The sequence below is a fragment of the Lissotriton vulgaris genome, chromosome 2_1, assembly GCF_964263255.1.
Source record: "Lissotriton vulgaris chromosome 2_1, aLisVul1.2, whole genome shotgun sequence".
Lineage (NCBI taxonomy): Eukaryota > Metazoa > Chordata > Amphibia > Caudata > Salamandridae > Lissotriton > Lissotriton vulgaris.
In genome coordinates, this window is record NC_141687.1 from 699574872 (window position 1) to 699646960 (window position 72089).

Consider the following 72089-nt stretch of genomic DNA (forward strand, 5'->3'; position numbering starts at 1 on the left):
GGCGCGCCTTCGGCGCGCAAACGTCACGCCCGCTGCGCTCGTCCGCTGCGCTTTCGGTAGGGACACATACTTTATACCAGTGAAAAAGGAGTTTGGAGGGGGCGTGGCCAGCGCAAGTTGGCGTGCCTTGCTGGTCAGTGCCTGAAGCGATATGAATGCCCAGGGGTAAGTAAGTAAGTAGTTTAAAAACATACAAGTATACAATTTAAAAAAAAACACAAGAGAACGCTGCTCCCGGCTGTGCCTCAGGAGGATTCGGTGTACTGGGCGGTGCTTGTACTCAGCGCTTATATATGAGCCTGGTGGAGGGGGCGTGGCCAGCGCAAGTGGGTGTGTCTTGCTGGTCGCGGCAAATGGCGGCAAGAAGGTCCAAACACCTCACCCGCTGCAGCGATAGATCCGCTGTGCGGGGGTGTCAGTGCCTGAAGCGATATGAATGCCCGATATGAATGTACAGTGGTAAATCTAACTGTGCCTGTGATGTTAATCATCAAGTTTGGCTCATTGTCTTGACCAGGTGATCCGCTTCAACTATAGATATAAATTTAATCATCTTGTTCATAGAAATTAACTCCATCACAGCACCTCCAACATTCTTTCTTATAAAGCCTTCCTCTGCTGCATCAGGTCCAGCATTGAGCTTTCAAAGTAGCCTGTCCATTAATATTGATTGAGAAGAATATTTGTGGAGTTATGAGCTGGTTTAAAACAAGCAGCAACCAATGCCCTTAACATCGGTATCAGTAATTATTTCTGTCACGGCTGCACGGGTGGCTTTTTCTCATTTTCATCTTTTTATAGTATTTAAAATGTTATAGATATTTTTCTAGGTGTGAAGATGATTGAGTTTTTAAATAGGTCTTCTAAGTTGTTCTAGCAATACTTCTTTCATCCCTGCAGTCTTTACCAAACCATGTGTTTCTATTTCCTTTCCTTCTGGTCCGTGCATCCACACTGATTTTGCTAGTGAGAAAGCAGAATTGCATAGCTTGAATACCCTGGTGCTGGCATGGGAGCTGACTATGTTGCGGGGCATTGTGACTCCAGTTGCAGCCCTAATGAGCCTCGCAGAGTAGGTGTACCCAGGTGGGAGCCAGGGTACCCACTTATAAAAAAAAGTGGATGGCTGGGTCTGCCGGGTCCTGGGGCTGCCTCCACAGCTTCCAACAGATTGCAATTGTGGATGCCCCAGTGGGTACTGGGGCACTTACCACCTATACAAGAAAACCGCCCGGCTATAACAAGAGGAGACAACTGGGAACAGAGGAGCCCTCGGGCTCCCCCTGAAGCCCCCGACAACCCCTGCAGTAGGGATGCCCAGGGTAGTCATGTTGCCCCCACCTTCCCAAGCTTTTTTGAGGATCCGGGGACCCTGTCCCCCACGGGTGAAACATATTTAAAGGGGAGTGGTTGTGTGGCATCCTGCCTGAACTTCAGGTCCAAGGGACCCCATCCCCAGGGCAGATTTTCTAAATAAGCGGAGCGGGCATACAGACCCCTCCTTGAGCCACTATGAGGCATTCGGCCCCCTTCCCATGGGCCATTTATTTTGTAAGGGAGGGGGGCACCAGTGTCCCGTGGAGCTCACCTCTGGGATCCAGTAATTCCCTGCCCAGGAGAATACAGGTATACCTTGACTGCAATCTCCCAGGCATGGAAAAGTAGCTTGCTCCCGCCTAGTGGGAGCAGTAAAAAAATGCTGCTTATGCCCAGGTTCATCTCACCACCTCCAATGTGCAGGTGGGAGCAGAGCCATGGAGCTGGCTCCAGCCAGCAACCAGCATGGTGCTGGCTCCAGCCAGCAACAAGCATGGTGCTAGCTGGGTAGCAGATTGGGGCTGCGGGGGCGTTGAGGCTCCCACCGGCCCTAACTGACCTGATTTGTGGGTGCCCTGGGTGGGCACTGGGGCACACACTTATAATTTAAAAACAAGCCTTCTCCCACCAGGGAAGCCAGCTGGGGTGGCAGAGGCGCTGGAGCTCCCACCATGGCCTCCAACAAAAAACGGAATTGTCGTTGCCCCAAAGCATCCACTTAATAAACAAAATGCTAGTGCCAATCAGCACTCATGAGGGGTGCGAGCTGGGGAGCCAGCTGTGGCCGTGGGAGTCCTGTGTATCCTTCAGTGACCCCCAACCAAAATGTAGGATGTGGGTTTCCCGGGTGGGTATCAGGACACCCATAAAAAATATTTATAGAAAGAAAAATTTTAATATGAAATACGTGGCCTGAGCTGCTCATATATTATTTATTACTTGGGAAAGGTGCACCCCATAATGCCCTAGGTTTATTTTAATAATAATTGCTTCCTAGAAGAGGTAGGGGCGCCACTGAGCATTTTTGTAATGTTGGAGGGGGGCTGCAGAAAGTGCAGCAGCCACCTGCAACATCAAAAAAAGAAAAACAGAAAGTCTACTTGGCATGGCCCAAGGAGACCTTACTACATTTTTTTAAAACACTCCAAACTGGAGTTCTGGTCAACCCCTTGCTGCGTACTGCTTTCGGCTGTCTGTTGTGTGGGGTTGGCATTACGTATGGTAATAAAATATTACTTTACATTAAAAGAAATCTAGAAATTCACTGGCAAAAACAAAGGTTAAAGTGATTTCATAGTTAGGCGTGGTAAAAATGTCTTACTTTGCATTAAAAGAAACCTTAGAAATTAACAGAAAAAAATAAAGGGTTAAAGGGAGGTTATAGTTAGGTGAAAGTGTCAGTTAAAACGTATAATTTTAAATGAACAAAACCACTGACATTCATGTGGGCAGGAAAACCAGAGCGTCCGAGGTGATGGGATCACAGGGCCATATAACGGCTCAGGGAAGGGGGGCACTTGCCCCCTTCCCTCTTAAGAAAATGCATCCCTGGAGAAAAGGCCCAATTGTAGGTTTATTTCTTCCGGAAGTGTGCTGGTTGCAGCAGCAGGTCTTTGGCAGATCGAGAGTTTTTGGCTCCTCTGGATACCACGAGTTTTTGTGCAAGAAATGAAGGGGAATTGGAGAAAAGGGCTTTGTGAGTAAAGTAGGCCAGTTTAAATTGGATTCTGGCTTCTAGGGGAAGCCAGTGCAGAGCTTTGAGGTGGGGGGAGATGTGGTTGAATTTCTTTGATCCAGTTAGGAGTCAGGCGGCAGTGTTGAGGCAGGCTTTCAAAGGGGCCAGGGAGTTCTTGGGTAGCCCTGCGAGAGTAGAGCATCCATATTCTGGTCTTGAAATGACTAGTGCCTGAGTTGCCGTTTTAAGGTCGGCCACATTGAGGAAGGGTTTTAAGTTTCTTAGGTAACTCAGGTTGAATCTAGTCAAGTCAAGTCAAGTCAAGAGATTTATATAGCCCGCTACATACCCAGAGGCTCTCAAGGCGCTTGAAGAAGGGTGGGGAATTACTTGTCGAATATCCCAGTTTTAAGTTGCTTTCTGAATGCTAGGTGGTTCTGAGTAAGGCGAAGGTGAGTGGGAAGTGAGTTCCAGGTTTTAGCTGCCAGGTAGGAGAAGGATCTACCTCCCATGGTGGTTTTGTTGATGCGAGGGACAGTGGCAAGGGCTTGGTTGGAGGATCGTAGCTGGCGGGAGGGGGTGTAGAAGGACAGTCGTGTGTTGAGGCATTCGGGTCCAAGTTCGTAAAGTGCTTTGTGTGCGTGGGTTAGGAGGCGGAAAGTAATCCTCTTATTGACGGGGAGCCAGTGGAGGTTTTTCAGGTGACCAGAGATGTGTTCTTTACGCGGGATGTCTAGTATGAGCCTGGCTGAAGCGTTCTGGATGCGTTGGAGTTTTTTCTGGAGTTTTGCGGTGGTACCGGCGTATAGGGTGTTTCCGTAGTCAAGGCGGCTCGTGACCAGTGCGTGGGTGACCGTTTTTCTAGTTTCGGTGGGGATCCAGCGAAATGTTTTTTGAGCATGCGAAGAATGTTGAAGCAAGATGAAGAGACGGCGTTGACTTGTCTGTTCATCGAGAGTGAGGTATCCAGGATGACGCCCAGGTTCCGTGCGTGGTCCGTCGGGATGGGTGCTTTTCCAAGGGCCTCTGGCCACCATGAGTCATCCCAGGCGGAGGGGGAGGTGCCTAAGATGAGGACTTCTGTTTTGTCTGAGTTCAGTTTCAGACGGCTGTGCTTCATCCACTCGGCTACTTCTTTCATTCCTTCATGTAGGTTGGTTTTGGCAGTGTTAGGGTCTCTGGTGAGTGATAGGATCAGTTGAGTGTCATCAGCGTAGGAGATGATGTTGAGGTAGTGTTGGCGTGCGATGATCGCGAGGGGGCTCATGTATACGTTGAAGAGGGTGGGGCTGAGTGAAGATCCTTGTGGTACGCCGCAGATGACTTCAGTGGCCTCTGACTTGAATGGTGGGAGGCGGACTCTCTGGGTTCTTCCGGTGAGGAACGAGGTGATCCATTCCAGTGCTTTTCCTTGGATTCCGACGTTTCTGAGGCGCTGTAAAAGGGTGCTATGACAGACCGTGTCGAAGGCTGCGGAGAGGTCGAGGAGGATGAGGGCGACTGTGTCTCCATTGTCCAGTAGAGTTCGAATGTCGTCTGTTGCTGCGATGAGGGCGGTTTCAGTGCTGTGTTTGGCTCGGAAGCCGGACTGTGAGGAGTCGAGGGATTTGTTGGTTTCGAGGAAGGCGGCGAGCTGGTTGTTGACAGCTTTCTCGATGACTTTGGCCGGGAATGGAAGAAGCGAGATGGGGCGGTAGTTTTTGAGTTCGGTGGGGTCAGCTGTGGGTTTTTTCAGAAGGGCGCTGAGTTCTGCGTGTTTCCAGCTTTCCGGGAAGGTGGCGGAGTTGAGGGAGCAGTTGATGACATCTCGGAGGTGTGGTGCTATGATGGAGTCTGCTTTGTTGAAGATGTGGTGAGGGCATGGGTCTGTTGGGGATCCTGAGTGGATGGAGTTCATCAGGCGGATGGTGTCCTCAGTGGAGATTGGGTTCCAGTCATTAAGGATGTTCAAGGGGGGTGAAGGTCCTGCAGAAGGTTGGGTGGGTTGGTCTCCGGGTCGGTTGTCGAAGCTGTTGTGGATGTCTGCGATTTTGTTGTGGAAGAATGAAGCTAGGGAGTCGCAGAGGGCTTGAGAGGGGGTGATGTCGTTGGAGTTGGCTGATGGGTTGGTAAATTCTTTGACGATGTTGAATAATTCCTTGCTGTTGTGGGCGTTGTTATCTAGTCGGTCTTTGAATGCGGCTTTCTTGGCAGACCGGATTAGTTGGTGGTGTATGCGGGTGGCGTTTTTGAAGGCGTCCCTGGTGCTGGTGTTTGGGTCTTTTTTCCAGGCCTTCTCGAGGGAGCGACAGAGTTTCTTGGATTTCTTAAGATCATCGTTGAACCAGGAGGCGTTTTTGCTGCCTAGTTTGATATGACGTTTTTTCAACGGTGCTAGGATGTCGGCGCTGTTGGATAGCCATTGGGTGAGGTTAATGGCTGCTTGGTCGGGGTTTGAGGAGTGGGCGGGGGGGTTTAGAAGAAGCGATGAGGAGATCTGGTCGATGGTGATTTTGTTCCAGTTTCTTCGCAGAGTGGGTTGAAGATGGTTGTGGGTTGTGGTCTTATTGTAGATAAAGTGAACGCAGCTGTGGTCCGTCCAATGAAGAGCTGTGGTGTGACTGAATGAGACATGTTTGCTGGAGGTGAAGATAGGGTCGAGTGTGTGACCTGCAATGTGGGTGGGGGTAGTGACAAGTTGTTTGAGTCCGAGGTTGGCGAGATTGTCCAGAAGGGTGGTGGCGTTGCTGTCATTGCTCTTTTCCAGGTGAAAGTTGAGGTCTCCCAATAGGATGTATTCCTCAGAGGGGAGGGCGTGTGGGGTGATAAAGTTGGTGATGTCGTCGCTGAATTGTGCACGGGGTCCTGGAGGCCGGTAGAGGAGGGTGCCTCTGAGTGTGGTCTTGGGGTCGGGGTGGATCTGGAAGTGAAGGTGTTCGGCGCTGGCAAGGTTGACGTCTGAGCTGGTTGAGATGCGGATGGAGTTCTTATGGACGATAGCGATGCCTCCTCCTGTTTGGTCGGTGCAGTCCTTACGGATGATCTTGTAGCCTTCCGGGATGGCAATGGTGATGTCTGGGGCTGATGAGGCGTTCATCCATGTTTCTGTTAGGAAGGCGACGTCCGGGGAGATGTCGCCTTCCTAACCGCTTTGGCCATTGAGTTTATATAGCCGCGCATGTTCATGCTGCCATCAAGGGTTATTCCAAGAGATTTCGCCGAGTCAACAATGGTAGGAGGGCAGTTTAGTGCTGTGATGGTTTTGATCCATTCCTGGATGTCTGGATTGGGTTTGGGTGGTGAGATCAGGAGAAATTCAGTTTTATTTGCGTTGAGTTTTAGCTGGTTGGCGGTGAGCCAGTGGACTGTCAGCTTCAGGGACTCGTTCAAGGAGAGAATGTCTTCAGGGGAAGAGATTTTTATGTAGAGCTGAGTATCGTCAGCGTACATAAGGTAAGAGATGTTGGCGGCACGTAGCACCTTGGTGAGAGGTTCAAGGTAAAGGTTGAAGAGGGTAGGGGAGAGGGTTGATCCTTGGGGGACTCCAACCGTAACCGGAGAGGGGGCGGATAGATTACTGTTGATGAGGACTCTGGGTGAGCAGTTCTGGGTGAAGGATCTAAACCATTCAAGAACCGTGCCATCCTACCCCATCCTAAGTTTGAGGCGTTCTAGGAGAATTCCATGGTTAAACGTATCAAAGGCAGAGGACAGGTCTAGGAGGATTAGGAGACCAGTTTTGCCTCGGTCGAGGGCTTGGAGGGCGTCATCCACTATATGGAGGAGGGTGATTTCCGTACTGTGACCAGGTCTGAACCCTGATTGGAAGTCATCTAGCAGTTGAAAGTTGTTGATGTGTAGGCTTGGCTGCTGTTGCACACATTTTTCCAGACCTTTGGCAAGGAGAGGGATGTTGGATATGGGACTATAGTTCTCGGCGGAGGCAGGGTCCAGCGTTGTTTTTTTTTAGGATGGGGATAACTTGGTCAAATTTGAGCGAGTCAGGAATTGAGCCCTGCATGAGAGAGGCATTGATTATTGAGGTCCAGGAAGGGATGATAGCCTGAGAGGCGGCAGCTAGGCAGCTAGAGGGGAGAGGATCATTGAAGTGATTGTTCGGTTTTAAGGAGTCAAGAATTCTCGAGATAGAATGTTCATCATAGGTTTTTAAACTTGGATCAGTGCGCTAGGTTTTTGGGTGAGGTTTGGGAGGACAGCGCGGAGCGAGAAGGTGCAGCAGGCTCATTTTGATTTTGGTTGTGAGTAGCGGACTTAAGTTCATTTCCAAGGGCAGAGATTTTGTCGCAGAAGAAGGAAGAAGATTTCTCGCTTGATATTAGGGGTTTAGGTATTTCTTTGGTGGTTTTCGCTAGTTTGTTGGATTGGTGTTTGACCAAGTCGAACAGCTTGCAAGATCGATTTTTGGTATTCTCTAGTTTAGATCTGAAGAATCCTTTTTTAGTGTTGAGGATTTTCTTATTGTAGGCATGTATTAGAAAAGTAGTCATGCTTGTTAGGTATATATTAGGAAGTGTTTGTCAAGGTGTTTTTTTAACTTATATGACCAGTTTGCATATGCCTGGATAGTGAGCTATGTTTTTTGTGGTTACAGATAGTTATATGTACGATGGGATTCTTGAGTTTATTTAAAGATGCAGAGCACTATATATTTTTGGAAAGATGGCTTGAAGGTGTAGAGCTATGATGGAATCACATATATGTTTACATGATCTATGTTTTCCAAGGCTAATGAATATGTATGTGGTGGGGGTGGTGTATTTCTTTAAACATGCTCTGTATAAAATTGAGCACAGTTTATAGTGCAGAATGTCTGTTGAGAGTTCTTGTGCTATCTTCATTTGGCGTGTGACTTTTCTTTGGGAAATGCCGAATATATGTTTTAAACACACAAGAGCAATTTGAGAAATGATGTAGGTATGCCATTAAGAAAAGGTTTTGTGCTTTGAAAAAGTGAGATTTGTTGTTTTCAGTTTTAGAAACTTACTGATGCATTTGCATGCTGAGTAATACAGCAATGCATGCATGCTGAGAGGCACGTTTCCAATTATATATGAAGTGTGATATCTAGACTTGTCTGACACATAGGTCATTAGAAATGGATAGATACACTAAAACAGATAGTTTGATTCTGGCAGAAGGAGTTAAACAATGGGTTACAGATATAGTCACAACTGTTATGCATCTTAATAGCAATGGAGATACCTTACAGTCACCCAAGCATTACTCAGGCACTCATCGAATCACTCAGCCACTATTCAGGCAGGTTTCAAATCACTCATGCACTGTATATACAGTTATTCCATCACCCAGGCACTTACACATGCACTCTTCCAATCATGGAGGCACTAATTATGTACCCATTGAACTACGCAGGCAACACCCATACATTCATCCAATCACCCAGATAGGAGCAATGTAGTCATACGAATACAGAGGCACTAACTATACAGATTTTGAACCACTGATGTCATTTCTACATGCTTAGGAAATCGTTCGAGCACTACATATATTCTGAGAGAATTACCTAGGCACTATCTATGCACTTATCCAATCATCCATGGAGTATTGTTGTACTCAACCTGAAACAAGTTTTATTGAGGAATATGTACTGTTTTAGAACATCTGATAAATTATATGTGTACCCTGTCACACACTTTTCGCATGTACTCTGAAGAATTAGTGAGCTCTATGCTGTGATACAGATTGATATGCATATTTTTATATGCAGTGTTTCTCAAAATTTAATTTTGACACATAAAAGTAGAAAAGTGCTGAAACACTAAATCTACTAGTGACACAAAAATAGCTCTTATGTTGTGTTTTCGGATTTACAGTATTGAGATACTGTATGTACTTTTACACTTTGGTTGCTGTTTATTTTAACATTTAGTAAAAAAGGGATAAAGTGGTCTTTTGCATGAATAAGTGAGAACTGAGACATGGCGCAGATGTGTTGTAGGAGTGGGTGCTATAATATTAACAGTAAACTAATAAATTAAGTTTTGTTTTTTGATTTGGGCCTGGTACATTGAAATAAGTGCATCTAGTTATGTAGCTAGGTTCATCTGTAGATTTAAAACTGCAACATAACGAAAAACAGTTTTTGTATTATGTATAAGCCAGTAGTAAAGTAGTTGGTACATTAGCTAGAATAAAAATTCAAATACACTTTCTTTTATTGTTACAGAACAATATCTGGAAAACTACAGACAGAATGTTTACAAAAGCTTAGAGAAAAAAGGAACAGAAGCAACTACAGTATCTATGCAGAACTGAGACACAAAATGGGCAAAATGAAGTAAAAGTGGTAAAAGAAAAAAAAGCTACTGATAAGAGGACAAAGTCATTTCTTAAAAATATATATGGACATTTCTAAAGATTACAAAATAATGAAAATACAATTCAAACTATGAGACATAATAACAGTGGCCAAAATCTGTATAACAAGAACAGGAAAGAATGTAACAAAGATGGACACACCTTAACCAGGAAACAGAAGCATTTTAAGGAAATCAGAGCCAAGATGTTTCGTTGAAGAGTAGGTATAAATCTACTGAGAACTATGAAAAACTATAGAAGAATGAGAGAGGCACTGAAACAGAAAGAACGAGTTGAGAGGGTAGTTGATAAGGCCTTTGCTTTGAAGAGGAAGTGTTTTGTTTTGATTACAAATAGAATGAAGACCAGAAAAAGTAGTGTTGTGCTTGAGGAGTCAAAGCCAAAAAAAAAAGATTAGTGAATACAAGTAACTTTTTTCAGCATTTAGTGGAAAATACATACATACTTCTTGTACAGAGCCTTTCTTTAATAAAGAAAGCTATCTCAGGATTATAGATTAGTTCATGCTATTGATTACAGAGGACGATGTTATGAAACGAGGAATGACACTCCTATAGCGCAACAAGTGATGGTGCCTACAAATGTAGAACAAGTTAATGGAAAAGAGGTACAAGGAAGGCGGCGTCAGGTGCCTGTAAACAAATGGAAGTGTAGTAGTGTTTGCAGTATTTGACAGAAATCCATTGATATATTAAGGACATTTCTATGTATCTTTCCAAGGCGAAGTTTAAAACACAAAATAAGTACTTTACAAGGATTGGATCCTTGCAAGATTAAAAAGCATACAAATCTGCAGGGACACACACTAGCTTGTTTATCAAAGACAGTGTGCCAAAGCACCTTTCAGCATTTCAGCATTTCAGGAAGTTAGCTGTACATCACTCAACAAAGCAAACTTTAGTTAGGGGGCCTTACTATGTGAAAATTCTTGCTTTATGTTTGTGAGAAATTAACAGATCACTTTTGCAAGGTACTGTGGCAGACATAGAAAAGGTTTGTGATGATGTGCAGTTTTGTTTCTTTGGTCCTGAGCAGGATTCTAGGGAAAATGAAGAGCTGTTAAAAGGAGGAGTTGCAGAACAGGACACTGATATTACAGTTGAAAGTTTTGAAGTAGAGATTTCAAAAATTAACACAGAGTATGTTTGCATATGTTGTTGACGCACTCACCACAAAATTCAAACACAGACTGTTGACTTGTATTCAAAAAGTGAAAAAGAAAATAATGATAACTGGCAAAAGTTAGATGCGTATTTATTGGTAGAGGAACGCTTTGATTTGTCCATATGGCAAGTTATATATAATTACTATTACAGTAAATTAGAATATAATAAAATGCTTGCTAATGTAAGACAAGCATTTGCAATGCAATAGGTCTTGCATTTACAAGAGTTTGAGCTACTGGCATTGTAAATGACAATGCCTTTTCATTGTGTTGTTTTTAAAACACATAAATAAAAGACATTCAGCCTGATTCATGAAAACCGGAATCTGTGATTCTCAAATAGCGATTAACTGCGAATCGCAATTGAGAAATCGCAGATCGGTATTCATGATGTTTCGCGAGAAAAAAATGCGATTCGCACGCGGCCGCAAAAACCGTTTGCGATTATCGAAAATCGGCAACATCCCTGTAGGATTTGCGATATCGCAAATAGCGATATCGCTAATTGCGTGAACGTAAAAAGCGAGATCGCAAAATCGCGAGATCGGGAAAACGGGAAGTCGCATTTCGAGCACAGTGATGACATCACAACCAGGAAGCAGCCAGTTCCCACCCCCATTCACCACAGTGAGGCAGACCTCGAGGCAGCAACAGAGTCAGCTCCTGCAAGGACACCTGCAAACTTGGACTACCACTTCCAATTCCACTGCAGCAATGGCTGAGGAGGCAGTACCTGGGCCCAGCAACACCGGGCGCAGGAGAAAACTAAAGTTCTCCGAACAGGAGTTGGAGCACCTAATCGAAGGGGTGGTGGAGAACCACTCCAAACTGTTCGGGAGAGAGTCAAGGAGGGTGCCCGAGCAGGAGAAGCGCAGGTTCTGAGTCGGGATAGCGGCCACTGTGAACTCCGTGGGTGTGGCCAACAGGTCACTTGATGAACTAAAGAAAAGGTGGTATGACCTCCGAGGTCGTGCCAAGGAGAAGGTTGCCGAGAGGCTGGGAGAGTCCCTGGCCACTGGAGGGGGAGGACCTACAGTCCCTCCAAACACCCCCATGGAGGATCGCGTTGAAGACACGCTGGAGGCCGAGGCGTGCATTGGAGTCACCCGATTGGACTCATCCCGCCCCACCCAAGAGAGGCAAGGGAAGTGGCATGCGACTGCGACCCTGTCCCCTATGAATGGCCATGACCCTATAGCCTCCCATAATGTTCCAAAGTCATGCCATCGGAGCACATTAGGTAATGCCCAAAAGCATTGTGGGACATGTAGTGTGGCCACAATGTACAAATACCCCAATGCAGCCAGACAGGTTCAAAAGTACGCAATGCCATAGCCAGTCAGGGAATGTCATCCAGCATGCATGTAGCAACTGCACGTGTGACAGATACATGCAACTAATGAACGTCCACTTCCCCTCACAGATGGCGCAGACAGCAGCGACCGTGAGAGGCTGCTCATCTATGAGCAAGCACTGGATGTCGAGGAGGTGCTGTTACCAAAACAGCCTCCACCGTCTGCCGCAGCACCAACCCCTGCAGCCCGGCCCACTACAACTGTGCCTTCACCGTCTGCCGCAGCACCAACCCCTGCAGCCAGGCCCACTACAACTGTGCCTCCACCGTCTGCCACAGCACCAACCCCTGCAGCCAGGCCCACTACATCTGTGCCTCCACCGTCTGGCGCACCATCTACGCCTAGCTCAACTCCACCAGCAGCTAGCGCATCCACATCAGGTCCAGCGACAGCGGTGACACAGCGGCCACCCACTGTGGCCAGCCAGCAGAGCAGGCGTGGCAGGGCTCGCCTGCAGACCAATGCTCCCAGCGCCAGCAGGGGGATGGAACAGTGCTTGCCGAGCATGAGTATCGAACGTAGAATGCTACGCATTCACCAGCTGCAGGCACGCAGCAAGGGGCCATACAGTTGCAGCTGTATAACATTGGCCGCAACATGGCAGGTGTGGGGGAGAGGATGGACCGCATGACGGCAGCCATGGCAGGTGTGGGGGAGGGGATGGCCCGCATGACGGCAGCCATGGAGGCCAACACAGATGCTATGATATCCCAGCGCAACACGGCCCGCCGACGCCACCGGCAGCTACTGACGCGGCTGACGGCTTACACTCAGTCGAACTACGTGATCAAGAATGCCACGTCGCAGCTATCGTGCCGGTCCCTGGCGCAGCAGCAGCAGCTCATTCAATGCTGCGAGGATGTGGCCAGGGTATTATAGCACCTCACCACTGCCGTAATGGCACTTCATCCCGCTCTACCTGCCACTGTCGGGGGGGACGATGCCAGCGAGGGCACCTCAAGTGTGAGCAGCCACTCTGCCTCACACGTAGGGGCGTTGAGATGTAGCACCAGGCCCACTGCAGGGTCACGTGCAGTGGCTGAGGAGGAGCCAGAGAGGCGCTTGGGTGCTTCGCGCCGGAGGCGCACCTGACTTACATGTACTTGTACAGGCACAGGCTGAACATAAGCCTGCCCTGTGTATTGGATGCAGCAGTATGGGGCAATACTGTTTGCAATGGAAGGATGGCAACTTGCACTATTATCGTGAATCAAACAATAATATTGAATATAGCATCACACATTGTCGTTCTGTCATTATTTCATTTTGCATGCGATTGTGATTTGTTGGGTGTGGGGAGAGGGTGCTCTAGAAACTGTTCATTGTGATGTGGTTGCGGCATCTGTGGCCTTCAGCTGGGTTCTCCCCGCGTGCATGGCGCGCATGTGCAGGTGGCCGGTCGTCCCCTTCCGATTCACTGCCAGAGATGTCGACAGGTATCCGGCGCTTGGTAGCAATGTTGTGTAGTATTGCACACACAGCCACAATGCGGCAGCACACATCAGGACTGTAGTACATGGTCCACCTGTCTTGTGAAGTATGCAGAATCTGCTCTTCAGTAGCCCAAAAGTTCTCTCAATGCAATTCCTTGTGCGTATGTGTGATACATTGTAACGCCGTTGCTGTGGTGTAGCAGGGTTGAGGTATGGGGTGAGGAGGTATTCACGCAGGGCGTAGCCACTGTCACCTGACTGAGAGGAGCAGAGGGTGAGTGCCTGTGCAGCGCAGCTACTTCATCGCAGTGTGACATTGTGGGCAAAGTGTACTTACCAAGTAGGTGTCCTTCCCCAAAGTCTCCCCCGGCCAGTCGTGTGTGGAGGCCGCTGTGCCGGAATATGAATGAGTCATGTGTACTCCCCGGGTACTGTGCCACTATGTCTGTGATGTATGTCTTAGCATTGCAGACCATCTGGATGTTGAGGGAGTGGTAGGACTTGCGATTGCGGTACATGTCCTCCGTTGCAGCTGGTGGGCAGATGTGGATGTGGGTACAGTCAATGCATCCTATCACGTGTGGGAAATCCGCAACATTGTAGAATTGAAGCTTGGTCTCATCCAATTCCTGTTGGCTTGTTGGAAATTTGATGTGGTGGTGTAGCTGGGTCAGCATTGCGTCAAGGAAACTCCCTAGGCAGCGGGACATGGTGGGCTGGGATATCCCCCCAGCAGCCGCAACTATCCCCTGGAAGCTCCCGGAGGCCAGGAGGTGCAGGCTACACAATACCTGGACATGTGTTGGCACGGCATTGGTCCGCCTTGTTGGGTGCTGCATCAGGGGGTCAAGGTCCTGAATTAGCTTGATGATCATTGCCCAATTCAGGCGGTACTTTGCGTAAATTTGCTCTCTGGTTTGGCCCAGCAGGGTGACCCGCTGGCGGAATATCCTGGCCTGGACTCTGCGTCTCCTCCGTGCTGCTCGCTGTAGCCTTCGCCGCCTGACCACCATGTACATTCCTGGCATTGTGACACTCATTATGCTGATGCTGCTTCTCCTTAAGTGTGTTTGGTCAGGCCAGCACCTATGGGTTTGATGGTTACCACCTGCTTTGGGTTGTCCTTAAATTGCGCCTCGCAAAATGCGATTTTGGGGATTTTCGCTAATTGCGATTTGTCATGAATCCCGATTGCGAGGAAATGGCGATTTCGCTATTATTTTCGCAGAATCCGTGATTTCTCGCTATTTCCGATTCGCAACTGGTCTACTGCCGGGAATCTGCGAATCTTTTAGCGATTTCGCAATTCTGTGTTAGCGAATTCGCAATTTTCGTGGTGAATACCGATTATGGAAATTGCGCCCGTGATAGCATTTTCGCAGCTATTGCGAGCGCAATTTAGCTTCATGAATCAGGCTGATTGTTATTTACAATGCCAATAGCTTAAACTCTCGCAAATGCGAGACCTATTGGATTCATTCAGGCACTGTGCTATAAAATTTGACAATAAAAGGCATTAGGAGAGAGCGTGTCCTGCCTGCACCAGCAGGCAGGAATAGGCTATTTGAGAAAACAGTGTGCACCGTCTGTAATTAAAGCCTACTGAGTAACAACACACATAACAGGGGATGTGTTGCCATGGGAGGTTACAAAATGAGACAAGGTGGTACTTCGGAGGAACTACTAAGCCTATTGACCAATGAAAAGACACAATTTACAGTGGACAGTGACACAAGCCAATAAAGAAATGGGTGTAGCGTTGATAGAGCGCGCAGGTCACCCGGCTCTGAGTTTACCGGATTTTCACGCACTCGGGCCCATGACGTGATTGAAATACAATTTTGTAAGTCGAGTGAGTTTACGCACCACTATCAGTACTTTATATGTGTTTTCTGTAACACTATTACCATGACACCTGACTTACCACAGGTACTTACTCTTCCTGACGGATCAGGAGCTATTAGAGGGTAAGTGACAAGATAATTCTAAACATTTATTCTTTTCATTAAATACCACTTTGTAAGTCTTCAAAAGACCACAGACACCTGAAGGGTTTTAAGAGTTTTATATAAGAAGTAAAATTCAAAGTGACAAAAGTATAAGGCAAATGCAAATCAAAACATCAATAATCAGGATTACAAGAATGATATAACTATGGATAAGGGCAAGCACCATTTGGCGCGAATAGGACTCTATTGGGTAAGGGTGACAGGGAACATGCTATTACATTTCAGGCTTATACTAGGGATGATAAGTTTATACCACATTAGTCAGTGAATTATTAAAAGCCTACAAGTGATTCAAACCCTAATCTTAGTCTGTCTAACTTAGATCCTAAACATCAACAATGATCATCACACTTTATTTAAGCAAAAACAGTTTCAATGTGCCCTACAGGAAGGGGAAAAATGGAACATACTAATAAACAGTTTGCATAGGCAATATTAGAGAGGTCAGAGAGAATATCATGGGCATAGAGGCTTTATTAAAGAGCAAGAAGGAAAGGATAGCATACGGACACCCACAGATATATTTACCTAGGACAGGAATGAGGACTAACCCTGGCCACGGGTCAGCTTCGGGAATAGACGAGGACAAGGACCCTCAAGGATTTAGGATGCCAGTAGGTGAGCAGGTACAGCTCACGGAAAACCAGGACAGGATACCCCTCAGGATTTGGGTCAGGACTGGGCTCACCAAAGGGCACGACCAACACCTGCAGCTTCGGATGCAACGCCTTCGCTACCCCCTCACTGCACGGAATCCGCCAGTAACCCCGATTGGGTTCTCGAATCTCCCAGCAAAGTGCTTCACCAGCACTCAAGACTATTTCCACCCCTTGGAGTTGGTGGGAATTCGGACAGAGCGCTCCGCAGCTCTCTGTATCAATCACCTATAGAGTCGTGGGGTCGGTGACAGGTCAGCTATTCGGACAAGTCGGACAATTTTCCCTAACTAAACTAGGCTAGATGTACTCCTTTTTGGGTCCCCAGACCACCCACAAATGTTGCAAGTGACAGGGCCCCAACTTACGATTGGTCAGGAGAGGTGGTTAGGTCATAGTCACCACCTAAAATTCTGGGTTCCCATATTTAATATTCAAATGTCAGTACCCACCCCTTACATTCCAGTTGGGTATGAGAAAGGTGTAAAACAATAGAGCACACATAAGAATATACATTTGTATCAATTTTAGGTACAGCCGAATTCTCTTCCCAGTGCATGGAAGATGTTCTCAGGCGCATCTCAGCTTCAGGAGCCAGCTGGCTTGGACTTGCTTCTGGGCGGTTCGGCTTTTCCCTCATCACGTGACAGGGTTGTAGGAGGTTTCAAAGATGGCGCCGCTCCCCACTCCCAGGCCCCAAATACGCGGTACATGAACAGTAAGCGAAAACAAATTAGAAACACAGAAAAAATGAATACACTGTACACCATGATAATCTACTCTGCACCCCTTACTTCAGAATAACTACAGCGGTTAAAGGTTAAGCGGAAATAGATAGAAATGCAAAGCAGCATGGGCAAGCAGAAAGCGTGTTTAGAGACAAGCGGCCATTTTAGCTACAATGCGCATGAGCGAATTCTCCCTCCAAAACTGCGAGTGCGTCACATCACATGGGTATGACCAACGCATGCGCAGACTGAATTTCTGCAAAGCGGCCATTCTGTAGTATGCAAGCGGAGTTAGAATTAATAGACACATAGGCAAGCGTCTCTGGGACACCCGCGTGTACTGTAAAAGTGTAATATTAATGACAAACAGGATTGGTTAATACTATTACAAGTTAACGAGGTTCATGAGAGAGAGCAAGTCGCTTTATGTGCGAATCCTTACTCCATCAATCCCCTCTTTGATGATATTTACTATCATCACTATTAATGGAAACAGATGCCAACTTCTTTCTTACATCTCACTCATTTCGATCTCTACAAATTTGTTGTTGAGTGTCTTTTCAGCATCCTTATTAGGATGGAAACTCTTGGCTTTCTTATATATTTGGTTTCTTAACTCTTCTAACTCAAGTTCGTCAATATTTCTCTTGACTCCTTTCTTATTTACTGTATACTTCTTTCTACACTTTTGACATTTGCAGCAAATTACTATTATGAACACAATCAGACTTATTCCAGCTATTGGCATCAGTATTTTCCCTACAAGGCTGCGACCTATGTTAGTAAACCAACTACCTACAGAGGAGAGACCATCAGTTAGTCTCTTCCAGGCACTATCAACCTCGAGTGGTTTGAGTTCTTTTTCCAAATTAGTTATGTTTTGTACATATTTCTTAATTTCTACACTCTTATCAGGAATGTAAGTGCAACAATGTTGCGCCTTCAGCATTCTGCAGACTCCGCCCTCTTTTGCCAATAAGGTATCAAGAGCAAGGCGATTCTGTAAAACCATTGATCTGATCGCAACCATTTCAGTATTGACCAGCAGAAATCCAGCAGCAGTGTCAGTTGATAACCGATCCACTACTGTAGACAATTTGCAAATACGGTGAGTATTCAGAACGACTCCCACTCCAGGTATCAGTGCACTAAATATATCACCTATAATTTCTCCTACACTTTCACGTCTACTACGCACTAAACCATTAGTATTTTCATTGCTTCCAGCGGCGTTGTTCACATGATATATTTTCGGGAAGACAATGCCAAAATAGCAGCTTCCATACCAGTGATCCGGTAATTTGAAATAAGCCTTGTTTCCACATATATAATAAATTCCAGGAAACATAGGTTCTGACCCATTTTTGAAACCCCAACCTCCAATTACCTTGTAATTATGTTCGCATTCACTGGAACCGATGAATACATTGTTATAATAACTAGTCTTTTCTCTATGAAGACAGAGTTTCCCTTTTCGTTCAAAATCCAACAACAGTGCAGGATTTGCTTCGCCATTTGAGGTGCCTTCCATGTTTTCAGCCCATTTAGGAGTTTTCTGTCTCTTATCATTGGCCTTTCTTTGGAAACGCTCCCTTCTCTTTTCTGCCATTTTCAAAAACACTTTCTCTTGCTCATGCAATGAACAAGTCAAATTATCTCTTCGAGCTTCATTCAAATCTATGTCACCTATAGTCAGAAAGTATTCTCCCATGTACCGAGTCACTTCGCTTCTGACATGCACAATATTCAGGTGTCCCCGAATAGGCAGTTCAGAAAAAATCATGTCTGTGTTTGAATAGTAGTACTGTAAAGTGCTTCTATAAAATAAGCTTGCTAATATACTACAGAAAATTCCATAGGTCAGGGGTAAATGGTGATAGGTCACGCCTTCAGCTACTGAAGTAGGTAGCTTCATGCAAACATAACAATCTTCTATTTCCATAGCTTCTACGTAATGCACTAAAAGATTTGCAAAGACATTTAAATGTGATCTGTTTCTCATTTTGTGAAAATGTAGTCCTTCCTCATCTGGTGCTTCTAAGTCAGGTCGTGTTTGTCTCAGGCTGACTGAATTGTCACGTCTTTCGACACTTCGTGGTGTTTCTTCTGTATGTACAACTTCTGAGTCTGGGGTCATCGGTTTAGTAGGGTACAGGTTAGTATCTTTACTTATCATAAAAGGTATAAAGACTGTTAGTCCTATCCATACTACTATAACTATGGCTACGCTGCATAAGCATATTTTACAGCAAGTTTTACAACAATTCCCTCTAGGTCTTCCATTTACATTTGAATCAGACATTTTAGCTTACAGGTGGCTTTCCAACCCCTCTTTGTTTCTTAATACAAGAGGCTTACGCAGTTTCACTTTTCAAGGTGGGTCTTCTACCTCAGAACTCTGATCCTCGATTGAATCTTGATCGCTTCTGTCACTCACTTCAGGATCATCAATCTCTTCCAACACCAAGTAGGTCCATTCAGGACTCCGATAGTTTTTATTTAGTCTTTTCACTCTGGTACTGCGTCTGTTTTGCTGAGTTCCTGCTTTCTGTCTTTCACTAGCAGCTCTTTTTCGGTCTTCTATTTTCTCCTCTACTGTTTTCAATCTTAGTTTCAGTCTCTTTATGTATCGGGGTTCATTTTTCTTCTTGAGCCTCTTAGTGGTCGAGGAAACTTGCCCCTCTTCGTGAACTCTTTTCTTTTCGCTCTGTTGTGGCACTATTGTTTTGGCAGTGTCCTGTCTAAGCTGGCCTTGTTCAGGTATATTTTGTATTTGATTTTGGTTTTCAACTGGTTTGGATTCTGTTTCCTGAACACGTTCGTCTATTTCTATCTGTTCCTGTTCATGCACTTCAAACCCTTGATTTTCTTCCGCATGCACTTCAGCTTTAATTACTATCTGTCCCTTTTCAGTCTCTGGAGGAGTATCGATGACTTGGTCTGTCCCTACTTGACCTATTTCCTGATCAGGTCTGACGTGAATCTCGATAACCTGACCTTCTTCTTCTAGCCCTGTCTCATCCTCACTATCCCACTCTCTATCTAGGTAGGAATATTTTCTGGTTCTTATTGGATCAAGAATCTCGTCGTCGGCTGGGAACCATTCGTCTTGACTGGTGCTCGGTAGTATTACGTCAGCTAGATCCGGACCCTCGTCTGGAGTCTCCTCAGCTGCACCACCTTCAGCCTCAGCCGCCTCTTCTTCGGTTACCTTCTTGGTATGGCTGGCATGAATCCACTTCGGCACACCAGCGCACTTTACAGCAGTAGTAGTTACAAGGATCACTTGCCTTGGCTTTCCCCACTTTGGTCCAAGGCAACTCTTCCGAGTGTGCTTCTTCAACACCACCCAATCTCCAGGTTTCAGTTTATGGGCTGGAGTGGTTGGCCATTCGACAGCAGTCTCCCCAATCTGGTGAGAGATAGAACGCACTTGGTCACCCAGCTGCCTGCAGTAATCTAGCACCAAATCATCAGAAATACTCAGCAGTTTGTGTCCAGGTACCCATGCCTGTCGCATCACTCTTCCCATTAGTACTTCATGGGGGCTCAGGCCTGTCTATCGGTTTGGAATACTTCTCAATCCCATCAAGACAAGGGGTAAAGCTTCTATCCAGTTCAATTTTGTAGAATTGCACATCTTGGCCAATCTTGATTTTATAGTGCCATTTACTTGTTCGACTATTCCAGAAGCCTCTGGACGATATGCACAGTGTAGCTTAGGCTCAATCTTGAATGCTGTATAGAGCTCTTTTAAGATTTCGTTGGCAAAGTGCCCACCTCTGTCTGTTTCAATTGTCTCTGGAAAACCGTACCTAGGTATTAGCTCCCTTAGTAACAATTTGGCTACAGTAAGTGCATCATTTTTCTTTGCGGGGTATGCTTCCACCCACCTTGAGAATAGGCAAACTATTACCAAGACATATCTGTATCCTTTACACATAGGCAACTGAATAAAGTCTGCCTGTAATCTGACAAAAGGACCTTCTGCCTTTCCAATTGTACTTTGCTCTACCACAGTCCTCTTTCCTGCGTTGAACTGCTGATACACCAGGCACCTCTGGCAAAGCCCATCCGCAATGTTCCTGAACTTTGAGTTATAGAACACTTGGTGAAATATTCAGCACATTGCATCCCTCCCAATATGGGTATCTCCATGAATCATCCTGGCCATTGGGACAGCCATGCTATCTGGTAACACAGGCACACCTGTCTTATCAACCACAACACCATCTCTTTCCCTGAGCTGACATTCCTCAGTCTCCCATCTTTGTTTTTCCTCCTCCTCTGCTGCTTGCTGCAATTCTCTCAGTTCCCTCCAGGTAGATACATTCTCAAACACCATAAGTTGGCAGCTGTTTCCGCCTCCCCATAATTTAATTTTTAGGGACATTTTGTATCGGGCGCAATACTGGGCAATTTGGTCAGCATATCTATTTCCGGCTGTCACCTCGTCATTACCAGACTTGTGAGCAGCACATTTGACTACTGCCAATTCTTTGGGCAACTGGATTGCTTCCAGTAGGGTTTGCACCACTTTTCCATTTCTGATGGGGGTACCTGAGGAAGTCATGAATTCTCTTTGTAACCATAGCTGGCCGAAGTCATGAACAACCCCGTAACCATATTGACTGTCAGTGTATACGGTTACTCGTTTTATTTTTCCCTTGCTTGCAAGCTCTAGCCAATGCGATTAGCTCGGCCACTTGGGCAGACTTTATTTCACTTAGATAGGATGCTTCTAGGGTCGTTTCCAGTGTGACTACAGCATAGGCAGCACTCAACCCTCCATCCTCATGTCTCAAACAGGAGCCATCCACAAACATCACTAGGTCCTCTATGGGAAGGGCCGTTTCTTTTATATCAGGACGTGGTTTTGTGCTAAACTCAGTTAAGTCAATGCAATTATGCTCAATCTCACCCTCCACTTCTGCATTTTGGGTGAGGGGCAACAGGGTCGCAGGGTTTAAAATATTGCATCGGGAAATTATCACATTTTCTGCACCAATAAGAATTCTCTCATACTTAGTCAGCCGACTAGGAGTGAGATACTGGGTCTTGGTTCGGGTTAACAGAATCAAAACTGAATGTGGAACATAAACCGTTACAGGATGTCCCATGACAATGTTTTCACTCTGTTCCAGACTCGTGCAGGTAGCAGCTACTGCCTTCAGACACCCGGGAAGCCCAGCAGCCACTGGGTCCAGAGTGGCTGAAAAGTAGGCCACTGGACGTCTAGTCAGACCATGCTCTTGTGTTAGGACTGAGAGTGCACAATTGTCTCGTGTGTCACAGAATAATTTAAAGTTCTTGGAGTAATCAGGCATTCCCAGTGCAGGAGCAGAGCACAGACAATTTCGTAATTTTTTCCAGGCTGTCATGCTTTCATCATCCCAACTAACTGGATCATCTGCCCCTTTCTTGGTCATCTTTATCAAAGGTTTGGCTAGAACAGCAAATCCCACAATCCACTGTCTGCAGTATCCCACAACTCCTAGGAACATTCTGACTTCCTTCTGGGTTCTGGGTAATTCCATATCTCAAATTATTCTAATTCTTCCTGAAGTAACCCTTCGGATACCTTTTTCTATCTGGTGTCCCAGATACTTCACTGAATTTTTACAAAACTGCAATTTGTCAGGTGATACTTTATGTCCTCCTTTACCCAAATGATTCAGCAGGGCAATGGTATCAGTAACACAGTCGTTTTGACTTTTAGACGCCACTAGAAGGTCGTCTATGTACTGAACCAAGACAGACTCTTTTGGTAGGACTAAGAATTCAAGGCATCTTTTTAGAATCTGATTAAATATTGAGGGACTTTCTGTGTACCCCTGAGGGACATGATTCCAGACGTAGACATGACTGTCAAACTCAAACGAGAAAAGAAATTTGCTGTCTGGATGCAATGGGATGGAAAAGAACGCATGGCACAAATCTATGACAGTGAACCATTCTACATTCCAAGGGATCTGGTACAGGATCACTGCAGGGTTTGGCACAATGGGACAACAAGGTACAACAATCTGGTTTACCTTTCGCAGGTCCTGCACTACCCTATACTTTCCGCTAGGCTTTTTAATTCCAATTATGGGTGAATTACAAGGACTGCTCATTACTTCCTGTATTATGTTTGCTTCTAGCAACCGGTTTATTTCCAGGGCGACTCCAGCTTTTACTTCTGCACTCATTTTATACTGTCTAGTTTTTGGGTAAGTAGCATTGGGTTTAATGGCTATTTTAACTGGGTCTACATTTGCCATTAATCCTACATCTCTCCCGGTGAAATCCCATACCTCTGGTATCACCCTTTTTTGGAGTTCTTCAGGTAAGTCATGAATTGTCAGAGCTTTAACTGCTGCATCAGGCCTTAGCAACATTAATTTGTACAGGCCGTCTTCATCTGGGGTCTGAATCTCAACGCCTTTTGGTGTGCAAAAGATGGTACAGTTCATTTTGCACAACAAATCTCGTCCCAGTAGGTTTACTGGACTGGAGTCGCAGACAACAAATCTGTGCATTTCCTTGAAGTTTCCTATAGAAATCTCCATTGGTTCAGTTACAGGAGTGCTAATTATCTGGTTTTATACGCCCACTACTTGGATTGCTTCTCCCGAGAGGGGTAGGTTTGGAACGTCCGCTGTTCTCACAGTCGAACGGGTAGCACCAGTGTCCAACAGAAAGGTGACATCATTTCCTTCAACCTTTCCTTCAATGTATGGCCCTGTCTGGTCTACCGGTAGGCAGGCGCCCAGCACGCACTCCCCTTCCTCCCCCCTCAGGCCCCGTCAGTATGGTTCATCACAGAGAAATGTATCGTTTAACAGGAATTGTGAAGTTGCTGGATTTCTCTCATTCTGTCCTTCCCATACTTCAACCCTCTCATTCTGTTGAGCCTGATTCTTATAATTAGGTCTAGGAGCTTGAGGCAATGGAGGTGGATTTACCTGTTGCTGATTCTTTCTTGGCCCCTCTTTCTGCACCTGTGGATTTAAACCATTTATGGGGGCATTACCAGCCTGTAAATGTGGACACTCGTCTCTCCAGTCCCCTATCTGCCCGCACCCGTGACAGGGGAACTTCTTCTTGGCCTCTTCTTTACTCATTTTTACTCGAGGTTTCCCTCCCCCCCAGAGTTAGTGTTTGGAGCATTACTATTCAATTTGCTTAACTGTTTCTCTTGTTGCTCGGCCAATTTTACTTGTGCCCACATCGCCTTTTCCTTCAGGGCCTTCTTTTTGTTCTCCATTTCTTCCTCGCAGTTCTTAGCGTACTTGAGGACATCATCTATGGGCTTTCCCTGCCAACAGATTTTATTGTCTCTAATCCACTGGGATATTTCCGGTCTCAAACCCAACACGAATCGATAAATGAAATGAGTCATATCATTCATTTCAATATTATCGATGCCGCTGTAGGTTTTGAATACCTGCAACAGTCTTTCATAATAGGAATGCACCGTCTCATTATGATCCTGGGTAGTTCTATCTATTCGGGTCCAATCTGTTTCTTTCGCTGGTACCTTTCCTTTTATTGTATGACTTGGTCATATTTTCTCATTACATCTGGGGAAGGAGCTCCAGTTCGGGAGTCCCTTGTATATTCGTCACTGGGCCAATCAATTGCTATCTTGCAATCGGTCCATAAATCTACAGGAACTACAATGTCATAGAACCCATCGAGGTCCTTTAGGAGACATTTTTGGACTTTCACAAATCTCTCCACCTGTCTATACCACTCCACTGGCTTCTCTCTCAGTTTTGGGAAGTCGTTGGTAAAGGACACAATATCTTGTCGGGACCACGGGACATGTACATATTTCCCACCTGGCACTTCTCTCATGGGATACAGTTTTTCTGCTTGACCTACTTCTTTTAACACGTATTCAGAAGCCTTTGGTTTTACCCTACTATCTTCCTTTTTCTTTGCCCATCTGGCTTTCCATTTATCTAGATCTCCCCATTTCTGTAGTATGTTCAGCAGTTCCTTTATCTGAATTTTCTTCCCCGACACATTCATGTTCTCTAAATCTTTGTCTGAGAATTCTGCTCTATAAGGTTTCTGCAAGACTTTGGATCGACTTACATCAATTCCCATGTCCGCAGCAGTGTCCATTAGTTTTTCATGGAGCACTCTAGTGTTCTGTGTAAGGCTCTTGCTGATAAACGTCAACAAAGGGAGAGAAAGGGTTCAAGGGCACTCTTAGACCCCAATCAGTAAGTAAATAAACAAAGGAAGAGTGTCCTTTCACAGCCTTTGGCAGGGTGGGCCTTAGCGCGCCCATACCTGCTGAGGTAACACTCGCATATTGGTCCTGATGAAAGCCCTGTAAATTTACACACATAAAGGGCAGAAACATGTTGACCTTCCCCTAACAGGGAGACACCAGTATATTTTATTTGGTTAGTTTTCCCTGCACATAGTTAATTTAATTTTAATATGTCTGGTTGACCAGTGAATAAATGTTTTTTTGGGGCAACCTCAGACATTTTTAATCACACTTAACCCTTTTTTTTTTCACTCCTCACTCTCACAAAACCTGCTCCGCAGTCTCCTGGCGTCGCAGCACACTGGGGAGGTATTCGATCTCTCCCAGTGGACCCGATGATGAAGCATGTCACCACTAGGGTGAGTGAGGGTTTCCTGAAAAAATTAAGCATTTTTTCTTGAAAGCTGGTCCAGTCCTTTGACCACTTACATCTGGCCTCATACTTTACGTGCTATATTCACTTCTTAAAACGCCACACTGACGGACACTCTTCCTTTGTTTATTTTCTTGCTGATAAACAGCAACTCTTCTTCGTTAAGAGTATTTAATCTGTCTAATCCCACATTTCCGGCCATTAATTCCTCCATTTCTATTCTTAGCCTGTAAATATCCAAAGGTTTGGGCGGGGAAGTTTCTCGGTCCATTTCTTTAGTCCATCTATCTAGTTCCTCTGGAGTCACCACTGTGGCACTCCGGATCCCTGATGTTGTTTCGATTAGGACTTCCCTTGCCTTAGCCTGACTCCCTGCCCGAGATTCATTGTTCCCAGGCTCCCTTATGGGCAAATCCATTAGGGAGATTACAGACTCACATTCACTCGCCTGGTCATCAACGACGAGTGGCTCTTTTCTTGGGGGTGCTGGGATTGGAGTAATGACTGGAGTTTGTGGACTAGCCTGCCTATCCCCGTAAAGGGGTATAGCAGGACCAATAGTTACAGGGATTGTCAGGGCGTCAGGACTGGGATGTATCTGAGCTATAGTCTGAATTAGATCATTTCGCTGCTTAATCAGGGCATCTCTTTCTTGTTCTTGTAAAACTCTTTCTGATGAATTATCATGCATTATTTGGGGCACCAAAGGAGGGTATATGTTCGGAGCAGTGGGGATGGCTGACCCTGGTCTATCTTCACCAAAAGGTCGGTAATTTGGGACTGCTGTACTAGGTCTGCAAAAGTCATCGCTATTACTGGGTCTGCTACCAGTACCAGTTACATCTGTCTCGCTAGCCCTTCTACTTCTGGGATGGTGGAAAAAAGGATTTTTCGAACTTAGGGTTCCTGAGGCTTCCGCATAAGGAGGTGGATTTTTCATTAACAAATCCTCCAGATACTCATCTTCTGAATCCCCCATGGTCATTAGGTGTCGAGTTTTTTCTGTCCTTTTTTCTTCTGCTTGTTCGGTTACCCCAAGCATCGGGAACAGTCCCTCAACCATCATATTCTGTCTCCACTGCTTCATCTTCTGCTCTTTTGTTTCTCGCTGTAATTTTGGATACCATTTGCTCACTCCCTTATCCATTCGGGGTCTGTCTCGCTCTAGAGCCTCAATCTCCCATTCCTCTAAAGCTTCGTACTGCGTTAATCTGGGTCGGGGGTGTAGTTCATTCATTCGGGTTCTCAAGTTAAACAGGATTCTACCATTAAAAGTACCATCGAGGGGAAATGCTAGGACTCCGTCATCTTCAGTGAACTTTACCCAATTTTCTAACCACACACAAGTATGATACCCCTTGTCAAACATCATAAAGGATGCGGGAGTATTAGGAGGGGGAATGATCACACCCTCCCTGGTTCTAACTAGTTTGACTTTCTTGAAATAATTCTTGATCTTTTCTGCAAGAGTCAATTTTCTCTTTCCTCCGTACATATTGTAAGGTCTACCTCTTAGCATCTGCTCCTTATGAAAACCTAGGTTTTGCGGATTAGGTAAGAATTCGGGATACCACATACACCTCTCCAAACTATCCTCAAGCTCGGATTGATTAATTTTGTTTACTTATGAACTTCCAATGCTAGCGCGTCTTTCAGCTTACGGCAACCAATCAGTACTGAGGTTGCAAAATCTGTTGACCAATGGGTGCGCGGCCCCTTCGTGAGACGCGGTCTCACTCTGCGGCACTCACCCCTCCCTTACAATTCTGGCTTCGCTACACACCCGCTGGCTCAACCAATACCAGCGCAGCACGGAGTGACATCAGCGCAGCCTTGCGACCGACTCCCTCCTTCACAAGGTAACGGAAACTTTGAATTTTTCTTAAAGTGCCGATGAGAATTTTAGTTAACAACGTATAACGTTTGCCACTGTGCTTGAGGGTTTTAAAAAGAAAGAGGGTTTTTCTTTTACTGCAAGTAAACCACTTTTGTCTACTTTTCATTAACTACGGATAGATCTCTTCTGCCTATCCTTTTTCACACAAGCAAATAGAGAACCTGCTACTCTTTTGACTAATCCACTTCTTTCCGGGATATATACTAAGTCAATTTTCGCCAATGTCCTCCCTTGCTATCATTCAAGCTCCAAAGACCCTATTACTCCTGCCGTCTGTGACCCTTTCTAGGTGATATCACAACGGGAGTTTCACCAAGGTTTGGGAAGCTATCATTTACACATCAATGAATTTATGAAAATCCTAATTAGCGCTTCCAGTTCTGCCTAACCATGCACTAATCTCCCTCCTAGCCAGTGACCTCACAGCCAAGTGGATTCTACTCACCACCTGCTATTTGATTTCCCCGGCGATCCCCACAACATGAAAACAATTACTCACAATTGGTTAGTAATATACTCAATATTTCATGAAATATAATAAACTTATTCTATGACATTTAAATGAAATAACAATCCTTTTTATAGCAGCAAAAATATTCAGCAGCACATTTTATTTTACACGGTTCAACAGCAACTATCTTGTCTACCTATCTTAACTAGTCCTAACCATAGCTCTGCTACCAGAAAAATACTGATAGAGCGCGCAGGTCACCCGGCTCTGAGTTTACCGGATTTTCACGCACTCGGGCCCATGACGTGATTGAAATACAATTTTGTGAGTCGAGTGAGTTTACGCACCACTATCAGTACTTTATATGTGTTTTCTGTAACACTATTACCATGGCACCTGACTTACCACAGGTACTTACTCTTCCTGACGGATCAGGAGCTATTAGAGGGTAAGTGACAAGATAATTCTAAACATTTATTCTTTTCATTAAATAACACTTTGTAAGTCTTCAAAAGACCACAGACACCTGAAGGGTTTTAAGAGTTTTATATAAGAAGTAAAATTCAAAGTGACAAAAGTATAAGGCAAATGCAAATCAAAACATCAATAATCAGGATTACAAGAATGATATAACTATGGATAAGGGCAAGCACCATTTGGCGCGAATAGGACTCTATTGGGTAAGGGTAACAGGGAACATGCTATTAAATTTCAGGCTTATACTAGGGATGATAAGTTTATACCACATTAGTCAGTGAATTCTTAAAAGCCTACAAGTGATTCAAACCCTAATCTTAGTCTGTCTAACTTAGATCCTAAACATCAACAATGATCATCACACTTTATTTAAGCAAAAACAGTTTCAATGTGCCCTACAGGAAGGGGAAAAATGGAACATACTAATAAACAGTTTGCATAGGCAATATTAGAGAGGTCAGAGAGAATATCATGGGCATAGAGGCTTTATTAAAGAGCAAGAAGGAAAGGATAGCATACGGACACCCATAGATATATTTACCTAGGACAGGAATGAGGACTAACCCTGGCCACGGGTCAGCTTCGGGAATAGACAAGGACAAGGACCCTCAAGGATTTAGGATGCCAGTAGGTGAGCAGGTACAGCTCACGGAAAACCAGGACAGGATACCCCTCAGGATTTGGGTCAGGACTGGGCTCACCAAAGGGCACGACCAACACCTGCAGCTTCGGATGCAACGCCTGCGCTACCCCCTCACTGCACGGAATCCGCCAGTAACCCCGATTGGGTTCTCGAATCTCCCAGCAAAGTGCTTCGCCAGCACTCAAGACTATTTCCACCCCTTGGAGTTTGTGGGAATTCGGACAGAGCGCTCCGCAGCTCTCTGTATCAATCACCTATAGAGTCGTGGGGTCGGTGACAGGTCAGCTATTCGGACAAGTCGGACAATTTTCCCTAACTAAACTAGGCTAGATATACTCCTTTTTGGGTCCCCAGACCACCCACAAATGTTGCAAGTGACAGGGTCCCAACTTACGATTGGTCAGGAGAGGTGGTTAGGTCATAGTCACCACCTAAAATTCTGTGTTCCCATATTTAATATTCAAATGTCAGTACCCACCCCTTACATTCCAGTTCCCAGGGTATGAGAAAGGTGTAAAACAATAGAGCACACATAAGAATATACATTTGTATCAATTTTAGGTACAGCCGAATTCTCTTCCCAGTGCATGGAAGATGTTCTCAGGCGCATCTCAGCTTCAGGAGCCAGCTGGCTTTGACTTGCTTCTGCGCGGTTCGGCTTTTCCCTCATCACGTGGGAAGGTTGTAGGAGGTTTCAAAGATGGCGCCGCTCCCCACTCCCAGGCCCTAAATACGCGGTACATGAACAGTAAGCTAAAACAAATTAGAAACACAGAAAAAATGAATACACTGTACACCATGATAATCTACTCTGCACCCCTTACTTCAGAATAACTACAGCGGATAAAGGTTAAGCGGAAATAGATAGAAATGCAAAGCAGCATGGGCAAGCAGAAAGCGTGTTTAGAGACAAGCGGCCATTTTAGCTACAATGCGCATGAGCGAATTCTCCCTCCAAAACTGCGAGTGTGTCACATCACATGGGTATGACCGACGCATGCGCAGACTGAATTTCTGCGAAGCGGCCATTCTGTAGTATGCAAGCGGAGTTAGAATTAATAGACACATAGGCAAGCGTCTCTGGGACACCCGCGTGTACTGTAAAAGTGTAATATTAATGACAAACAGGATTGGTTAATACTATTACAAGTTAACGAGGTTCATGAGAGAGAGCAAGTCGCTTTATGTGCGAATCCTTACTCCATCAGCGTCAAGTCCTTACCTGAATACAGCATCCCTCGCAGAGCAGCACATGCGCTGCCCAGACTCCACCTGAAAAAGAGTGGGGGTTGCCACTCTGTAATGGGAAATCTGTAACTGTTGTTAGACGTGTCGTGGTTGTGAGTAAGGGTGGATGCTCCAAATATTCCAACCCCTAATTTCTGATAGAGGATCACTCTATGGTCACTTTTTGGGGTACAGGTCTGCCTACAGCATGTTGGCAATTATTTTTTAATGCACTTTGAGAAGGGTTGACTGAACAGAACTGCAATGTTTAAGTTGTTAAATATATTCAGAGCAACCAAATAGGCTGAAAAAATCCCTGCATGCAAAGTGATTTTAGCTGAAAAACCATGACTGGCTGGAAGTGCACAAGACATGAGGCTGATTTTCAGCTGGGTATGATTTTGTGACAAAGGCAAGAATGAACATCAAAAGTGAACGCTCAAGCCCCATAAATCAACTCAATCTATTTGCGGTGGTTACATTTTTATAGAATTATTGTGTGAATTTCTTTGGTCATTTTGAAGTGGCCCAGTAACATTTTACATCTGGGGGGTATTCTACAGCTGTAAAAAGTTTGCAACCATTGTTGTAGAAAATATATGTCGTCAGCGTCTTTATTCTGCGGATAAGCGCCAGAATTCCTGTGCTTGGTGACATTCCTCTCATGGCAACAGTGACATATTTTAATGGTGCCTAGAAGTAAAGACACTGTTAATGGATTTGGTGTTCCTGGGCTTTGAACTGGTGACTTTTAAAGGCTCACAAGGGTTGATTGAGACTTTCCAGTGTCGTTCCGAAGACAGACAGTCTGTCAGTTGTCACCAGCTATAGCAGAGAATATGTGATTGTGACAGGGTCAAAATTCGTACGTTACAAGCAAAGATCTTTTTCATCACATGTCCTTGCATTCACAGCTACAACATGCGAAAAAACGATTGGACCACTAAAAGAAAGATTCATGGCGAAAGAAGATAAGAAACCCACCGTCTCCCTAACGTGTCATGGTTACATTCGTTTAGGAAGCCTCTGCAGCGAAGAGGTGGTTCATGCAGGAAATCCCTGCATGCACAATTATGATGCTTAAGGTCCACATGCACTGTTGTTAAAATCATTTTAAGATTGTGTTCCAGTTGTGCACGATTGTGACCGCATGCCCAACTGGATCATGTGGGATGGGGAGGAGGGTCGGAGCCTCCTGGAGCCAGCCGATGCCAGTAGACAATGACCACGTCCTAGAGAGAGGGCAGGAAGACTTAGCATGGACCTGGGAGGAAAGGACATTAGACTATAGGCTCGCGTCATGGCTGTGTTGTCAGTGGTAAAGGAAGGAAGTGCTCCACTACTAATGTACAAAACAAGTATTTGTAATGCAGTAATGCTCGCATTTACGCAAAACCTATTGCATTACAAAAGGTAGGCATCACAGACAACAGGGGCAGGGCGAGGAGAAGGTACAGACAACGAGAGAGAGGGCGGCGGGCTGAAGGCATGGAGAACAGAAAGGTGGGTGGAGTAGGGAGCGAGAAGGCACGGACAACGGGAGGGCGGGTGGGGGACGGGTCAAGGATGCATGGACAACGGAAGGGTGGGTGGGGGACGGGGCAAGAAGGCACAGACAACGAGAGGGCGGGGTAGAGAGGAGAAGGCGCATACAAAGGAGGGAGGGGGGAGTAAAGAAGGCACCAAAGCATGTTGTGCCTGCAGTAGGAGAACATCATTAAAGAAAATAGTGCTCAGTCAAATAAAGAGGAGGCGGTACTGAGGAGGGACTAACAAGCCTATTGTCAAATCAGAAGCCAGCATTTAGGACGGAAAATGGCACAAGCCAATTGTACATATGGGTGGCACGTTGGTGGGGCTTCTATTCCATACTCCTTTACAATAAGTCTCACAGAGCGCACTGGCTCTAGGCTCGACCTAAAAAGGAAAGAGGAATGTTCTGTCTTTGCTGGGGCAGCACGGGAACATATGAGTGTGCGAGAGGGACCTGGCCTGGGGCATCAGATACCGGCTCAACGCCCTGTGACCGAGACCAAACTGATGACATCAGGGACATGATAATATCCCCCAAAGTGGCAATTCCAGCCTCCTCAACCCGCTGTGTTATCTGTTGAAGCCCTGCGCACTTCTAACATATTCACCTGGCTGACCCGGGCAGACCTATGGAAGCGATTTACTTTTAGGGGGGTGCAGGGCACGGGATGAGCACATTGTATTCTTTTAATGTGGTTATTCTGTAGTGAACAGAACCTCTTGTGCCTGTAGTGAGAGGGGACACTGAATGGTTAACAGTGGCACGAGTGAGTGGCTAAGGACACAACTCATCATGTCAAAGTTGTAACCGCTCCTAACATGTTGGTCGCAACAGAACCTTAAATTAAGCTTAAATGGACAGGACCAGAGCATTGGGCCGGTAGTACACGAAGATATTGATAAAATTGAGGCCAGCCAAAGATATGTTTTTTTTCTATTTAAAAGGAATGCACCTTGAAACTACTGTAACCAGGGGAGATAATTGTAATTGTAATTGCATTTATATAGCACTTACTACCCCTACCCCTACTGTTGAATCGCTTTTTCAGTGAGTAGCACGCTACTCTGGAACCTATAAAGAATTAGTGCTGAATTAGTATAGTGAAATATGAAAGTAATTTGAGTGGGGGATAGGTTAATCAGTTATTTGAATTCAGAAGGAAAGCGGAGGGATAGAAGAAGGAAAAAGGTTTGAATTTATATAGCGCTTGTGACCCCTGATGGGGTGTTGAAGTGCTTTTTTGGCGAGTAGCACAGTACTTCGGAACCCATAAAGGATTTGTGTTGAATTAGTATAATGAAATGTGAAAGTAATTTGAGTGGTGGATTTTAGTCAGTTGTTTGGATTGAGAAGAATAGCGGACGGATAGAAAAGGGAAAAAGATTTGCATTTATATAATGCTTGTTACCCCTGGTGGGGAGTTGAAGTGCTTTTTTGGCGAGAGGCATGCTACTCCGGAACCCATAAAGGATTTTTGTTGAATTAGTATAGTGAAATATGAATGTAATTTGAGTGGTGGATAGGATAGACAGTTATTTGGATTCAGAAAGATAGGGGAGGGATAGAAGAGGGTAAAAGTTTTGCATTTATATCGCACTTGTTACCCCTGATGGGGTGTTGAAGCACTTTTTTGGCGAGTAACTTGCTGAAGCGGAACCCATAAAAGATTAGTGTTGAAGTAGTGTAGTGAAATATGAAAGTAATTTGAGTGGTGTTTTAGTCAGTTATTTGGATTGAGAAGGATAGCGTTCGGATAGAAGAGGGAACAATGTTTGCATTTATAAAGCGCTTGTTACCGCTGATGGGGTGTTGAAGTGCTTTTTTAGCGAGTAGCACGCTACCCATAAAATATTAGTGTTGAATTAGTATAATGAAATATGAAAGTCATTTGCGTGGTGGACAGGTTATGTCAATCTTAAGTAGGTCCAAAGGGATAAATAAACAATGCATTCAAACAGGTGTCAGATTTATTTGAGCCTTGGTTATAAATTCATGAGGCAACGCATTTGATGTTTTGTTGCGCATCTGCTGAAAAACAGATCCCTCTAGCCATTTGCACCTTACACAGGTAACGCAGGAACTATAGAGATACAGAAAGAGAAAAGAGGATGTCTCACTGTTTTTCAACACATGGTTGCACACAAAAGAGACATACAAAAGAGTTTACTTTGTGAAAATAAAACACAGATGTAATGTTGTTGTGAATAATACCGATTTAAACACATAAAATTAAATTGTGTGACAGATCCTAATCAAACAATAACTTTTCCTTCTTGTCTCTTTGAAAGAAAATGGGCCTTTGGTGGAATGAGACTGCAGCCAGGGTGAAGAAGAGGAGGCCCACTCCCCTGAAACCCAGAATAACACATAAGCAGAGACCTCAAGTTACCCTAATTAAGGTATGAACTTCTCACATAGTCCTGGTTCCTGCTTCCTGCTACCTGCACTACACAGGAACAATACTCCTATAAATATCAAAATAGAAAGACAAAAACTGTTGGAGTGACCATCTTCAACTTAAACAAGACATCATAGAGATTCACAGGCATGGAGGACAATCAAGGCAGCGGCCATTAGTTTCAGGCCTCCTGTGGTGTGCCTACCCAGGCCCTGGAGCACAAGACCTTGCTCTGGTGCATCTTCTCAGTTGCTCATCCATTCTCCGCCAGTGGTTCATTCATGACAGCCGGATCACTCCGTGGTGGCTGAGAACACAGTTCACAGTCTCTACTAGTAGTTTTAAAATCAACATTTTCAAGCATGTTTGCACAATTCACTTAATTATATTAATTTAACTGGCTGCAACTCTTATAATGCACCTATTTGTAGAGTCTATCTTGATAGTAAAGCATATATGAATCGCTTTGAGCTGGTCACAGTGAGATAGAAATTGCAGGGTCTGTGTTCATAAGATGGTTTCTGTAATTCTTTTCTAAAGACGGGCAGGGGGACAGATTTCAGAAGAAAAGGTGTTGCATTAAGGTATCATCAGTAGTATATGTGTCCAGGCACAATCAAAAAGACAAAGTTCTGTTCTCAGCAGCACATAAAGAATGACAAAACGGGTTAAGACAACAGTTACGTGAAAAGTATGCATAATATAAAGGGCAGAAAGAATTTGGCTGTGCTTAATGAATACATGGATTTGACCCACGTGCGCCATTTGTTGTCTACCAACTTAGAATGCCAGCTGAGGATCTCCAGGCCAACGCTTCCTCAAACAAACAAGCAGTGGAAATGCAATTAGTCTCGCATTTGTTGGTGTTGAAGCTATTGGCATTGTAAATGGCAATGTATTTTACTTATGTGTTCTAGAGTGTATGTATTTGGTGTGTAGTGGAACTGTATGGGTAGGAGTGAATTAGTTAGTTGTGTAATTGTGTGGAGTGGAGTTGTGTGGTGTGGAGTGGATTTGTGTAGTGGCATTATGTGGCATGGTGTGCTGTGGAAATATATGGTTAGAAATTTTGTGACATTTAGTATAGTGACATTATGTGTTGTGGGACTGTGTGGAGTGGTAACTTGTACAGTTTAATTATGTGGTGTGTAGTTGAATTTTGCAGCACAATGTAGAATTGTGTGGTGTGAATTTGATGTATGTGGTGTTGTGTCATTGGCTTGTTGAGTTGTATTATGTGGTTTGGTATTAAATTATGTGGTGTGGGTTGGAAATGTGTGGAGCTGAATTGTGTGGCATGGAACTTTGTGTATAGCTTTGCGTTTGTGGTGATGGAAAAGAACAAATAGGTAGGAGCTAAGCATCAGATCTATGAGTATTTTTTTTTAAAGAAAAGAGTTGGAGCTATTGGTATAGTAAATGTAAATGTCTCCTACCTAAGTGTTATGGATTGGATTGCATGTATGTGGTGTGTCCCAATTATGTGGGTTGGATTGGACTTGAAATAGAGTTGTACAAAAATGTCTTCTAGTTCTAGTGATTCCTACACCCTGTAGTTCTCTGTATTATGTAACATTTCCTTTACACTGATTTACACACTTATGATTGATTGCACCACCACCAACACAGCCCCACCTCAGCATCAGCGCACCACCACCTCAGCACAGCACCAACTCAACATCACTCAGCACCACCGATCACCCGCTCAGCACCACCGATCACCCGCTCAGCACCACCTCAGAAACAGTGGAGCACTGCCACCTCTGCATCACTAAGAACCACCTCAGCATCAGCACAGCACATTAGCCTCAACACAGCACCACCACTCATCAATGAGCCACCACCAGTGTAGCATCAACTCAGCATCAGTGCAGCACCAGCAGCCAAGCACAAGTCCTGGAGGGGAGGAACAAAACACAAGCAGCATGCATATTAAAGTATCATTTCAAGCTGTGTTTAAGTTTTGGTTTAACTTTTTACATGATTTAGAGCTGCAGTAGCTAGAAAGCATGGCTGGTTGCTGCTGGCTTCGGACAAGAAGGACAAGATGTGAATGCTGCAACAAAATGTAAGCAGTTATGTCAGAGCACCCACAGCGTAACAAGAGGTTGAAAACATAACAAAATAGCCCTACCCATGAGCAGATCAACAGTACAAAGTGTAATGATATTGTACTAAGTCCCTGCTCCTTGGAGGAAAAAGGATGGACAAATAGGCAGGACTGGCCACTAGTATGCAAGGATTTTTAAAGGACATTGAAGCAAACAAATGAGAAGCAAGGAAAGGCATTTGGCCCATAGAGATATATATACTAAAGTATACAAGAGGTCGTACGCTTACCCTCGACCTAAAAAGGAGAACCACTGACGATTTCCAAGGGCCTAACACTTACCAAAGAATGTTATTTCCCCTTCACAGCAGAAACGAAAAAGGGGAGCAATTTAAATTGTTTTTAACAAAGAGTAAACGGTTTAAAAAAAGCAAATCCTACAAGTGAGCCCTTGAATGTAAAACTCAACACGTTTCACAAAAGAGTCCAGGAATCACATTTGTGGGACCATTATTTCACAGCAAAAGCCTTGTGAAAGATGTTGCCATTGTTACTGCTGTGTGCATGCCCGGCTTGTCGCAATACATTATGCTCAGGAGGAAGAGATTGAACTATAACAAACGAGTAACAGAGTTGGCTAGAAGAACAAAGATACATTCAGGGCCATCGCCGGCTTGGGCATCGGATCTGAGGAGCAAGCAAGAAGATTGGGCAGAGTGTGGAAAAGCAAAGTATGCTCTGCTCAACACAATTGTGGAGTGCCCTAGGCAATCCACAGTAATAACTCAAAGACCCAATGGAGCCTCCTGAAAATGAAGAAAATCACGTAAAAATGTTCCAAATGCACTTTTTCTACAGAAATCCCAAACTACTATCAGTACCGATGAGCCCCATTGAACATGGGCCCACAAAGGGTGCCCGAGATCAGATGGTAGCCACCAGCTAATTTTAGTGAAAGATGTATTGAGAAAACTGCCTTTTTGTCGCCCTTCAACCATGCTGGGAACAGTAGAGGCATCTCGATACCAGATCTCAGCATGAGGTGCCCCAAGAGAACTGCCACTAAACTGTGATCTGCATAGAATGGGAAATAAGAGGCTGACACAATTCAGAAATTGTATTGCTCTACAAGGCACGCAAGCCAAGGGGGAGCCAAAGCACTATGGTTTATGAACAGGGTAAGTTCCGTTATCATTTAGGGTGGTGTTTAAATAAGTGAGAGAAGAACATAAATCAGGGAAGTCGCAGATAAATAGACTGATGCTCATGCCCAGCATCATGGGAGGAGCTGCCGACTTTGGACCTGAAGAAGCAGGTTCGAGTCTCAGCCTGGTAAAACTGTGCATAAAAAAATTTAAATAAATAAAACATGCGACCTACATTATTTAATGTAAATTAAAAATAAAACAATGATTTATGCGCCTGCTGTAAAAATTATTTGCCCATGTTGTTTACATGAAAGGTGGCCTGAAACTTTAAACACGGCATCCTGGTCATGAAGAGCAGTCCGGGGGAAAGTGAAAGCAGGCATGGTCCGCGTAAGCAAAGCATGTCCTCGTGCCTAATGTGGGAGAAACTAAATAAAGGATATAGTACATGTACTGTGTAACCACCAAGTAAAGGGGCCAGTAGCCATGGGAGGTTACAAATGACGACATGGCTGTACTAAGGAGGGACTAACAAGCCTACTTAGGAATCAGAAGACAGCATTTACAAAGGGCAAAGACACAAGCCAATGAAAAATATGGGTGGGGTATGGGAGTGGCTTCTCTCCTGTACTGAACTACAACACATCATTACTAGAGCAGCGCTTGCGCACTGGCTCAAGCTTGACCTAAAAACTATCTAGAAGTATATCAATGTGGGTAGATAACGATGCATATGTTTGGACCTAGACTGTAAGAATGGCTGAGAAACACATGTGTTCTTGGTATCGTTGGTATCACATATGTACCAGGAATTTACATGTACACATGATTTGGACCTACACAGTGCTTAACACAAATGGTATTTACAACTACTTCTTCTGGTATTGCTGCAGATAGTCAACATACAAGTTTACTGCCATGCGTGCCACATTTACTTTAGAACACATGATTAGTTCATAAACCATTGTTTGAGTGGCACTTTATCCAATGTCCAGACCAGGAACACCAATGAGCATACATTCATCTCACACTTAGCTAATATGTACCCTTTGTACTCATATTGACTTTACTTGTGTACCACATGCTTTGTTTATTGTTTAGTGGACCAGTGCCGATTTAGCACCCTTAAGTGACTTTTTCGTATTTATCCATTTTTGGAAGATACACTTGAGAGTCACCTTCCTTTGCTCTGTTGCTGGGATATAAAATGTCATATATCACAACTTCTTAGTTTGTATAATGTATATTTCTGCTGTCCTTATGATGGAGCAAGGTTTCGCACGTAAAGCGCCTTGCTTGGACTCAGTTCTCTTGAAATAATAAGTAATGTACTAATAAACATGTTTCGTCTTATTAACAATGCAACACACAACATTTCTAGTATCTAGGGGAAGCTTTCCTATGTGCTTTTAGTAACCGTAACTCGATTAACCTAAAATGGCTGCCGCAAAGCGGGAACTTTTCTGCGCATGCGTCTGTCACTCTCACGTGACATGACGTATTCTCTCTGCTTGGTGGGAAAACTTTGATTCTGTGCACTAGAACTAAGATGGCTACTCTGTGTTTTAACGTGCTAACACTTGCACTATTGCTTTTACTAAGTTGTTCGTTCTGCATAGTCTCTAATGCTTTAGTTAAAATAAAGTAATGGGAATAGAGTAGAGATAAGTGGTATAGAGTGCATTGATTTATTCTTTGTTCTAAAACAGTTTCTCTTTTACTTTGCTATTAGCTCGTATTTGGGCCTGATGTAATCTTGCTGCACTCCATCTTGCAATCCTGCGACTGCGCAGAAGAGCTCAAGAGTCCACAAGCCATGGCATTGAAACACGGCCAACTCCTGACTTGCTAGAAGATGTTCTTGTGAACCTTACCTCTTGACCCTTGGAGAGGAAGCTGAACCGAACTGTTATATTACATTGTAGTTCTTATTGATACACTCACTGCCGGGTGGTATAAAAGTACATGGGAAAATAAAATATTGGGCGGAAACATAAATCTGAATATTGAAAAGCATGACCTCATAACTGGTATGGTGTGATGACCTCTCCTCGTCTTTTGACCAATCAAATTGAGGGAATTCACACATTTGCAACATTGGGGGGTGGTACACTGCCCTGGAAAATGGTATAACTAAGGTAGGCTTAGCTAGTTAAATTTGTCCGACTTGTCCGAATAGCTGACCTGTCACTGATACAACACACTCAATAGGCAATCGCAGAGGTGCTGGCGGGGCACTCTGTCAGAAGATTCGATAACCCAATTAGGGTTCTGGGAAGGAGATCGATAACCCAATCGGGGTTCCTGAGGGAGAAGATTTGCTAACCCAATCGGGGTCCAACTGTTAGCTGCAGAGAGGGTTGTGACGCCGGCGTTACACTTTAGCTGTGGGTGCCGGTTCTGACCTACGGTGGTCCTGTCCTGATCCAATTTGGTTCGTACTTATCCTGATTGCGGTCTGCTCCTGTTCTATCCTGTTGGCACCTGCATTTTCGGGGTCCTGTCTTTTATCCTAGCCCGTGGCCTGGGTTGGGCTTCACACAATTCTAGGTAAATTTAAAGCTGAGCGGGATATGTCATTGTGCTGTTTCCCTCTTCTTACCCTTCCTATGTTTCAATGCTTAACGAAAGTCTCACAACATTTCTGCATCGTTTTACTTTGATTACATTCTTTCTAATTGATTCAGCTCTGATTGATTTAGTATGGACCCTAATATTTAAGAAAATATTTAGATAAATCATTTAAATCTTTCCCGAGTCTGTGGTTATTTATGAGTGCACATGATTATTTTCTACCTATTCTGCTAACTCCCTTGATCCCTTAGGACTTTGGGTACAGGTGACAAGGTTTGGCATGTCAAAGGTACAGGTCCTAAAAGGTTAAAATTAAAATCACTGGTATAGCATAGGTTTACCTATTCAAAGTGTGTATGTTTTTTTTATGGGCCCAGGTGAGTATGGTAAAAATTCTGGGCAGGTGAACCCGCGCTCTATCAGTATTTCTTTTGGTAGCATAGTAGTGGTTAGGGTTTAGTGAAGATAGGTACTTAATCGTGTATTGATTATTTTTGAAATTGCAATTATTTTATGTATTAACCAAAACCCGTTTGTATTGTTCTATGTTTGTTTGGAATCCCCGGGGGCAGAATAGCGGGTGGTAAATGGAAGCCACTTTTCATTGAGGTCACTTGCCTAAGGTAGTAAGTGCATGGTTAGGTAAAACTGGAAGCATTGATTAGGGATTTTCGGTATAAATGTGTGAATAAGTGATAGCAAAGGAGTTTGTTGGTGAAACTTTGGCCGTATATCACGTAGAAAGGGTAAGCCAGAGGGAGTAACAGGTTCTCTAATGCTTGTATGAAGAGTAGGCGGAAGGGATCTCCTCGCAGTGTGTGAAGAGTAAGCGGAAGGGTTTTACTCGCAGTAAAAGAAATCATCTTTCCTTGGAATTTAGTCACTTAGGCACAGTGGCGAATGTTTTTACGTTGTTAAATAATAAGTATAAGCATTTAAAGTGAAAAAGAAATAAGTTCTCGTATTACCTTGCAGAAGAGGGAGTCAGTTGCGGAGCTGTGCTGACGTCACTCAGAGCCGCGCTGTTATTGGTTAAGACAGGCTGCATAGTCTTTAAAACACTGCACTGTACGAGTCCAAAATTTCTTAATAGTCGGATCAATAAATATGCCCCCATACATAACCTCCGATCTGCCCACCTCCATCTTCTTACCACCCCTACCATCAAATTAAAAAGGCAGGGCGGATGCAGGTTCTCTTACTTGGCACCCAAGCTCTGGAACTCACTTCCACTCTCAGTCAGGAACTGCAACAACTTACTGGGCTTCAGAAAGGCCTTGAAGACATGGCTTTTTGTGCAACCTTATTAACTTGGTCCCCCGCATCTAAATTCATCCGAATAGCGTCATGAAACCTTCGGTGACCGTGCACTTTATAAATTCTTCCTAACATAACATAACATAACATTGGTTGAGACAGCGGGTGTGTAGCTGAGGTAATTGTAAAGGAGGGGTGAGTTCAGGAGCGTGGGAACTTGTCTCACGAAAAAAGCTGCGCAATCATTGGTCAAAAGTAATTTGAATTCAAATCATTGATTGGTTTTCAAAAATAAGAAACGCGCCGGTATTGGTGAAGCATTTAGTAAACAATTGAGGGTAACTGCATATTAAAATTATTGGTGCAAATTATATGTGGCATTTAGATCCAACAGTTATAGGAAATAGACCCGATAGGAGGTACTTAGGTTTTGTGCACAAGCAATACATAAGGGCAAGACCTTATATCATGTACAAAGGAGAGAGAAAAATGTCGCTATTTAAAAGAATTAGGAATTACTTTAAAAAGGATAAAATTATTAAAACTAGAGAAGGGATTAATATTCCTCCACCAAATACGCCCACATCATACATGATAGTAGAAAGGGGCTACCACACCTGTGTGTGGTTAGAGAACTGGACAGAGTACACAAAAGATGATGGTGTTTTGGCATTTCCAGAACTTTGGCCTTATATCACGTAGAAAGGGTAAGCCCGAGGGAGTAACAGGTTCTCTAATGCTTGTATGAAGAGTAGGCGGAAGGGATCTACTTGGGATGTATGTCGTTACTACGCATGCTTTTACAACGCATGCCTTTACCACGCAACTTTTACAACGCAAGTTGTTACAACGACTTGTGTTGCGGGCGCTGGATAGTGAATAGTTTAATTTACTATTCCAACTCCAGTCCCCGTGGATAGTATGGAAGGTTTTGGATACTAAATTAAACCATTCTCTATCCTACAACGCCCCCCAGCGCAAGTCATTGTAACGACTTGCGTTGTAAAAGTTGTGTGGTAAAGGTAGTGCGTGGTAAAAGTTGCGTTGTAAACGCTGTTCCCCATCTACTCGCAGTGTATGAAGAGTAAGCGGAAGGGATTTACTCGCAGTAAAAGAAAGAAATCATCTTTCCTTTGAATTTAGTCACTTAGGCACAGTGGCAAATGTTTTTACGTTGTCAAATAATAAGTATATGCATTTAAAGTGAAAAAGAAATAAGTTCTCGTATTACCTCGCAGAAGAGAGAGTCAGTTGCGGAGCTGCGCTGACGTCACTCAGAGCCGCACTGTTATTGGTTAAAACAGGCTGCATAGTCTTCAAAACACTGCACTGTATGAGTCCAAAATTTCTTAATAGTCGGATCACCAAATATGCCCCAATACGTAACCTCCGATCTGCCCACCTCCATCTTCTTACCATAGAGTTCTGTACAATTTGAGAACACGCATGAATGAATTAGATCCTAGACCTAGATTAACTCAGTACGAAGAATTAGAGGAATGGGAATCTGAGGCTTTCGAGCGAGACAGACCCAGAAGCGACAGAATTGGTGTACATGTTATCCCAGATTTCCATAAGAGACAAGAGATAAACAAATGAAAAAATGGAGACAGTCTATGTTAGTAGAAGGATTATATCCTTTACGGACTTTAGAGGAAGTGTCAGGAAGCAAATACACAGAGAAAACGAAAAATGTAATGATTAGTGGTGAATCAGATGGTGACTATTTGGAGGATTTGTTAATGAAGAAGCAAATATAGTTAACCCTAGCGACCCTTCTTAAAACCACTTTTGGTTTCGCAAGTAGTGCATGAAACCCTTAGTTAGAAAAAGTGCTACAGGAAAGGGAACGAGAAGCCATAAATAAGCAAAGAAGTGAATTAATTCAGAAAATTTCACAGTTAAATATGAGTCCTGAAGCCTTGACAGTTCCGGTAACCATAGGTCTCGTTGTTCTATGATATGCAGAAAAACAGTCCTGTCCCAAACCTCCTGTAGAAGAACACTTGATAGTTGATGATCAAGCAAGTGAATGTGAGTCAGTGATTTCCCTGATGGATGTACCTATAAGGGAACCAGTGGATGATTCCGTCAGGAAAAACACTCCTGGGATTTCTAGAGAGGTACGGATGGAAACATCCTCAGGTACAGGAAGTGCTACTGTGGTAACCCCAGAAGAAATAGAGAGATGGTCCCGGGAAATAGAAAAACCAAAATCACAGACAAAGTTATTGGATATTTTTAAATTAAGAGTTGAATTAGAAGAACTGATGGCTGGAAATGTGGGTCTAGATAGGTTAAACACTCTCAATAAAGACAAATTGTTGTTTATATGTCGAAGTATCTCTTGCAATACTAAAACATTTCATGAAAAGTTAATGAGTTTGGCTTCTGAAATGGGAATTGATATTGGAAAATCTAAAGTCTTACAGAAACCCTACTGAGCTGAATTCCGACAAAGATTTAAAAAACATGAATGTGTCAGGACATAAATTGCAGATCAAGGAGTTACTGTCATTGTTGCAGAAGTGGGGTGATTTAGACAAATGGAAAGCTAGATGGGCAAAGAAAAAGGAGAGGCCCAATCGAAAAATACTGCAACCGAATATTTATTAAAAGAACTTGAAAAAGTGGAAAGGTTGTGCCTGAGGAGAGAAGTGCCTGGAGGAGGTTATGTGCATATCCCATGGGCCCGACAAGATATTTTGTCATTTACGAATGATTTCCCGAAACTCAGAGAGAAACCTGTAGAGTGGTACAGACAGGTTGAAAGATTTGTAAAAGTCTCAAAAGTGCGGCTAAAAGATTTAGATGGGTTATTTGACATTGTGGTTTCTGTGGATCTATGGACAGAATGTAAGATAGCGGTTGATTGGCCTAATGATGAGTACCCTAGAGACCCGAAGACAGGAACCCTGTCAGATGAGGTTATGAAGAAATATAATCAAGTAATACTGTACTTGAAAGAATAGGTACTCCCAAAGGAAACTGACTGGACAAGAATAGACAGAACTACCCAAAAAAAATGAATCAGTACATGCATATTATGAACGCCTTTTACAGGTATTCAAGCAGTACAGCGGTTTGGAAAACATTGACACGAAAGTCATGACACATTTTATTTATTGATTTGTGTCAGGGCTGAAACCAGAAATTTCGCAAATGATTAAAGATCATAAAATCTGTTGGCAGGCCAAGCCAATAGATGAAATACTTAAGTATGCAAAATATTTTGGGTATGAAATTGACAATAAATGAAAGAATTTAGAAGAAAAGGTAATGTGGATACAAGTAAAATTAGCAGAGTAACAGGAACTTCAGTTAAATCAATTGAAAAATAATCAGAATCAAGGAGATGAAAATGGAAATTGGGCTAAGCCAAGAGGTAGAATGAACAGAGAGGAGGCCAAGAAGAAATTTCCTTGTCATGGGTGCGGAAAGATGGGGCATTGGAGGAAAAAGTGTAAAGCTGAATTGAGTAACCCTGTACAAAACGATCATTTGAATCCACAGACGCAGAATGGGGTGTCAAGGAAGCCACAGCAACAGGTAATACAGAACCAGTTACCACTTGCACCTATGCCAGATTCTGGGAGCCAAGCAAATTACAAGGTGGACACCACAAATTGGGAGGGAAGTGGAAGGAGAGACGCAGTGACATCACAATTTCTTTTAAGTGACACATTCTTTGCGGAAGATAGTTGCTGACGTTGCTTGAGAGGGGAGGACGAGGAGTGCGTACTTGGTGCATCCTTGCCGGTATATCAGTCAGGTCCTTACATTGAGGGAAAAGTTGAGGGAAATGATGTTACCTTTTTGTTGGATACTGGCGCTACCTGTTCTACTGTGAGAACAGCAGACGTTCCAAACCTATCCCTCTCGGGAGAAGCGATCCAAGTAGTGGGTGTTTCTAATAAACAAATTAGTACCCCTGTTATAGAACCTATGGGGATCAGAATAGGGAATTTTAAAGAAATGCACACATTTGTGGTGTGCGACTGCAGTGAAGTAAACATATTAGGTAGGGACGTGCTGTGCAAAATGAATTGCACAATCTTTTGCACCCCAGGTGGTGTTCTAATTCAAACCCCAGATGAAGATGGAGTTTATAAAATGATGTTGGCCTAACAAGAAACAGAAAATAAAAAGATGCTAGTGGAAGACCTCCCAAAAGAATTACAGCGTACAGTGAATCCTGAAGTGTGGGATTTCACTGGGAAAGATGTAGGTTTAATGACAAATGTTGTCCCAGTAAAAGTGACAGTGAAAGAAGGTGCAGTTTATCTAAACATTCAACAATACAAAATGAGCCCAGAAATAAAAGCAGGTGTTGCAGCAGAAATAAAGAGTTTGGTTGAACAATGCATTCTACAGGAAATAATGAGCAGTCCATGTAATTCACTCATAATTGGCATAAAGAAACAAAGCGGAAAATATAGGGTCGTACAAGACCTTCGCAAAATTAATAAAATTGTCGTCCCATGTTGTCTGGTTGTGCCAAATCCTGCAGTGATTCTGTATCAGATACCGTGAGGAGCCGGATGGTTCAAGGTAATAGATCTGTGCCATGCATCTTTCTCCATACCTTTACAGCCAGATAGCAAATATCTTTTCTCGTTCAAATTCGACGACCATGTCTACGTTTGGAACCGTGTCCCTAAGGGGTACACAGAAAGTCCATCGATTTTTAATCAGATTTTGGAAAAGTGCCTTGAATCTCTGGTCTTGTCCGGACAGTCTGTCCTGGTGCAATATATAGATGACCTGTTGGTGGCGTCTAAGACTCGAAATGATTGTCTTGTTGATACCATTGCATTGCTGAATCATTTGGCAGAAGGAGGGTATAAAGTGTCACCTGAGAAGTTTCAATTCTGCACCACATCGGTAAAGTATCTGGGGCACCAGATAGAGAGAGGTGTTAGACGAGTTACCTCTGAAAGAATCAAAACAATCAGAAACGTGAATCTACCTCAAACACAAAAATAAATCAGAATGTTTATTGGAGTTGTAGGTTACTGCAGGCAGTGGATTGTGGGATTTGCAGTCCTAGCTAAAACTTTGATACAGATGACAACAAAAAGAGCAAAAGACCCAGTAGAGTGGGATGACGAAAGCATGACTGCCTTCTTGAAGCTGCAAGACTGTCTCTGCTCAGCTCCAGCCTTAGGAATGCCTGACTACTCGAAGGAATTTGCATTATTCTGTGATGCGCACAACAATTGTGCATTGTCTGTTCTGACCCAAACTCATGGTTTAATGAGACGTCCTGTGGCATACTTTTCATCCCACTAGATCCAGTGGCATCTACATTGCCAGGATGTCTGAAAGCAGTAGCTGCAACCTGTATGAGTATTGAGCAAAGTGAATCCATCATTATGGGACATCCTGTAACCGTGTATGTTCCACACTCAGTACTGATTCTGTTAACCAGAACACGTACTCAGTATTTGACTCTAGTCGGCTGACTAAGTATGAACAAATTCTTATGGGTGTGTACTTCGTGGGGTCCCGTGGAAGCATCCTATTTACCTGGAGTCAAGTCTGCACAAGTAGCCAAATTAGTTGCATTGACAAGAGCCTGCAAATTTGGGAAAAATTTGAATGTAACCATATACACTGACAGTCAGTATGGTTACGGGGTTGTGCTTGACTTTGGCCAACTTTGAATGCAAAGTGAGTTTCTGACTTCTTCAGGTACTCCTATTAAGAATGGAGATTATGTAAAAGACTTGCAAGAAGCAATTCAATTGCCAAAAGAAGTGGCTGTGGTCAAGTGTGCTGCTCACCAATCCGGAAATGACAAAGTGACAGCAGGTAACCGATATGCTGACCAACTCGCCCAGCATTGTGGCAAACATAAGATGGCAATAAATAAAAAAATTGATGCACGTGGAAACAGCTGCCAACTTATGTTGCTTGAAAGAGTGAAAACATGGGAAGAAGTGGGAAAAAATAGGATGTCAGAGAAGGGCTGAGGATGGGGTTATTGTTTACCTTGAAGGGAGACCTGTGTTACCAGATTGTATGCTTGCTCCTATGGCTAGGATGTAACATGGAAGCTCACTCATAGGTAGAGACGTGATGATTAGACACTTCAGACAGAGTTGTTTCAATGCGAGATTTAGGAATGTAGCAGAGAGTCTTTGCCAGAGGTGTATAACATGCCAAAGAATGAATTAATTAATCCTGGTAAGAGAACTGTATTGTTGCCAGGAAAGATTGGAAAGGCTGAAGGTCCCTTCATACGACTCCAGATTGATTTCATCCAATTACCCCTTTGCCGAGGACTGAAGTACGTCCTAGTCATTGTCTGCCTGCTTTCAAAATGGGTGGTAACCTACCCTACACGCAGAAATGATAGCATCACTGTAGATAAGTTACTACTGAGGTAACTCATACCACGTTTCGGTTTTCCAGTAACGATTAAATCAGACCGAGGGTCTCATTTTAACAATGAAATAATTTGTATGACGACCCACGCTGTGGGGCTCTATTCTGTGCTTGTGTGTCTTCTGATGTAATTTTTAAAAATACTTGCTCACCAGTGTTTGTGCTCCTGTATGCTCGCTTATTTTTATAGTTTTAGAATTTGCGCATTTGCACTCTCACTCCCTATTTTTTGCACACTTACCGGTTCTGGGACTTAAACCCACCAGCTCCTCCCAGGTCCACCACCAGCCATTAGTGGGCTGTTTGTGTGGAGGGAGTCGAGTCTGGTAGGGACCCACTCGGGTGCGCTGTGCTCTCCCACCATTTTGGGTGAGGAGACGGTCTAGTTGTTTAATCCCTCGCACCAGCCCAGTGAAAAGGGGCTGGCGAGGAAGCAACCGGGATTCATGCTCACAGCATGTAACTGACGCGATTTGGAGAAGCGCAGTTGCAGGACGCTGTCGGGCTCAATTCTGTGTTTGTGTGTCTTCTGATGTAATTTTAAAAAATACTTGCTCACCAGTGTTTGTGCTCCTGTATGCTCGCTTATTTTTATAGTTTTAAAATGTGCGCATTTGCACTCCCGTCCCTATTTTTTGCACACTTACCGGTTCTGGGACTTAAACCCAGCAGCTCCTCCCCGGTCCACCACCAGCCATTAGCAGGCTGTTTGTGTGGAGGGAGTCGAGTCTGGTAGGGACCCACTTCCGGTGTGCCGTGCTCCCCCGCCATTTTGGGTGAGAAGGCGGTCTAGTCGTTTAATCCCTCGCAGCAGCCCAGTGAAAAGGGGCCAATGACGTGGAGGCGCAGCGGACACGTGCAGCGGGCGCGCAGGCGGCGCGCCGAAGGCACGTCAAAGGCAAGCCTGTCTGCACCCGGATGCGCCAGTCCGCCGCCAGACATGCTGCCTCCCCCGCTGGGGATAGGCATTCTTTATTACTATTATTATTATAAAAGCTTTTGTAGCGCGCTCAATTACTAAAAAAATAGTATCCTGGCGTGAAAAAGAGAGAGGGCAGAGCAAAAAGAATCCTGAGATGATGATGTAGAGGGAGGGGAGAGCCCTACAGAGTGGTGTTAAAAAGGTAGGTCTTCAATCCTTTCTTAAAAACAGTGATGTGGGAGCTGTTTTTAGGTGGAGAGGAAGAATATTCCAGGCTTTCGCTGCTCTGACTGTGATGGATTGGCCGCCTAGTCTGCTGTATTTAAATTTAGGTACGGTCATTTGACACAGATTGGCCGACCTAAGGGGCCGGTCGGGAACATAGAGGGAAAATCTTTTTCTCAGATAAACTGGACCAGTTTGATGAACGGCGCGGTAGGAGAGGACAAGGATTTTAAACATAATCCTGTGAGCGACTGGGAGCCAGTGAAGTTCGCGAAGAGGGTGGCGGACACTGGAGCTTCTGGGTATGTTAAACAAAAGTCGCACAGCGGCATTTTGAATGACCTGGAGGCGATGCATCAGATAGGCCGGTAGACCACAGAATAGGCCATTAGCATAGTCTAATCTAGAAAGTATTAGGGCACGAATAACAGTCTACGCAGCGTCTTCAGGATGGAAAAGCAGACCCCTGTAAGTTTTTTTAAATGATCTTCAAATTTGAGGTCATTGCCGAACAAGACTCCTAAATTTTTTGCGGGGCCACCGATAGATTTAGGACATGGCAGGTCAGCAGGCCAGAGGAGATCACTAAAATTATCTGGAAAGGAGCCATACAGCAGAATCTCTGATTTGCTTTCGTTGCATTTTATCTGGGCAAGGACTAGCCAACGAAAAACAGATGATAGGCAAAATTGGGCCGCCGACGTATCTAGGTTGTTTTTTGGCCATGTAAACTGAAGTTGGGTATCGTCGGCGTAAGCCATAATTTTTGCTCCCAACTGTTCTGCAAGATAAATTAAAGGGGTAAGGTAGATATTAAAAAGCAGGGGGCTGAGAGTAGAGCCTTGTGGGACACCTGTAGTAAGTTTCTTGGGGGAGGAGGCAAAGGGAGGCATCCAGACTTGTTGTGATCTATTTTCTAGAAATGATGTCAACCAGTCGAGTGCAGGGCCTGTGATGCCTATGGCAGCTAGTCTGGTGAGCAGAAGGGAATGTGGTACCGTATCGAAGGCGGCAGAGAGGTCTAATAAAATCAGAGCCGCTCTGCCACCTCGGTCCAGACATTCCCGGATAGCCTCGGATATTTCAACTAGGGCAGTCTCAGTGCTATAGGCTGCTCTGAAACTGCATTCTTACAGCTGCATTCTTACAGCTGCAATGACCTCCTTATAATTAGAAGCACGGTGAGTAACTTCAGACAGTCTTTTGGGGATACGTTTGGGGGGCTGCTTAGCTGATCTCAGTGTGGCTTTAGAACTGCACATGCCCCGTCTACTGGACGCCACCTCCCCCGCCCTAACAAGCATATCAGCATTTTAAACCTGAACTGTCGTTCCTTAGTTAAACATCATGCCGATGTTCATGACTTATTAGAGGACTCCGCCCGACGTCCTCTTTCTCACAGAGACATGGCTCTCGGATGCCATGACGGCGGAGCCAGTTCTTGCCCTTCCCCCAGGCTATTCCATCTTTACTGTGAACAGGGAATCTAGAGTAGGGGGAATTGCAATGATTTTTAAATCTTGTTACCCCTGTACTTTTGTTAAACAAGCTATCACAGGTTGTGAATGCGCTCTTTTTAAGATTTCCCTGAGCCCTGATTACACGATGTCTGGTCTCCTGGTATATCAGCCCCCTGGCCCTTCTTGGGACTTTCGGACTACCCTCGCAGAGACAATTATTGTAATTGCAGTTAATACGGCACATTTTTCCGTTACTGGAGATCTGAACCTGCATTTGGATAATTGTGAAGACACAGATATGGTCAACTTTATAGCAGATTTAGCGGCCTGCCAGCTTGTTCAACTGGTGTCAGGCCCTACGCACATTGCTGGCCACTTCCTGGACCCAGTCTTCACGACCATTTCCTCACTACTAGTGCACACGCCCATCCCCATAGGGTGGTCAGATCACTATCTCGTCTCCATGTCACTCCAGAGTTTATCTCCTTCACATAGTGAGGTTCGGTCGACCGCACTCAAACGTCCATGGCATAAATTGAACTTGGAACATTTTAATGCATGCCTCATGGCTACCTGCCCTAGTCTCCCAGCAGATACCAATGAGGCCTATCGGGTGTTCTCTGAGTGGATTCCGTAGCCATTAGATAGAATAATTCCAGAGAAATGGTCCTCCATTCGTAAAACCAAATCCAGTCCTTGGTATAAAGATGAGCTAGCAGTGACCCGTACAAACTGTAAAAGGATGGAGGTCCTCTGGAGGCGGGATTTTGATCCCGCCGCAAAAGTCATCTACCGGACGGCAATTAAGAAATATCACAGGGCCATTCAATCGGCCTGTGCGACTTATTTCACAAAACAAATCCGTGAAAGCGCCAACCCAGCAAAAAAAGTGTTTTCACTACTGTCTAGCTTTCAAACCCAGCAGACCGCGGGTCCAACGATCAAATCTAATAAGCAGTGTGAAGACCTGGCCACCTTCTTTATCAGTAAGGTGGATACCATTTACAGGTCCTTCCTCTTGTCTCCCAGCAACACACACATAGTCCAAGGTTCCCCTATTGTCAACACCCTTGATACCTTCCCACCTATTCCCGCCGAACAACTGTGAATATTATGTAATAAAGTCAAGTCTGGCTCCCCTTTAGAACCGCTCAGACCGGACCAATTCAGGAAGCTGTCTCCTACCATTCTTCCAGTCATGGGTCAAGTGATAAACAGGTCGCTTGCCACGGGCACTGTGCCCAATGCCTGGAAACAGGCCATGGTGGTACCCTTGTTAAAAAAACTTTCTCAATCCGGCCAAGGCAGAGAAATATCACCCTATTTCACTGCTGCCCTAGGTGGCAAAGATCACTGAGGCCTATGTCAACTCCCTCCTGTCGGATTTTCTGATGAGGAATAATCTGCTTGACCCCTCCCAGAATGGCTTTCGACCAGGGCACAGCACGGAATCTGCCCTCCTGGCTGTGACAGAACATCTCTGGTCCTCTCTGGACGCCGGCCAAACATCGACGCTGATCCTTTTAGATCTAAGCGCCGCGTTTGACACAGTGTCCCATGCCATTCTACTGCACCGTCTGGAGGTGGCCGGCATCACTGGACCGGCTTTGGAGTGGCTTGCCTCCTTCGTCCGGAAAAGGTAATTTGTGGTGGCAGTTCCCCCGTTCGCCTCGGGCTCGCGCCCTATCAAGCAAGGGGTGCCACAGGGTTTTTGTTATGTTATGTTATGTTAATACGGCTCTTTTATAGCGCACGGCTACTCCTAGGAGTGTCCCGGCGCTTTGACAAAGACCAGAGAAAGAAAAAAAATCCAGGGCAGATGCATGGCAAAAGAAAAATACTGAGTGAAAAGCCATGTCTTTAGCTCCTTCCTGAAAACCAGTAGATTGCTGATTTTCCTAAGGGAGACGGGCAAAGAGTTCCAACATCGAGGTGCCAAGTATCGAAAAGAGTGGCCTCCAATTCTAGCCCGCCTGATGGAAGGAACCAAAGCCATAGCCAGAGACGCCGATCTCAGAGTTCTAGAAGGCAGATAGAAGGCTAGGCGCCTCCTGATGTATCTGGCCCCTACAAGGCAAGAGTCAGTGCCTTAAAAGTAATCCGTCTTGAGACAGGAAGCCAGTGAAGCATTTTAAGCAACTTTGATGCACTTACTCTTCGCTGAAGGCCATAAATGGCCCTTGCGGCGGAGTTCTGCACCAGCTGAAGGCGTGCAAGAAGAAATTTTGGCAATCCCAGGTAGAGCACATTCGCATAATCTAGGCGTGAGCCTATCAAGGCCTGTACAGTAGTCTTTCTATGCTCCAGGGACAAGATCGGAAGGAATTTTCTTAGCATTTTCAGAATGCCGAAGCATTTCCCTGTGAGGTCACGAATCTGAGGCCCAAAGGAAAAGCCATCATCAATCTGGAAACCAAGGTTCTTCGCCTTGGAAGAAACATCTGCCGGAGGGTACATGTCAGGAGGCCACCAGGCCTTCAATCTCGGATCAGGAGAGCATCCAAAGAAAAGCAATTCCGATTTATCGGAATTACATTTCAGACTGTGCTGTTTAAACCAGTCAAAGACCGCCCCCAGACAGTCTCTGATCCGCATACCGTCAAAGTCAGAGCCCTTAGTGCAGGTAAAAAGGAGCTGGGTGTCATCAGCATAGGATATGATCTGGGCACCAAACGACTCCGCCACTGCCGCCAGAGCGGCCATATAGATATTAAAAAGGGTGGGGCTCAAGTTGGAGCCCTGAGGCACCCCCACCTCCAATGGCGGCATGTCGGCGGAGAAAGGTGGCGCCCAGATAATTTGCCGGCGGCCGGCCAAGAAAGACTCAAACCACTTCAACACCGCTCCACGCAATCCGATCTCCCAGAGTCTTAAAAGGAGACCGTCGTGAGGAACGGTGTCGAAGGCCGCCGACAAATCCAGCATAACTAATATGGCCTTTCCTCCAGTATCTAGTACTTCCCTGATGGCATCAGTAACTTCAAGAAGAGCGGTCTTCGTACTCATGTTGGTACGGAAACCCGATTGAGTGCCGTGTAGAATATCATTACCCTCGATGAAGTTAGAGAGGGAAATGTTGTCAAGCTATCCACGTCGTCCCTTACCTTGCTTGAACAGATGCCCTCTAGAATGACGCAGATGATTCCGCAGAGACGCAAGGGACCAACTTCCCTGATTACTAACTAAAACTTACTGGTTCTAAAATCACAGCAAGAATTTAACTAGAAATTAGGGAGGAGGGCCGGTACTGGACGTTGAAGTGAAGAATCTTGATTCTTGCTGTCGACCTGCGAGGCAACAAGTACAAAGACTTTACTATTCAGGTCCTATAGATTTCTCCTATTCTACTCTAGATCTTTTAACTAATCTAGTCTAGGCACCTAAGACTCTGTTTGGGTGTTTTGATGTTCCCCTACCTGCGATCAGTAAGAAGTTGGCCTTCGTCCAGTATTTCTTTATAGGAAGCGAAGATGAAGTCGTCAGGTGTCTTCTAGGATAAGTGGTCAGCTTGTAGGCTTGTATGCTCAAGTTGGATTAGGCTGGAAATTAAAGAGATGGATTACTTTACATTCATTAAAAGACTTTCGCAAAACCTTCCTAACAATTCTACCACTTACTTGCAATAAACTTCTTGCTTCCTAGACTTGGGGTTCTTGTAAATTTCCTCTAAATTCAGGAAAGATAAGCTGAGACCGAGACCAAAAAATGTACACAAATCCTATACCTAACAACAAGTGTTAACTAAATTAGCAATCTAAATATAGCTCTAAATTTTACACACAAGAAATCCTAAACAAAGTTCTTCCTTTGTAAACTGAGATACAAAGAATCAGAATCAGAAATGTCCAAAGTCTTTTCCTTGCGTTTTCTTCTGTGAGTTAAAGTTCCAAAAATTATTGTTGACCTTTCTTGCGAAGGGCGCCTTTTAACAAAAAATGAAAGTACTTAGCTTTCTGCCTCTTTGTCTTCTAGGGTCATCATTGCGGTTGCAGAAGAAACGCCGTGAAGAGGAGCATTGAAGAAGTCCTGCCGGTAAAGAGAAGCCTTCAGGTAGGTCCCAAGTCCTGACGCGACCTTCTTCAATGGAAGTCTGAAGGCAAAGCGCCTTCCAGAAGGCTGGGTGCGGTTTAAGTACAGGACCGCACCCAGCCCCACCCGGTTACGCACACAGAACGTGCGCGAGATCGAAGTTTCCCGATCCCTTCAGAAGCGCACCAAAAAGGCGCGTGCGAGGAATGTGGGGAGAGAGCGCTTCTCAGAGCTAAGGCTTGGTTCTTTGATAGCACTGGTTTCGAATCCTGAAATACAACACATGGGAACACAGAAACCTGCACAAAGCATGCTTTTGAAATAACCACAATAAGTTATAATAACGCTGGTTCCAAATCCTGAAATACAACAAATGGGAACACAGAAACCTGCACAAAGCATGCTTGAAATTACCATAATAAGTTATAAGGCATGAAAAGGCATGAAATACTGTACACCTAAACACACTGACTTGAAGCGTGCGGGCGCACGGGACAGGGGTGGGTTTCCAAAAGGGAAATACTACATATGCCTAAAGGGGATATGTAGTCTTTAAGGAAGGGCAGGTGTGGAATCATGACAAATGTGTACATGCTTCTCCACCACCTTTGCCAAGGCCGGGAGAAGGGAGATCGGCCTATAGTTAGCATGGACCAGATGGTCCAAATTGGGCTTCTTGACAAGCGGCAGGATCAAGGCATGCTTCCAGGCCTGGGGAACCACTCCCGTGCTTAAGGACATATTGAGCACCGGGTTGAGCAGGGAATTTAAGGCAGGTGCTACTCTTCCAAGGCATTTTGCAGGACAGGGATCCTGCGAAGAGCCAGACTTGAGCTGGGTAAGAAGGTCAAGAGAGGCAGGGAGGGACAAAGATGGAAACTCAGAGAGAGAGGGGCCGTCCACTACCAGGGATGGGGACCGAGAAAACCTGATCTCAGGTACAGGTACTAAGCTCGAAGGGGAAAAAGTATCTTGAACAGCTTTAATTTTTGAGGCGAAAAAGATTGCAAGTTGACGAACCCATACTTCCGTATGGGAGTGGGATGGCAAAATCGAGGTGGGAGAAATGAAATCTTTTACGATGCGGAATATTTCTTTGCTCATATTCGCCGCATCCTCTATTCTTTTGTCAAAGTAGGCTTTTTTCCCAGCCATAATATGGCAGTGATAGCGCTTAGTTAATTCCATATATTTATTTTTATCACTGGGATCGTACATGCGACGCAAGCCCTTTCGGCTTTTTTAAACTCTCGGCGCAACTCACCGAGAAAAGGAGTGAACCACGGGGCAGAGGCGCGGCTGCAGGATTTACTGGAAATTACCAAGGGAGCTAGCTCCTCAAATCTATCAACTAGCCACCTGTGTAGCAGATCCAGATCCTCCTCTAGACTACCAGACAGTTGACAAGGGTATGAGGAGAGTGCAGATACCAGCATTTCAGAGGACACCGGTGAAAAGCCCTTGCAGTCCCTCTAGAGCCTTCCAACGGTCTAGAAGAGGTAGTGATGACTGGGAAGATAGAAAAGTTTATTAAATAGTGGTCAGACCAAAGGACAGGGATCGGGGGGGGGGCGTGCGGATCGCAACCGTGGAAAAAACTTGATCAAGAGTGTGGCCTTTGTTGTGCGTGGGAACAGAAACATACGGTAACAGCCCTAAAGGAGCTGTAATGTTCCACAGCTTGACAACATCCGAATCACTGCCTACATCCATATGGAGATTAAAATCACCCAACAATATGCAGTGTTCTGATTTTAAACAAAGTACTGAAAGAACAGCCTGCAGCTCCTCAAACAAGAGGCCTATAGGACCCGGTGGTAAATAAATTAGAAGCCCAACACAAGCTTGGTGTGGGGACAAAGAGAGGGTGAAACCTAGAGACTTGCAACCCGAGATGTTATCAGTGGAGAGTGTAGAGCAAGAAAAGCGCTTGTCAACTACCAAAGCGATCCCGCCGCCTCTGCCTATGGCCCTATCCTTTCTGACGATGACATAGTCAGTAGGAATGGCAGTCGCTAGGTCAGGGCCAGAGCTTTCTCCCAGCCAGGTCTCGGTTAGAAAAAGACATGGCGGCTTGGACTCCGTCAGCAGATTATAGATATCCAACGAATGCCTGCTGAGAGATCTGGTATTAAGAAGAGAGCAGGGATTGTAAGTCAACTGAGCCGCGGGAGATGCGGCATGAGGGCCGACCAAACGGCATCCGCAACCAGGGCAGCCCTTTTTCAAAGCCCGCCGCCTGGAAAAATGCAACGGCAAGTAGCCACCTCGTCCCGAAAGGAAAGGAGCTCAGCAGAATTATATGAGCGCATAGTGGCAGAAAAAGATGAAAGACAGCCAAAAAAAGAAAGCCCACGTCCACCCCGTCCGCATCCGGGATGCTGACGGGCGCAGACGGGCTTACCTTAGGCGCTCCTTTGGCGCGGGATGGGCGCGTCTGCAGAGCGTGTCCGCTGCGCGGAGAAAAGAGCCCCATAACTTATAGTCGCGCAGGGGGAGTGGAAGGAGAGCCGCACCGCTGGTCCGCCGACCGGCATGTAAAATCTCCTCCCAAAATGGCTGCTGCTCCTGTCCCACAGTACCCAGCGGCATCTCGTATGCCGGACTGGAGGGGGGATGAAAGAAAAAGACAGGTCCCCCCATGGTGCTGTTGCCACCCAACACAGGCGGGGGAAGACCAGAAACAAAGTGCACAGGGAGAGCGTGAAGGAAGCACCCGGCTTTCCGCCTCAGGTGCCGAAACTGAAAAGGTACTAGTGGGAATAAAGGGTCAAAGAGGCAGAAGACACAGCCTGTCCAAAATATAAAAAGCACTCAGCAATCAGCAGTGCTGGCGCTTACAATCAGCGTGATAATTCAGGGGGCAGTACTAGAAAAGCGGTGACACGCGCTAGTGTTAGCAGTCAGCGTGCAATGCACGTAAATAAAAAGATCAAAGTTAGTTTTTTTTAAAGTGCCACAGCACATCAAGCCCCGGAAACTCCGCCTCAAGTTCTTCGTGGTGCGAGTCTGGCATCACAGCTTTTTAATCTCTATGTGCAATATCTAGCCACGGTAGCCAAGAGCAGAGGACTGACTATGGTCTCCTACGCTGACGATACCCAGTTGGTGGTAGCACTCTCCAATAACACCGAGCTGGACGCCTGTAAGTTTCAGGGTGACCTGCAGGCAGTCGCCGAGTGGATGACCGCCAACTGCCTCCAACTTAATGCCGGCAAGTGGAAGGTACTACTGGTGGGGAAGGACCATGGTCAGTGGAGTGACCCGTGGTGGCCGGGAAGCCTTGGCCACTCCCCCCCTCCTAAGGAAGCTGTAAAAAATCTGGGAGTGTGGCTTGACTCATATCTCAACTTCTGAGTCCAAACAAAAAAAGTGGCAGGCACCTGCTTTGGACTCTTACGGGGGCTTCGTCCTCTTCTGGGGTATTTTGACGCCCCAACTCGACAGATCATCATTCAAGCATCTGTTCTGTCTAGACTCGACTATGCTTCATTGCTATACTTAGGATCTAGTAAGGCAGAAATGTTGAGGCTTTAAAGGGTTCAGAACGTGGCTGCAAGAACCCTTCTGGGTCTGTGCAGTCTTGCTCGGCGTCTGGTGCCATCCGGCGGCTGCATTGGCTGCCGGTGGCCAGGCGCATTGAATTCAAGGCTCTATGTATCGCCTTTAAAGCCCTGAAGTTGTCTTCTCCTGACATACTGGCACAGCCATTTCTGCCCTATGTTCCCTCACACCGTCTTTGTTCCCAGGGCCAACATCTGGTAGTTGTCCCCCAAATACAGAGAGCCCGTGCTGGTGGCAGTTCATTCCGCTGCAGAGCCGCCCTCCTCTGGAATTTACTTCCAGTTCAGATCTGGGGCCTTAACAGCTACCTGGAGTTTTGGAAGGCCATTAAAACCTACCTGTTTCCTACACCATAGTCTCTCCCTCTTGCCTCTCTGTCTTGTCACTTGTGTTGTTGCTAGCGCCGGGACGCCCCTTCTCTGGGGCAGCTGTTTTGCGCTTTATAAGTAATGCTAACATAACATAACATAACATCTATGAAGCATTCCAAATTGAGCAAAAACTGCACTGTGCATACCGCCCAGAGGCTTCTGGAGTGGTAGAACAACTGAATGGCACAATCAAGTCACGATTGGGAAAGATGTATGAATCTACCCGTTCGGAGTGGCCTGATGCTTTACCTCTTGTTCTGATGGGACTCAGAAGCATTCCAGACAGAAACACAGGCTTGAGTCCCCATGAAATACTCATGGGAAGAGCAATGAGGCAGGCATGGGTACCAGGACACAAGCTGATAAATATATCTGATGATTTAGTGCTCGAGTACTGCGAAGAACTGGCTGAGCAAGGGCGTTCTGTCTCTCACCAGGTTGGGGAAGACACTGTCACCAGACAATCTACTCCTGCCCATGACCGGAATCCAGGCAACTGGGTAGTGATAAAAGAACATACTCGAGGAATCTTGCCTAGCATCAAGGTGGGGAGAGCCACATCAAGTGATATTGGTTACTACCACAGTTGTAAAGTGCAGGGGAATTCCAAACTGGATCCATGCGAATCACACCAAAAGGGTGACTGAACCTAATGATGTAGGAGCTGAAGGTTGTGCAGCAGAGGGGTCTCAAGAAGTTGATCTCGAAGTAGTTGATGAGGAACAACTGAGCACCAGTCAGGAGGAATGGATTCCAGTAGTTGACATACCTGCAGACTTTGTGAGGGCCAGTAGTCAAACCTACTTAGATAGACAGAGTGCTAGTGAGGATGAGACAGGAATAGAAGAAGGTACTCAGATCATAGAAATCCAAGTCAAAAGTGATTCTGAGGAGAATCAGATAAGGAAAGATCGATGTACACAGACATTTGAAACTCCAGTCAGTAATCCAGAGGCTGAGGAGGGAAAGATAGGTATTAGGGCGAAAGCTCAGGCAGAAGACAATCAAGAAATCCAAAGACCTGAGCAGGACCAGATAGGGGTATAAAAATGTGTTCAGGAAGAAGAAGGGGAACAAAATCCAAGTCAAATACAGAAAACTCCTGAACAAGGCCAGATTAGAATCCTGGCAGAAGAAATAAAAATAATACCTGGACCAAGTCAGATAGAGAGGAATTCAGAAGTTGACAGAGAACAAGTAGTGCCACAACTGAACGGAAATAAAAGAGCATTTGAAGAAAGTCAAAGCCCAGTGGCAGCTAAAAGACTCAGAAAAGGAGATAAGTGGCCTAGGTTTGTGAAAAGACTGAAATTTCACCTTAAAACAATCAATGAAGAACCAGAGCAAGTAAATAAATATCAAGCCAAGCTGGACCGTCCACAGAGCAACCTAGAAGGAAAAGTCCACTTTTGAAAAGACTGAATAAAGGACCCGAGTGGACGTACGTCATACTTGAAGATTTCGAAAATCTAGAATTGAGTGATGACGAACTGATTGTTGATCATACTGACGAAGAAGTGAGACCAACTTGAGAAAAGAATCACAGGTTAAAGTCTGTGAAAAGTTACAAAGAGGGGATACATTCTCCTTAGTCAGAAATGGCTGATTATATTGTTAACGGAAGACCCAAAAGAAATTGTTTAAAGACATGCTGTAGAATATGTACATGTAGTATAGTAATGTTAGTTATATTATTATGGTTTGGATTAGCATTAGCTATACCTTACTGAATGAAGAAATGCAGAATAACACTAATATACCTGAGCAAGTAGGTTCACCCAAGACGAAAGATACACATATACATGAGAAAGCAGTTAGTCTTAAGCAACCTGAAGTAGATTTAGAAGCACCAGATGAGGGAGACTTACATTATAGAAGAGCTAGAAATAGAACTCCTTTAAATGTATTTGCTAATCTGTTAGTACATTATGTAGAAGCTATGGAAATTAGCGATTGCTACGTGTGCATGAAGTTGCCCACATCAGTAGCTGAAGGGGTCACTTACCATCATTGAACTCTGACCTATGGTATTTCATGTAGCATTTTAGCTGGTTTGTTTTATAGAACTGGAAAATTGCAGTATTATTATTCTAATTTTGATGTAATCTTTCCTGAAGTTCCTTTACGTAGAAATTTAAATTGCATTTCTAGTACTAAAGACTCTACACACTTTATTGGAGATTATTTTCTAACAGTAGGAAAAATAGATGTAGCCAAGGCTCACAAAGACAATCTAACATGTATAGTACAAGAGAAAGAAAAGATGTTTTTAGATTTAGTCGAGAAAAGGAGACAGGATTTCCATAGAAAAGCCACTGATCATAAACAAAAGATTCCTAAATGGGCTGAAAATAAAGAGTCTATCTCTAATGGCAAGACTCAAGCTGCTATGTTGCTGGATTTTGAAAATAAAGGGAAACTCTGTCTCCATTGAGAGAAAACAGATTATTATAACAATATATTCATTGGTTCCAGTGAATGTGAACATAATTTGTGGGTTGGGGTTTCAAAGATGGAACTGAACCAGTTTATCCTGGAATGTATTACATTTGTGGAAACAAAGCCTATTTTAAATTTTCTGATCATTGGTACGGGAGTTGTTATTTTGGAATAGTATTCCCAAAAGAGTACCACGTTGAGAAAATCACTGGAAGCAATGAAGAAACTAATGGACTAATCCATAGTAAAAGATCATCATTTGATGAAATTGTAGGTGAAATTTTTAGTGCAATAATACTTTCAGTGGGAGTGGTTCTGAATACTCAAAGAAACTCAAATTGTCAACAGTGGTAGATCGCTTATCGACTGACACTGCTATTGGATTTTAGATGATCAATACCGAATTGGTTGCGGTAAGATTAATGGTTTTACAAAATCGACTTGCTCTTGACATATTATTTGCAAAAGAGGGCGCAGTCTGTAGAATGCTGAAGACGTAACATTGTTGCACTTACATTCCAGACGAAAGCGTAGAAATTAAAAGGTACGCGAGAAAAATTACTAATTTGAGAGAAGAATTGAAACCACTGGAGGTTGACAGTGTATGGAAGAGACTAATTAGTGGTCTCTCCTCAATAGGTAGTTGGTTCACTAACATAGGAAAGAGTTTTGTAGGTAAAATACTGATGCCAATGGTGGGAGTAGCCCTAATGATTTTAGGGATAATCATTTGTTGCAAATGTCGCAAACATAAAAAGACATATAAAGTAAGTCAGAGAGGAAAGAAAAGAAACTTCAGTGAAATTGAGCTTGAAGAATTAAATGGGGATTTGTACAAGAAAATGAAAAACTTCCACATGAATGATGGGGAAAAGCCTAAAAGAGTGGTTCTTGCTCCTGAGGCGGAAAGCCGGGAGTTGCAGCATTTTAAATGTGAATTGTTGTGCTTTTATACTATTACTTTCTTCTTCAAGCACATTGCACTTTGAGGGCGCCGTGCAGCGGACCTAGCGCTCACGTGACCCCCTCTACCGGCTTCCATCGCCGCTAGCCACGCCCACCTGGAGGCCACGCTCCCTTCCCGCCCTTCTTAAGCGCTGAGAACGCGAGCGCACAGTTGGTTCTTGCTCCTGAGGCGGAAAGCCGGGAGTTGCAGCATTTTAAATGTGAATTGTTGTGTTTTTATACTATTACTTTCTTCTTCAAGCACATTGCACTTTGAGGGCGCCGTGCAGCGTACCTAGCGCTCATGTGACCCCCTCTACCGGCTTCCATCGCCGCTGGCCATGCCCACCTGGAGGCCACGCCCCCTTCCCGCCCTTCTTAAGCGCTGAGAACGCGAGTGCACAGTTGGTTCTTGCTCCTGAGGCGGAAAGCCGGGAGTTGCAGCATTTTAAATGTGAATTGTTGTGTTTTTATACTATTACTTTCTTCTTCAAGCACATTGCACTTTGAGGGCGCCGTGCAGCGGACCTAGCGCTCACGTGACCCCCTCTACCGGCTTCCATCGCCGCTGGCCACGCCCACCTAGAGGCCACGCCCCCTTCCCGCCCTTAAGGCCCCCTATTTCAATGTGCAACTTCAAAACGCGCAGCGGACGCGCCGTTTGCGCGCCGAAGGCGCGCCTAGGGCAAGCCCGTCTGCGCCCGTCTGCGCCCGTCCGCGGCCGGACGGGGCTAGGGGCACGACTCCATGCCAAACTTACATCATACTCTTCTGAGGAGATTACCACCCTCCAAGGCCACTGGCCACTCTCAGTATCCGTCCGTAGGCACATTGCCTCTTTAGGGCTTGCCCCTCCTTCTACTCCAACATCGCCACCTTCTATGCCGGCCTCTCTGCCGCATTGCTCTTCCCCGTCTGACCCCCCCCTACTCCGTCATTATCTGTTCTTTTACTCAACACCAGGTTAGCGGTCAAACACCATCATGAGCTGTTTGTCCTGCTCGATTCTGAGAAGCCTGACTTACTGCTCTTGACCGAAACCTGGTTTTGTGATTCTTCCCTCCCCGTTCTCTTGGCTACCCTCCCCCCTTCCTACGTTGCCTTACGCGCTGATCGCCCGGCGGGCAGGGTTGGTGGTGGCGTGGCGTTAATCGCTCGGTCCGAATTGAACTTTCAAACCCTTCCCTCTCCCCCCATACCCCCCACTGAGTTCCTTGCAGTCCGTTCCCTCTTCTTCTCCCCCCCAATCACTTGCCTCCTAATGTATCGCCCACCCCAGTCTTCGTCTCTGTTCTTACCGGCATTTCAAGACTTGCTGGACAACTTGGTGGTCAACTACGCATCGGTCTTGGTGCTTGGGGATTTTAACTACTGGCCCTCGGACCCTTCTGAGTGCACTGCTTCGAAAGAATTCACAGAATCACTTCTCTCTCTGAATTTTGTTTCGCACATATCTGTCCCCACTCATTCTCACGGTCACATACTTGACCAGGTTTGGTCCCTTAACCTTCCAGTTTCCCCGGTAACTGTATCTCCCTGTCCCTGGTCCGACCATGCCCTTATCTCTTTTTCCATCTCTCTCAACCCGGTATCCAAAGTCCCACACGCCAAAAATACCTGGGCGCGGAATTGGAACAGAGTTGATTTTCCCTCTTTGACCTCCCTGCTTCGGAACTCCACTCCAACCCTCTCTGGTCTTTCATCTGACTCTCAAGCCAATGCCATTAATGCCTGGCTGGCTGGAGGTTGTGACTCAGTGGCTCCCCTGCATCGCATTTCCATCCGGCGACCCAAGGACTCCAACAGGTGGTTCAACGACCACCTAAAAGAGCTAAAACTGACCGTTCGACAGGCAGAGAGGCATTGGAGAAAAAATTATTGCCCCTCACTAAAAACCCTTTATCTCACATCACTTGCCGAATACAAAACTGCAATCCTCGCCGCCAAAACCACCTATTTTTCAACAAAAATAATGTCAGCCGAAAATAAACCTAGGGAAATTTTCGGTATAGTGAATGACCTGGCCTATTCCGATAGAGCTTCACCCCAAATCCCCCCATCCCAGCCTCTATGCGACCAACTTAACACCTACTTTTTGGATAAGATCGTAACCATCAAGGCCAACATCCCCCCCCCCTCGTCTGCCTTTGTCGACCCTTCCCCCCCTACCGTTCAATGTCATCTTACCTCCATTCCCCCCTCACTGAGGAAGTATTCCTGGAGATACTCCCCAAAGTAAAGTCGGGTTCTCCGGCAGACATCTGTCCGGCACGAATCCTGCAACAAATCTACTCCTCTTGTCCCGAACCCCCCATTACTTTCCTCAATAGCTCCCTAGCGCAGGGAGTAGTGACCCATGCGCTCAAATCAGCCACCATAGTGCCCATTTTAAAGAAGCCTGGCGCCGACCCGTCCATCTCAGCCAACTACCGCCCCATTTCCCTGCTGCCCTATCTGGGCAAGGTGCTGGAGCGCCATGTCACTGCGGTACTCAGCGCCCACGTAGAGGTTAATGGGGGCCTGGCCTCCCGCCAGGCCGGCTTCCGCCCTAGGCACTCGACTGAATCAGTTGTGGTATCGGTCCTAGACAGCCTCAGGAAGGGTATGGATCATAACAAACACCAGGCGCTGGTACTCCTCGATCTCTCCGCCGCCTTTGACACGGTGGACCACACCATCTTACTGTCCCGTGTCAAGGCGGCTGGAATTGAGGGATCAGCCCTGGTCTGGCTTTCCTCCTTCCTGAGGGACCGCACCCAGGCGGTCCGGCTAGGAGACTTCATGACCACCTCACTCCCCGTCACCTGTGGTGTTCCCCAGGGCTCTTCTCTTTCCGCCTTACTGTTCAACCTTTATATCTTTCCTCTCATTTTCGCACTTCAGGAGCTGGAGGTCACCGTGTACAATTATGCGGATGACCTCCAGCTCATCTTTGATCTATCCTCCTCTCCCCTCTCTGTCTCTAACTTCCAGTCCACAATGATATTCATCAGGGACTGGATGAACCACAACCATCTCAAATTGAACCCGGATAAAACCGAGTTGGTTCTCACCGGTGGTTCCTCCAGTCCCTGGACCTCTCTCTTCTGGCCCTCCTCCCTTGGTCCCGCCCCCACTCCTTTCACCACGGTCAAAACACTGGGTGTCAAAATGAACAACCAGCTCACCCTCCATTCACAAATCAGCTCTGTAGTCTCCTCCTGCTTCCTCACCCTCCGAACCATCCGTACTGTCTCCCGCTTCTTTTCCCCCCAGGCACTCAAGTTGATCATGGCCGCACTGGTGATATCGCGGCTGGACTATGCCAATGCCCTTTACAACGGCATCCCAGCATACAGCCTGCGGAGGCTCCAGTTGGTCCAGAACCAGGCGGCCCGGTTGGTCTATGGTCTCCCACGTTACCACCACTCCACACCCCTCCTCAGGGAGCTCCATTGGCTTCCTATTAAGGAACGCTCCCTTTTTAAGACCGGCTGCATGGTTTTCCAGGCCCGCCAAGACACCGCCCCCGCTTTCATTTCCTCGATAATAAATGAATATGTTCCCACCAGAGAGATTCGCTCTTCTTCTAAGTCTCTCCTTCAAATCCCATGCTTCAAACGTAAAAAGTGGGGTGGGACCAACTTTTCTACCTTAGCTTCCACTTTTTGGAATTCCCTCCCCGACCACCTTCGTTCTGCCACTCATTATGTTTCTTTCCGCAAAGACCTAAAAACCTTCCTTTTCAAACAGGCCTTTTCCGTGTAATCTTCCCCTTCTTGCTCTACGACAGGTTTTATTTTTGCCTCTGTTGCCGAACCCCCCACCAGCGCCAAGAAACCGTACGGTGCACGTTGCGCTCTATAAATGTTTTAAATTGGAAATTGGAAATTGGATTGAAGAAATAGAAATGAGTAAACTTTGAAAAGTTGTCTGTTTCTGTAATTTGTGATGATATAAAACATCATCAAAGAGGGGATTGATGGAGCAAGGTTTCGCACGTAAAGCGCCTTGCACGGACTCAGTTCTCTCGAAATAATAAGTAATGTACTAATAAACATGTTTTGTCTTATTAACAATGCAACACATGACATTTCTAGTATCTAGGGGAAGCTTTCCTATGTGCTTTTAGTAACCGTAACTCGATTAACCTAAAAGGGCCGCCGCAAAGCGGGAACTTTTCTGCGCATGCGTCTGTCACAGTCACGTGACATGACGTATTCTCTCTGCTTGGTGAGAAAACATTGCTTCTGCGCACTAGAACTAAGATGGCTACTATGTGTGTTAACATGCAAACGCTTGCACTATTGATTTTACTAAGTTGTTTTTTCTGCTTAATCTCTAATGCTTTAGGTAAAATAAAGTAATGGGAATAGAGTAGAGATAAGTGGTATACAGTGCATTCATATATTCTTTGTTCTAAAACTGTTTCTCTTTTACTTTGCTATTAGCTCGTATTTGGGCCTGCTGCACTCCATCTTGCAATCCTGCGACTGCTCAAGAGAGTCCACAAACCATGGCATTGAAACCCAGCCAACTCCTGACTTGCTAGAAGATGTTCTTGGGAACCTTACCTCTTGACCCTTGGAGAGAAAGCTGAACCGAACTGTTATATTACATTGTAGTTCTTATTGATACATTCACTGCCGGGTGGAATAAAAGTGCATAGGAAAATAAAATATTGGGCGGGAACATAAATCTGAATATTGAAAAGCATGACCTCATAATTGGTATGGTGTGATGACCTCTCCTCGTCTTTTGGCCAATCAAATTGAGGGAATTCACACATTTGCAACATTGGGGGGTGGTACACTGCCCTGGAAAATGGTATAACTAAGGTAGGCTTAGCTAGTTAAATTTGTCCGACTTGTCCGAATAGCTGACCTGTCACTGATACAACACACTCAATAGGCAATCGAGAGCAGAGGTGCTGGCGGAGCACTCTGTCAGAAGATTCGATAACCCAATTAGGATTCTGGGAAGGAGATCGATAACCCAATCGGGTTCCTGATGGAGAAGATTCGCTAACCCAATCGGGGTCCAACTGTTAGCTACAGAGAGGGTTGTGACGCTGGCGTTGCACTTTAGCTGTGGGTGCCGGTTCTGACCTACGGTGGTCCTGTCCTGATCCAATTTGGTCCGTACTTATCCTGATTCTGGTCTGCTCCTGTTCTATACTGTTGACACCTGCATTTTCAGGGTCCTGTCTTTTATCCTAGCCCGTGGCCAGGGTTGGTCTTTACACCATTCTAGGTAAATATAAAGCTGAGCAGGATATGTCATTGTGCTGTTTACCTCTTCTTACCCTTCCTATGTTTCAATGCTTAACGAAAGTCTCACAACATTTCTGCATCGTTTTACTTTGATTATATTCTTTCTAATTTATCAAGCTCTGATTGATTTAGTATGGACTCTAACATTTAAGAAAATATTTAGATAAAGAGTGTAAATCTTTCCAGAGCCTGTGGTTATTTATGAGTGCAACTGATTGTTTTCTGCCTATTATGCTAACTTCCTTGATCCCTTAGGACTCTAGGTACCAGTGACAAGGTTTGGTAAGTCAAAGGTATAGGTCCTAAAAGGTTAAAATTAAAATCACTGGTATAGCGTAGGTTTACCTGTTCAAAGTGTGTATGTTTTTTTTATGGGCACAAGTGAGTATGGTAAAAATTCTGGGCAGGTGAACCCGCACTCTATCACTTACCAATGAGAAAGCTATTTACTTATCCCCCATTCTGGAACCGCTTTATTATTACTCTGTAGTGGAAGAAGTTGGCATCAAGTGCACTCCCTAGATATTTAACCAGCACTTTGAGAAACATCTCCTGCTGATGTTTTATGGCCTGGACATCGACTGAATATGTGTGCTTCTGGTTTCTGAAGAAGTGGGATGTTGCATAAGGGGCACCAATTGCACATGTGTGCAATCAGTTGCACCAAGGACATGTGGGAATCCAGCAATTGTGAAAATTACTTGCTTGGTGTCCAGTTGATGTTGTTGAGTTTTGGGAAAGAAGGGTTACTGGAGTGTGTTTTATTAGAGCATCCAAGACAGAGGGGAGGAACACACAAAATGCTCCCTGTGAGATTCCTATAAATCTGGCTGTTGATATCTGGAAAGAACCAGATGCCAGTATGTTGAGCACAGCCATAGGTTTTGCATGTGGACGAATGTTATTGGCCCTTGGTTGCTTGAGACTTTGTCTGTAGAATGTTATGACCTCATACTCCCTGAGGTCAATAAATGATATGCGCTGCTGGTACACATGCTCCCTCCTCCTTTGCTGCCTACGTGGTGGTGGTCTCGTAGCGACTCCTAGTTGCAGAATGACAACATCCATGGCGTAGTGGATCTTGCTAAATTATTTTGTGGGGTTACTCTTTTGGTATCACAGACACTGCATCATTTCTTATGCCTGGTTTGCAGATGCACAGCAATTCTGGTGCATTTCAGGCTTTGCCTTGTGGTTCGCAATAATGTGTGACACATTGGCAAACCCATAAATATGACTGTGTTACATTTATGTCAGATTTCGTGGGGATAAGTCTACATTGCATATAATAAATGTGAGTGGTGCAGCAAGTTTTAGAACAGCGTTTGCCCCACACAAGGCTAATAAAACAACTCATTTTGGCGAATGCTTTTTTTAAAAATAAAAATGACTTACTACTAGCACCATCATTGCATCACATCTTATGGTGCAACGCCAGTGCAAGCCTTTCATAAATATACCCCATAGTCCCTCAATTCAAAATAGGCATTCCCTCTAAAGCAAGGAGCTGACCCAAGCAATGCCCCAGATGTCAGTACCATAAAATGTGTACAGTGAAACGCTTCTGGTTGTCAGATTAATTTATACCCTAATATTGTCTGTCATAAAGACTATGTCCTAATATCGATTACAAAACATATTGTGCTTTAGGTGTAGAGTTTCCATTATTACCAAGGGAGTGATATTTTTTGTACACAGTATTCAGGACACAATGTTTACCTCAGATGATATTATCCCCCAGATGCATCAAGCCCAGATTCTGCGAATTCTAAATTGCGAAAAATACTGAATCGCAATTCAGAATTTGCAGAACGGGATGCATCAAGAAACGCGAATAAAAAAGCATCTAAAAAAAACGACAAATCAGAAGACCTATGTATATTCCTTCAACAAAACAGATATACAAACATACAATAAATTTACAAGAATACAAAAATAGTGCACTGGAAATCAAAATCTACACAAGGTGAACATTAGTGAGCAATCAACAAGTTTGTGCGCGTAAAAGCAGGGAAGCGTGCTGTTAGGTCTTTAACGTGCGTGAGACGAAAACGGTTCTGGGGCGGGTGGTGATATTACGCTGTACAGAAAAGGCCTGGTTAAAATGAGGGTGTTTTAGAAGCCAGAGGCGCTAAAAGTGACTGTTTTTGAGACATGTCGTTTTTTTAGATGCTCCCAGAAGAAGGGCAGCAGCCCGAAATGCATTGGAGCAGGAGGAAATAATTATGGATATAATGGTCTACATTGAGTATGTGGAGATACATATCACAATGATTACATTGGATTAAAATCTTCATTCTTTGAGATACAAACAAACTTGTCAATACTGTTTCTTTAAAAACTTTTGGAGGCAAAGACCCCCCAACACAAGTGTGCCCTAAGGGATGCAAACAGTTTCCAATTGATAGCACTTCATTTTCTGGATTACTACTCGTCCACTGGGGAGAGGACGATACCTGGGAGCACCTACTTTATAGATTGAACTTTTGCTTACAAACAGTTTATCCACAGCTGTGCACTTGTCTATCAACCTACATAGTATTTCCATTGATTCTACCCTTTAGACAAGGAGCACGCCAAGAAATTTCAAAATGAACTATGAGGACATAGCCCGCTCTACCGAAGCTAGAGCAGATACTTTCTCATTCGGCACCAAAGAAGCCAGTAGAATTTATGACTTAATACAGGAAAACATATCTCAATCTTCAACAACAAGGAGTAAAGAACAGAACGCAAAACAATTATTGTACTTATCGAAGCGGAAAATAAACCAAACACTTCATGATGCGACATTAGTTAAATATCACAAGACTCTACGCATCCCTAGGGGCCTACGAATTGCACTCAAACCCTCATTATGCAAGAACTCTAAACCATTTCAAGACAAGTGGTACGCTATTCTAAATAAATGTAGCCTCGATTTGATCCTTTTATTAGTGGAAGAGTTATCCAAGATCATAATTGAATAAGAAAAAGAAATAGCAGAAATCACCGAAGAACTTACAAACAATATGTTAACGGAGGAATGGGACCTATTCATTGCAATTCCAAGTGTAGCAGGACTATTAATCCATAATCCTCTCACCCCGGGCACAAGTGGGCGCTGAACCTTCAGCAAACAATGTTCAAACGTATATTGTAGTACATAAATTTCTGTTTAAATGATTTCAACTTTGGTTCCAAATTTGGTTTTATTGCGCTTTTCCAAATAAATTTCTCATGTTTTTTTTCACATGTTTATGTGCGAAAAAATGCATAGGCGAAAGACATCTGAATAGAAGGTTTCCCTGATAAAGGTGCATGGGGCACCGAAATGCATTGGAAAGCTTTAAGTTTGATGAAAATTTTCGCACATAAACATGTGAAAAAAACATTTGGAAATTTATTTGGAAAAGCGCAATAAATCCAAATTTGGAACCAAAGTTGAAATCATTCAAACAGAAATGTATGTACTACAATATACGTTTGAACATTGTTTGCCAAAGGTTCAGCGCCCACTTGTGCCCGGGTGAGAGGATTATGGATTAATAGTCCTGCTACACTTGGAATTGTCTGACACTCCCCAGGAAGAGGGAGATACCCTGGAGCACGGATGAAACTCACAAAGAAACAGGCTGTGCACATCCCACTACCCACAGTTAACCTATTCATTGGAGACATCAAGCAACAACTAGAAAAACACCACAATGAAATTAACGATCGAAAAATTTGAAAATTCAGGCGTGACACACTTGACTACAAATTGGACGAAGTATACACCTGGGTGGAGGTGTACGCCCAGAGGAGAAGATCCCGCCCATACACCCAAAACACGGATACGTCCTCTTCGGAGAGTGATAGCACAGAACGTCAACGCAAATTCGGACAACAAGGGAATCGCCAACAAGGATTTCGACAAACTGGAAGATCACAAGAACAGACACCAAGCACATCACTATAACTCCTTTTTTAGAACAGGCCGTAGAACAAAACGACCCAGGAGGGGCAAAACAAAAAAGCACTCCACAGACCAGAAGCGTGACCCTACCAAAGGAAAAAGAAAAGAAAAAGAAATAGATGAGGATAACCAACTGGTAATCAACATTTCCGATTACACGTTCACCAATCAAGAAATTAAGCTCCTACCAAAAGGCACTTCTTTCGTGCCCGCCACTAAATCCAATCTATTAGAATTGGAAATCGACACGTTCAAATTGACCAGAAAATTAAGACTCAGACATTTTTTCAACAACATCATGAGCCCACAAGGCGAGGAAAAAGTTGACCCATTGATGGGCTTAAAAGTACCGAGTAAATTTCAGGCACCTGTAAGCCATAAAACCATCGACTTATTCGAACAACTCATCAAAAAGGACCTGACTACCATCAATTACAAAAAAACAATACATAAGAACATGACCCAAAAGGATCAAGACCGATTAAAATCTATCGCCCACAACGAAAAAATAACCTGCACTAAAGCAGACAAAGGAGGCGCGATAGTCGTCATGAACGCTTCTATGTACCACCAAAAACTAAGTGAGCATGTTTCAGATGAAAGTATTTACATGAAGTTACCAGGAAATCCTACACAACAGTTCGTCACAGCGTTGAAAAACATCATTGACAAAGCTTATTTACAAGGAATCATCGATCAAATAACAAAAAACTTTCTATTGTTATCCTATCCAAGAAGTCCATCAATATATGCCATGCCAAAAATACATAAAGACTTGAATAATCCACCGATTCGTCCAATTGTATCCACTCGTGGCAGTATTCATGAACCTGTAGGACAGTATCTGGATCGCAGATTACAACCCACAGTTCAATCATTGGCAAGCTACATCAGAGACACTACAGATTTTCTATGTAATCTACAAGATCTGGAAATCCATCCCAATGAAACACTATGGTTATGCACTGCTGACGTCAGTGCTTTGTACACATCCATTTCACATTCAGGCGGCATTGAGGCCATGGAACAAGCAGTCTTGAGTTTAGACTTGTATGAACCAACTAAAATTTTCTTAATGGAACTAGTGACTTTTACCTTATACCACAGTTATTTCAAACACCAAGATAACTGGTATTTGCAACTAGTAGGCACCAGCATGGGCAATTGCGCAGCTCCAGTCTACGCGAACATTTACATGGGAGAATTCGAGCACACCAACACATGGTCTAACCCGGATTGGAGCAATAATCTTAAAATGTATGTACGCTACATCGATGACTTGTTTATCCTTTGGAAGGACATAAAAGAAAGCTTAGAAAAAGCCCTGAACACTTAGAATAATATCAATGATCGAATCAAATTCACATGGAACATTGAATCAAAATCTATCACCTTTTTGGATGTCAAGATCACACTCAAGAACAACCAAATCACCACTGACATCTTCTGAAAACCAACGGATCGGAACAATACCTTACACTACACAAGTTTTCATCAAGCATCCTTAAAAAAACATCTACCCAGGTCTCAACTACTCAAAGTTAAGCGTATAATATCAGATCCCACAGTAGCTGAGATAC